General features: G+C 45.9%; 4 protein-coding genes across 6 annotated transcripts in view; 3 read left to right on the top strand and 1 right to left on the bottom strand.

Moving 5' to 3' along the window:
* USF1 (upstream transcription factor 1) overlaps positions 1-1,127 on the top strand; it is a 12,730-nt gene extending 11,603 nt beyond the window's left edge. For both annotated transcript variants that reach the window (XM_081842532.1, XM_081842531.1), the window contains exon 11: positions 77-1,127. In XM_081842532.1, coding sequence (XP_081698658.1) covers positions 77-163 — 87 coding nt within the window. In that variant the 3' untranslated portion in view covers positions 164-1,127. The remainder of the gene's footprint in view (positions 1-76) is intronic.
* Positions 1,128-1,980: 853 nt separating this feature from the next.
* LOC309330686 (immunoglobulin superfamily member 11-like) lies at positions 1,981-18,561 on the bottom strand. The gene is made up of 7 exons (XM_081842488.1): positions 18,429-18,561; positions 14,960-15,120; positions 13,690-13,894; positions 11,504-11,659; positions 4,627-4,749; positions 3,440-3,596; positions 1,981-2,864 (listed from the first exon to the last, which is right to left on the bottom strand). Exons 1-7 carry the CDS (start codon positions 18,508-18,510, stop codon positions 2,558-2,560), a joined length of 1,191 nt encoding a protein of 396 aa, XP_081698614.1. The 5' UTR covers positions 18,511-18,561; the 3' UTR covers positions 1,981-2,557.
* A 3,691-nt stretch (positions 18,562-22,252) lies between these two features.
* Positions 22,253-50,642, top strand: F11R (F11 receptor). 2 transcript variants are annotated; one of them, XM_081842501.1, is made up of 9 exons: positions 22,253-22,444; positions 35,718-35,777; positions 37,756-37,863; positions 39,388-39,531; positions 41,503-41,705; positions 42,892-42,994; positions 44,658-44,769; positions 47,731-47,782; positions 49,494-50,642. In XM_081842501.1, the coding sequence occupies exons 1-9, from the start codon at positions 22,390-22,392 to the stop codon at positions 49,527-49,529; spliced, it is 873 nt and encodes a 290-aa protein (XP_081698627.1). In that variant the 5' UTR covers positions 22,253-22,389; the 3' UTR covers positions 49,530-50,642. The 2 variants fall into 2 exon arrangements, with proteins under 2 accessions (XP_081698627.1, XP_081698626.1); XM_081842500.1 differs by lacking the exon at positions 49,494-50,642 and having other exon boundaries at positions 22,255-22,444; positions 44,658-44,765; positions 46,420-47,766.
* Positions 50,643-53,328: 2,686 nt separating this feature from the next.
* LOC309330679 (interferon-inducible GTPase 5-like) lies at positions 53,329-56,154 on the top strand. The gene is made up of 2 exons (XM_081842471.1): positions 53,329-53,528; positions 54,794-56,154. The coding sequence occupies exons 1-2, from the start codon at positions 53,522-53,524 to the stop codon at positions 56,110-56,112; spliced, it is 1,326 nt and encodes a 441-aa protein (XP_081698597.1). The 5' UTR covers positions 53,329-53,521; the 3' UTR covers positions 56,113-56,154.
* The last annotated feature ends 3,626 nt before the right edge of the window (positions 56,155-59,780 follow it).

The raw sequence follows: 59,780 nt of genomic DNA, 5'->3' as shown, positions 1-59,780 counted from the left end.
TGGGACCTTCTGCATGCAAGGCAGGCGCTCTGCCATGGAGCTGAGGCCCTTCCCTGCTTCCTTTCTTCCTCTGCAGGTTGAAGACCTGAAAAACAAGAACCTGATCTTGCGAGCGCAGCTGCGGCAGCACGGCGTGGAGGTCATCATCAAGGACAGCCACTGATAAGCCACCACTGACCAAGGGCCCTCCTCGCCCTCCTCCTCCTCCTCCGGCACAGCAGCCAACGGGGGTCCTGTGCCTCGCCGGTGCTTCCACGCCAGGCCCCCGTCCTTGTTGTACAGACCCAGTGAGCAGCGCTGTTGCTCCCAGGCCAGGGAGCTGGGCTGGGCTCAGCTCAGGACACTTGCCTCTGCCCAGCGCTCTTCCTCATGGCCCGGGACCTGGCTTGCCCCCTTGAGCTTAGACGCTGCCTCTCGACACAGTCCTCTGTCTTGATCCGACCCTAATCAGTTCCAGGGTCGTGACCTTTTCTCTCTTTCTTTCTCTCCTCCCTTTGAACAGCACCTCTCACCTGTGCGCTCGACACACCTCCCGCTGTGTCCGTGCATGCGATATTATGTAGACATGTTGCACGTCCCCCCTTTCTCCCTCGTGCCGCCTATAGGCCCTGCCTCCACAGCACTGCCCATCTCCGGGCACCTTACTCTTTGTGAGCGTGGAGAGCTGAGAGTCTTCCTCTCCCCCAACCCTGCTTTGTGGCTCTCCGGCCCAAACCAGCCAGTAGGAGGAACCCTTTACACCGCAGCGACAGCCTCACACGTGCCTCCCCTTCAAGGCTGGCCACCTAGTTCTGCCTCTGGGCTTCCACTCAAACAGCTGCAGGTCTGATGTGGCCCTCAAAACCTTCCCGAGAGTCTGGGCTTGCAGTGAAGACAAGCCTGCCACAGCCTCCCCCTTTCTTTGCTCCGCACCCTGGAAGGTGATTTAACTTTGCTCTCTTGCCATGGAAGCCGTTTGCCAAGGAGGTGAGTGTGGGCCAAGAGCAGCAGTAGCTGTCCTCCCATCTCAGGTGATTGGACAACTGGTTGGGGTGATGCTTCTCTCTCTTTTTTTGTTTTTCCCCTGTTTTTTTTTTTAAAAAAACCACAAGTCTCTGGATTAAAAAAAATAAAGTAATGGAAAAGCAGGGGGTTGTTCTGTGTTCTGGCTAGCGGATGAGTGTCAAGTCTCCTCTTGCAGCAGTGGAGAGGACATTGAGTTTGGTCCTGCCAAAATATGGGGCAGTACTGGTGACGCAGCTGGAGAGATCTCCTGCCTAGAGACCTGGCCTTGAACTGGTGGGTTGGGATATTGGAGAAGCATATTGACAAGTTGGCGCATTTGCGGGAGAGGGTGACCAAACTGATCAAGGTAACCAAGCCTTGTGAAGAATGGTCAAGGGAGTTTGGGGATGTTCTGCCAGAAGATGAAACCGAGAAGTGATGTGATAGCCATCTTCAAACATCCGAAGGGCTACCAGTTGGAATATGGAGGAAGTTTGTGTTCTGCTGCCACTGAGGACAGGACCAAACCAACTGATTCAAATGACAATAAAGATGATTCCGACTAAATATCAGGAGGAACTTTCTGACTAAAAGAGCCGTTTGACAGTGGAACAAAGTCCTTCAAAAGGTGGTGGACTCTCCTACCCCCAAAGTTTTTTAACAGTGGTTGGATGGCAATCTGTCTTTAACAGCGGTTCCTGCATTGCAAGGGGTTGGACTAGACAACCCTTGGTTGTATGACCCACTACTAGGTCATGGTCTGAACCGAAGTGGTTGCAACAGTGTTGTGAACCGAAGTGGTTGCAACAGTGTTGTTGTTGTTGTTGTTGTTGTTGTTGTTGTTGTTGTTATAACACCATACACCAGTGTGGTATAGTGGTTAGAGTGTTGGCCTAGAACCTTGGGAGGCCAGGGTTCAAATTCCCACTTGCCCATGAAACTTTCTGGGCCACCTTAAGCCTCACTGAACCTACTTCAGAGGGTTCTTGTGGGGATCAAATGAGAGGGGGAGAGCCATGTATACCACCTTAAGCTCCTTAGGAAAAGGTGTGATATAAATGCAGTAAACAAATACATTTCCCAGCCCTAGCTGGAGAGGCCAGACATTGATTCTGGTTTCTTCTACATGCACAGCATGTGTCCTTCCACACAGCCGTTCTCTACTCCAGGACACTAGCTAAGGACGTGGAAATTTCACACAATCCTTGCACCAAATTGTTGGAGATCAGAGCACAAGAAGTACACGTGTGTGTGTGTGTGTCTTAGCTAATTATATTCTCACCCAGCATAATTTGGCTTGCCTAAAATGGGAGAACCATTACCTAGCGCTTCTGCAGATGCACCAACCCAGCTGATGCCGTTTCAGTGAGCCAAATGGTCAAAACAACTCGAAGCGCAAGGTCTGGGGGATGATGATTGTTATTAAAGCACAGAATCCACACATAGCCCCAAACTTGTCAGATCTCTGGGGTAGGGCTCTCCCCAGGGCAATTTCCAATCCCCACCCCTAAAGTTCTGTTCCCTTGCTCAGGTGGAGTTTATCCATGCAGAGGGTCATCCGTTGTGGGTGTTCCTAGACCAGGAATCCTCTGGGTTTGGGGAAAGGACCTGGCTGTTTCCCTTCCTCGCTTCCGGACGAAGACCCCTGCTCCTCAGAGAGGCTGCTGCTTCTCCATCTCCCCCAGGGTTGTCGTGGGCCACCTGGCAGTGTGGCCTGGCTGAGGTTCCCCTGCTCGGGCCTCCATTCTCGATGGGCATAGGTGGTGTTGGGAGTGGAGCTGGTGAAGATCCAGAGGGGCTTGGTGATGGGACTGGCCGCAAGGTTGGCTCCAGAAGGACTCTTGACAACTATCAGCCGCCCCAACGTGAAGCTGTCTGTTCTGTGGAGCAACAGCCAAGGTTAGCCACATTTGAAACACTAGGGCTCAGTCTAGGGGGTTCCCCCAAAACTGTTTCACAAGCTTTATTCAGGTGGTCTGAAGAATGGCAAGAGCAGTGGCTGTTCCATAGTTCTTGGAACCTAGTGGACCGCTTAGAAGATGAGCAGGGTGAGATGCAGGAAGAGGCACTTCAAAAGGAGTGGAGAGGATTATCAGCTTGGAGGTGAGTGGTGCAGGCCTGAACTTCTGGGGGAGAGGCACTTGAAAGGTGTGGAGGGGATTTGAAAAGCTACAATTCCCAGAGGGGAATTCTGAGAATTGCAGTTCTGTGAGGGGAATGGGGGAGGGTCTCCTAACTGCTCAGCACTCAAACTATAGCTCGCAGAATTTTTTTTGGGGGGGGGGTGGAGCCTTGATGGTTTAAAGTGGTTTTGTAGTGCTCTAAATGTATGGTACGAATGCGCCTTGTGTATAACACCCCAAATGGTAGGTATTTCCTGGCTGCAATTCAGAGATCTGCAGTGATCCTAGTGCAAGAAGCATGCTAGCCCACAATGGCCCTTGCATCGATTTACCTGTGCTTTTTCCGTGCATTGTCCTGTTCCAGCTCTCTCTGCTTCTCCACGCTCTGATGGTGCAGCCACAACACCAGTGCAAAGAGCATCATCAGCACCAGGCCCATGGTGAGCATGAGGCTGATCCCCACTGCGAGGGAGGTGGTGCCATGTGAGGCTGGAATACAGCAAAGGAAACGGGATGAGAGAATGGCCACTCACAATGCCCATCAGTCCCCTTATCCCTGATGGCTGATGGGAATTGTAGTCAAGAACATTTAAAGGGCACCATGTTGGGGAAGGCTGGCTGAAGACATCTGTCTTACCCCTAGCAACCACCAAGCCTAGTAGGGTTTCTAGATCTCGAGGAGGACAGAGTTAACAGTTGTACAGAAGAGGTAACTGGGAATGGTCCTAAACTCTGGGAGAATGGAACTTACCCACCTTATTGCAGGAAAAAGATGGGGGCCTTTGGATAGCGGCAGCAGAGCTTGAACTGAGAGCCTGTCTGATCCATAGCTCTGTCTGCAATCTTAACTCCACTTACCTGTGCAGAGCTAACACCTGGGATGCATATTTTTAGGACCTATTCCAAATGGCTTTTAAGAATTGTGTTTAAATTGTCGTCACCCACCCCAGGTTGAGAAGGACGTGGGTGGCGCTGTGGGTTAAACCACAGAGCCTAGGACTTGCCGATCAGAAGGGTGGCGGTTCGAATCCCCGCAACGGGGTGAGCTCCCGTTGTTCGGTCCCAGCTCCTGCCAACCTAGCAGTTCGAAAGCATGTCAAAGTGCAAGTAGATAAATAGGTACCGCTCCGGCGGGAAGGTAAACGGCGTTTCCGTGCGCTGCTCTGGTTCGCCAGAAGCGGCTTAGTCATGCTGGCCACGTGACCCGGAAGCTGTACGCCGGCTCCCTCGGCCAATAAAGCAAGATGAGCACCGCAACCCCCGAGTCGGTCATGACTGGACCTAATGGTCAGCGGTCCCTTTACCTTTACCTTTATCCCAGGTTGAAGCGCAGGTAATAAATTGTAATAACAGCACCAGCAATAGTTAATAATAATATAGGAAAGTACATCAGGCGGGAAGGCCTAGGCAATATTCAAAGATGGACGCCTTGGTACAATGAAGCCATGCCATGTGAATCTTCTGGATCTGCAGCTGAGGGCACCAGCTTAGACCCTTTCCAGACAGTGGCGATACTCACTGACGTGAACACGCAGCTCCAGGACGCAGGAGGTGGAGCCCAGCATGTTGGAGGCTGTGCAGCGGTAAAGGCCCGAGGCCTGCGTCGTCAGGTTTTGCAAGGTCAGGAGGGCACGTTTGTCATCTGCCCAACGAGAGCGCCGGAGCCGGAGGAGAAAGGGGAAGTTAGCAATGGGAAGTAACTCCTCCCCCCCCTAACCCCCAATCACAATCAGCATAGGACCCTCATCTGTATTACATGAATGTGAACAGGAGCTGACCTGCCACTGCGTCCCCTTAGGAGAATTCTTCAAAGCTTGGCTGAGATGGATGGATGTCTAAAAATGGCAACAGATGCATTCTTGTTCCCAGAATAATGAGGCACTTGGAAATTTGTGTGTATGGCACGTAGATCATCTGTGCCTACTTTGCCTTCTGAGGAGGAAGCTGCCTCTCTGCCACGGGCAGGGGAGGGAGAAACTGAGGAATTACAATTGGAAGATATGGCCTCAGGGGCAAGCACTACTATTCTAGAGAAAATTTTTGAAAAATTAGAATCTTTGGACAAGAAAGTAGAATCTTTGGACAAGAAGGCCGATGAGCAAACATATAAAATTGACCAGAACACAGAATGTTTAAATAAATTATCTGGACAAGTTGCACAGAATACTCAAGCAATTGGAGAATTGAAGGAGGCTGCAGGGGAAAATCGGAAATTGGCTGAAGATACCAGCCAAAAACTTGAAAATTTAGAACAAGAGGTAAGACCACTCTGCAAACAAGTAGGTGAACACCAGACCTATCTATCTATGATTGAACTGCGGAACCGGGAGAGCAATTTAAGGATAAGAGCAATACCAGAAGTGGAAGAAGGCAACCTAGCTGAGTTTTTGACCAAAGAATTCTCCAAATTTTGGAGCTTAGAGGAAAAGGATTTTAAAATTGTTTCAGCTTTTAGGCTCGGAAGACTTATAAAGAAAGAGAAGCCCAGAGACTGTTTGATAACATTGAGGTCAAAGGAGGAAAGGGACAAGATTCTGGGCCTACACTACGGAAAGTCACTGGACATTCTGGATAAAAGAATTGAGATCTACAAGGATATTCCTAAACAACTGTTAGATCTTAGATCTAACTACTTGGAGTTGACAAGATTACTAAGGAAGAATTCAATCATCTTTAGGTGGGAATTTCCTCAAGGACTATCTTTTACCTTTAGAGGGAAGAAGATCAAAATCAGAACATTGGAAGATAGAGATAAATTTCTGAACGTATACGGAGAGGACCTTCACAAAGGAATTGATCAACTTCCAGGGCCTGAAACACCAGAGGTACCTGCACCCTTGGACCCTGAAGATCCTTCAAATAAGGTACCACCCCTTGAAAAATAACCAGATTTATTCAGGATGTCTCTGCAACTTTTGAGTTGGAACATTAATGGCTGTAACATCCCGGAAAAAAGGAGGAAAATTTTTTATATACTAAAAAAAGAACAATTGGACATTATCTGCTTACAAGAAACACATGTGACTAGGCTCCATAGAAAGGTGTTAATAAACAAAAGACTTGGTCAAGAATTTATATCTTCGGACAGAGTAAAGAAGCGAGGAGTGGTGATATATGCAAAAGAGAGCCTGTCACCTAAATTTTTATTTAAAGATGAACATGGAAGAATCTTAGCAATTGAGATACAACATCAAGGAGAAAAGATTCTGATATTAGGAATTTATGCACCAAATGACGGGAAATCGGAATTTTATAAGAAGTTGCATGAGACTATGCTGGACTATCTGGACTACAACAACATCATTATGATGGGAGACATGAATGGGGTCGTATCGACTAACATGGATAAGTCACAAAGCCAAAATGTTACAAAAGACGGCAGACTACCAAAGACCTTTTTTGAAATGACCGACAATATGGACTGGATTGACATTTGGAGAACTAAGAACCCCCTGGGAAGAGAGGGAACATTCTTCTCTGAAGCCCAGCTGACTTGGACAAGAATCGACCAAATATGGATAACTAGAGGTCTGGCACCCAAGGTTAGAAAAGTGGAAATCTGCCCAAAGACCTGCTCCGACCATAACGCGCTGAAGATGGATATGACACTTTTGCCAACCGGCTCCTTTAGATGGAAGATGAATGATAGCTTGTTTAGAGATCAGGAGATTATTAAGAAGGCCCAAAAAACTCTGAAGGACTATTTTGAAATAAATATGAATACTACGGTGGAAAAAAGAACTATCTGGGATGCAAGCAAAGCTGTGATGAGGGGGTTCTTGATACAACAGAACGTCGTAAAGAAAAGGACACAAAATGAAAGGAAAGATAAGATCTTGCAAAAAATTAAAGAATTGGAGAAGAAATTAAGATCAAATCCGAAGTCACAGCCGATTCTGAGAGAAATTAAACTATACCAAGCACAATATTCCAAACTGATAAACCAAGAAATAGAATGGAAGATTAAATTAATGAAACAAAAAACTTTTGAATCGGCGAATAAATGTGGGAAACTGCTTGCTTGGCAGTTGAAGAAGAGACAGAAATTAAATACAGTTACAAACCTAGAAATTGAAGGAAGAAACATTCAGAACCCCATGGAAATTAGAAAGTGCTTCCAGAGATACTTCAAAAAATTATACACTCAAGGGCCGCAAGATGAGGCTGAGATTAAACAATTTTTGGAAAGAAATGGACTAACAAAGTTGTCACAAAAAAACAGAATAATCCTGAACAACAAAATAACACAACAAGAGATTGAACAAGCCATTCAGAACATGCAACTGGGCAAATCTCCAGGGCCAGATGGCCTGACCTCCAAGTATTACAAGATATTGAAAGACTATCTGATTCAACCAATGATGGAGGTTTGTAATGAAATTATGGAAGGGAAGAAGGCGCCGGAATCGTGGAAGGAAGCTTTTATCACATTGATACCAAAATCTGAAACTGAAAAGACACAACTCAAAAACTATCGTCCCATTTCCCTTCTGAATGTGGATTACAAAATATTTGCAGACATTTTGGCAAGCAGACTAAAAAGAGTTCTTAATGAAGTAATTCATAAAGACCAGGCAGGCTTTCTCCCAGGTAGACATATGTTTGCTAATACTAGGAACATTATTGACATTTTGGAACTTTTGCAAACAGACATAAATACAAAAGCAGTGTTAATTTTTATAGATGCGGAGAAGGCCTTTGATAACATTTCTTGGAAATTTATGAAGGGAAATTTGAAAGAAATGGGAGTGGGACGGGGGTTTGAGAATGGGATTGATGCAATATATTCAGAACAAAAGGCCAAACTGATAGTTAACAATGTGGTTACAGAAGAGTTCAAAATTGAAAAAGGAACACGACAAGGCTGCCCGATTTCCCCTTTGTTATTTATTTCGGTTCTGGAGGTGCTCTTGAATATGATCAGAGGGGACCGGTTGGTGGAAGGGATTCAGGTCGGAGCGAAACAATACAAACTTAAAGCTTTTGCAGATGACCTAGTTTTGACCCTGCAGGAGCCAGAATCTAGTACGAAAAGAGTACTACAATTGATTCAGGACTTTGATCGGGTGGCGGGATTTAAATTAAACAAACAGAAAACCAAGGTGCTGGGAAAAAATTTGACAGATATAGAGTCAGAACGGTTTCAGAGAGAAACAGAATTAACTATGGTTAAAAAGGTAAAGTACCTAGGGGTAAACATAACAGCAAAAAACCTGAGTCTATTCAAGGACAATTATGAAAAATGTTGGTCTGAAATTAAGAGAGACTTGGATAGTTGGACAAAATTGAAGCTTTCTTTGTTAGGCCGAATTGCTGCTATTAAGATGAATGTATTGCCAAAAATGTTGTTTTTGTTTCAAACATTACAGATTGTGGATAAAACGGAGTGCTTCCGGAAGTGGCAGAAAGATATATCTAAATTTGTCTGGCAGGGCAAAAAGCCCAGAATTAAGTTTAAGATATTAACAGATGCGAAAGAAAGAGGGGGCTTTGCCCTGCCAGACTTAAAGTTGTACTATGAAGCCGCAGCTTTCTGCTGGCTAGAAGATTGGCTACTTCTCGAAGACACTGACGTACTGGACCTGGAAGGTTTTAACAATGCTTTTGGTTGGCATGCATACTTATGGTATGACAAAGTTAAGATCAATAAGGCCTTTAAGAACCATATTGTCAGGAAAGCAGTGTTTAATGTCTGGACAAAATATAAAGACTTATTGGAAAATAAAACTCCAAGGTGGCTTTCACCTCTGGAGGCTAAGGCCCGAAAAAGACCCAATATGGAGGCCAAATGGCCAAAATATTGGGAAATATTAGAAAAAGATGGAGACAATTGGAAATTGCAGAGTTTGGAGAAAATGAAGGATAAGGTGCGAGACTGGTTACATTATGCTCAGATTAAAGAAGTTTTCAAAAATGACAAAAAGTTAGGGTTCCAGGTGGAGAAATCGAAGTTAGAAACAGAATTGTTAGAACCAAAGACCAAGGTACTATCTAGAATGTATAACTTGCTGCTAAAATGGAATACACAAGACGAAATGGTTAAATCGGCTATGATAAAATGGGCACAGGACATTGGGCATAACATTATGTTTGAGGACTGGGAAAGGTTGTGGACCACTGGGCTGAACTTCACCGCATGTAATGCTCTGAAGGAAAATGTAATGAAAATGATATATAGATGGTACATGACCCCAGTTAAACTTGCCAAAATATACCATTCGTCTGATAATAAATGTTGGAAATGCAGAGAAAATGAAGGAACATTCTTTCACCTCTGGTGGACATGCCCTAAGGTGAAGGCCTTCTGGGAAATGATATATAATGAGCTGAAAAAGATATTTAAGTATACCTTCACAAAGGAACCAGAGGCCTTCCTTTTGGGTATTGTCGGCCAGAAGGTGTTAAAGAAGGATCGAACATTTTTTATGTATGCAACAACGGCAGCAAGGATTCTTATTGCAAAAAACTGGAAAACTCAAGATCTACCCACACTGGAAGAGTGGCAGATGCAGCTGATGGACTATATGCAACTGGCCGAGATGACCGGCAGAATCCGTGACCTGGGAGAAGAGAAGATGGAGGAAGACTGGGAGAAATTTAAGATGTATCTACAAAAACATTGTAATTTGGTTGAATGTTAAGAAGGATGCTAGATTATAAAAAACTGGCCACCACTAAACTAGATTTAAATTTGATGATAAGTGAGACTAAAGAAAATATAAAAATTTTTTGGAAGAAGTGCTAGATTATATTTGAATGAGTGGACATGAGATTATAAACAAGTTGATAATTTGTTTGGAAAAAAATTTTAACGATGTAAATGGGAGCGGGAGACGTGAGGGAGTCCAAAGAAGTGATGAAATTGTTGTAAAAGAAGTAAGATTGTTTATTATGTGTGCATTTATATTTAAAAACCTTAATAAATATTTATAAAAAAAAAAAAAGGAAATTTGTGTGTATGTATGTATTAAGAGCAAGGGAGGATCTGTAGCCTAGACGTCCTTCCTTGGATTCAGGACTTTTGGATATTTCGTCTTCCAAATCAGGCTTCCTTAGCTTGCTGCCCTCCTGATGCTTTATAGATTACAATTCCCATCAACCCCCAGCTGGCATGGTCAGTGGTGGGGGTGTATGGGAGCTGCCATACAAAATCCCTGTGTGGTACTGCTCTAAATTGATTTTTAATAGAGTTAGACAACTAATAATCATTACAACAACAAAAATATCGTTATAGGTTTGGGGTGGGGGATGTGGTCTGTTTGGATGACTCCCTTGGTCCCTTCTAAGCCTGTGATCCGATTCTAAGCCTGTGATCCGAGATCCAGTAATGCTTGGAAGCCAATAGCTGCTGACTAACCAATACCAGATTCTGTTTTTTAAAGGATATTTGCTTAGGCTAGCCAGTTAAATGCTGCCATTTACCATATCAAAGAGACAAATGGGTGGGTCTTTTCCCAACTCACCTGGCTGGATACCACATCATCCTAGAATGGAGAACAGTATCTTCCCCATTCCTTATTAAAATTTTGGTCTTCCTGATTATTATTGGCCCAGAGATGTAAAGAAGTCCCAACCAGAGAAGAATGACAGATTAACTTGATGGATTATGCCGAAATGGCTAAAATGACCAGAAGAATCAGAAATTGGGGAGGCCAAAATTTTAATAAAGAATGGGGGAAAGTTATATTTCATCTTATAAACCATTGCAAACAGCTAAAATACTGTAGTTTAATGGTGAATTTTGGACACAATGGAGAGGTAAAAGATTTGGATTATTATAAAAGATGCAGGAGGAAATTATTAACAACAGAACCCACAAAGGGGAGGAGGGAAGTCCAGGAGATTCTTTGGAATCTTGTTTTTATGTTGGATATGTGATTGTAAAATTTTAATCTGAAAAACAACAACAACAACAAAAAAGAGAGAAAAAAGAATGGGGAACAATAAACCAAGAAAAGGGGTCTGAGTTTGAGAGAGCTGTGTGCAAGAGTTTGGGGCTGATGACGGAAGCTGGAGACTCAGAAGTTTGTGCTCTGTGCTGTACTTGGGGCTCCCCTGGAAACCTAATGGGGAAGCAAGATTTGTTGGGGTGTTGATGCTGCGAGTCCCTCCCTCCTACGATGGGGTTTGCATATATGTGTGAAGAAAACCATGCAGCTTAAAGATACCACCATCTCTCTTCTTTCCAAGGAAACTGAACCCTGGGTACACACAGGAACCCCCTGGAGAGTCTTGCAGCCTGGCCGTTAGGGTGCATGCAACAATATACAGTATAACATCCCTTCACAAACCTTCAATCAAATAAAAGGCCTCCCATCATTTTGCTGCTTGCCCTACTCGCACTGGGACCAGCAGCTGTCTCAGGCTGAACGCTGCCTCTCTCGGCTTCTTGTTACCTTCATAGCTCATCATCAGAGGTTGCGCATCAGGTGGGATCTTCTCCCAGGTGAACGTGGGGGTGGGCATCCCTTCATCCACGGTGCACGAGAACTGGAGGCTTCCGCCCTCCTCGCCGTCACCCTCGCTGGAGCACCTGGGACGAGAGGGAGGCACTGGGGGAGGGACACAGAAGAAGAGGAAGTCCAGTTCAGACCCACAAGCCCCATTTCTTGAGAGGATATTTCTGCACGCTTTTTAAATACACAGATATTTTTAAGATGACAGTAATGAAGTTTTTTCAAATGAAGATGATGTAGAGGCCTAGCAATATTTAGAAATAAAAGGTAATGAAAACCAAATGTTTGATATGCTAACCAGAATAAAAACCCAAAGTAATATTACAGATGGCACACTTGTCGCTTGCTTTTGTTTTGAAATTCGTTATCTAAACATTAACCAGCCATTACCATTTTTCAATTGATTTGTTCATTTTGATAACTTGTAGGAAAATGCTGGCTTGATCAGGAGCTGTAGTATCTGCCTATTTTTCTTAACCAACCTGTGATTTGGGAGTGAGGAGTTGAGCAAATTCTAGCAATGGCAAGTAAATTAAATAATAAATTGGTATTAACGGTTTACAGCTCAGGTGTCCCATAAGAATTTTCTTTGAATTTGGTTGGTTGGGAAAAAAATTTATCCTGTTACTTCTTTAATTTTGTCTAAAGTATATAAATTAACATCTGCATGAGTAGAATTACTGTACAACTCTGGCATTTACTACTGGCATTGGGATAAATCAGGCTTCCTCAGGCTCGGCCCTCCAGATGTGTTTGGCCTACCACTCCCATGATCCCTATCTAGCATGACCAGTGGTCAGGCATGATGGGAGTTGTAGTCTCAAAACATCTGGAGGGCCGAGGAAGCCTGTGATAGATCTTGTGAAATCTGCAAGGGCTGAGACACCACGGAAATATATTATGAAGATATATTGTCTTGCAAATGACTACATATTAGTCCGGTGGTGCCTGGTGCACATTGGCACTGCAGGACGGTGGGAGCGAGGTCAGAAAGCAAGGAGACCAACGGTAGATGGAGCCAACTGAGGCCGCATTCATGCCATACATTTAAAGCACTGTGATACCACTTTAAACAGTCATATCTTCCCCCAGTGAATCTTGGGAGCTATAGTTTGTTGAGAGTGCTGACAGTTGCGAGCAGATCCCTATTCCCCTCACAGAGCTACAGTTCCCAGAGTTCCCTGTGAGGAGGGGTTGATTGTTAAACCACAACTCTTAGCACCTTTAACAAACTATTTTTCCCAGGATTCTTTGGGGGAAAGAACGTGGTCTAATTTGAGTTTTATCTACAAGAGCAACACTGAAACAACAGAGGAGGAAGCAGACGCCCAGAGGCACCCGCTGGGCTGGCTGTGAGAAAGAGGGCAGGTGGGTTTGGAGGACCAAAGGTTGGTGCATTGCCCTAATGGACCAACTGAATTTGTCCCTTGGGTACGTTCTTAAACAGCCAAGTCCAAGCATCTTCAGGGACCAGTTAATTTATAACATATTCCCATTTCTTTTTAGAGGGAGGTATTCTAGCATCACGATTAGCTACCCAGGTATAAATTTCACCAAAAGGTTTTCTTGAACAGGGTCAGGTGATTCATCATTAGATTTAGATTAACTGACATCCACGGCAGAACCGACATAACACGGTTGCTCCCCACATCTGAGACGCTTGGCTCCCAGTACGTTTCAGAGCACAATTTAAAATGTTGGTGCTGACCTTGAAAGCACTAAAGGGCCTTGGCTCAGTATACCTGAAGGAGAATCTCCACCACCATCATTGGACATTGAGGTCCAGATCTGAGGGCCTTCTGGTGGTTCCCTCACTGTGAGAAGCGAAGTTACAGTGAACCAGCCAGAGGGCCTTCTCAGTAGTGGTGCCCACCCTGTGGAACACCTTCCTATCTGATGACAAGGAAATAAACAACTATCAGACTTTTAGAAGACACCTGAAGGCAGGCCTATATTGGGGAAATTTTAATGTCTGATGTTTTACCATTTTTTATGTGCTGTAAGGCGCCCAGATGGGCGGGGTATAAATAATACAGTTGTTGTTGTTGTTGTTTATTATGGAAAGAGGCAAGCCTAGCCTTGTGCTTGTGAAGGAGCTGAGAGTAAGGATGTGGGAGCAGCCATACCAAACACAGTGAGCTGGATGACTCCGATGTTGGGCGTGGCAGCATCTGGCGGGTTCATCACACTGCACTGGTACCTGCCGCTGTCCGAGCTCCGTGTGTCGTTCAGGATGATGGTGGCGCTCTTGGTGGGTGAGAAAGCAAAGCCCACCCGGCCTGTGTAGTGGGAGATGCTCTCCACCACCTCGCCTTGCTCGTAGGCAAGGACCTGCAGAGCAGAGGAAGGTCAAGTGAGATGACAGGCCAAGGATGCTCAGAGCGAGAGAAGAGAGTAAAGTTAAGAGGGCAATACATTGAGGCAGTTTCAAGGTGGGCAGGTGAGTGAAAGTCTAGATTCTCTGTTTGGTTATGCTGGGCCTTGGCTTTCTTGGGCACCTGTTAGAGGACTTGAACTACCTTTTGTTCAGGATGTTGCTTGTCAATGGATAGCCAGGTCAGGAGCATCCCAGACCCTGAGATTTTATGGCCCAAACCTGAGAGCTAGGGTAGCACCTGGTGATTCTGCACTCCCTCCCACCACTGAACCCTGGAGATGGAGGTTAATTGGGAGAGGCAAGGAGGGAAGACCCTGGAGAGCCCGTGCAGTAATTTTCAGCTGGCTCCTACCAAGCTGAAGCTTGCAAGCTGCATGCATAGTCTTCCGAATAATTTAAAAAGTTTTTTTTTTTTAAGGCACTGTTGCCCACCTGGAGATTCAAGCTGTCCCACCTGAAGGGGGCTAGGCAAACCTGGAGATTTCAGGTCAGGTCTGGCAACCCTACCGAGGCTGATTGGCAGATCTTTCATCAAAGGGGACCTAATGGTTAGGAAACAGTTGGCATTTTCTCTGGAGAGTGATTTGAATGTCTCAGGTTGGAAGAGGCAGTTTTGGGACAGAAACAGGGAGAGAAATCCAGAGGCTGGAAGAGCATCTTGGAGATACTGATCCTGCTATCTGGAGATGAGATGTGTGTGTGAGACAGAGTATCTCCTACTTTGGAGGAATGCATAAATACTGCAAAATACTGGCTAGGAATAACTTGTGGTCCCAAGCATCTGGAGAGCTTAAGGTTGACATGTGCTGCTGTAACCACTAGATGACGCTGCCTCTCCTTTTGGCACGATGAGAAATATAGTTCTAATATTCCAAGGGCCACCATGGTGAGATTCAAGTCTTTGCCCTCAAAGATGTATGTTAGAAAAATATCACAGGCACCTGAAACCTCAGAGCAGAAGCACTGCAAATTCCAAAAGGGGTGAGTTGGGGAAAGACCCCCCCCCAGCTTGATCTCACCTGCTGAGGGCGGTTAGGGTCCGCAGATGGAATGATGGTCCATATGATATTGAGGTGGTTCAAGGGTGCTGTGGTGCGGAAAGAGCACGGCAAGAGGGCACTTCCTCCCTGTACAACCTGGATGCTATCAGCCACCACAGAGACCTTCACAGCCCCTGAGACTGAGAGAGCGAGAGAAGGAGGGTCAGGGATGCTCAGAAATGACCTTTCCACTGCCCCTGGGCCTTGCTGGCTTTTTGAATGTCTTGGATAGAAGGCTAGACCACACAAGGCTTGATCTGACATTTATCCCTCTCTCCTAACAATATAACTCATGGACATCCAATGAAGCTGAATATAGGAAGATTCCGGACGGACAAAAGAAAGTCCTACACGCAGCACATTGTTAAACTGTGGAACTCCCTGGAACAAGAAGGCAGCAATGGTCACTGACTCGGATGGCTTTAAAAGAGGATGGGACAAACTGACAGAGAAGGCCATCGATAGCTACTAGCCATGATGAAGAGACTATGCTCGGGTCCTCCTTGAAAGTTTCCCACTGCAAGGACAGGATGCTGGCCTGGAAGGGCGGTTGGTTGGATCCAGCACCTTCATCTTATGTTCTTACGATTCAGCAAGGCTCTTTTAAAGCTATTAAGCAGCCTTCGCCAACCTGGTGCCCTTTGGGTTTGGGGCATGCCGGTCGGGGCTAATGGTCATTCTGGTTCTAACAACATCGGTTCTAACAACATCGGAAGAACATCTGGCTGGTAAATATTGTGTTTAAAGATCTGGAATTCACACCACTCTCAACTTTGTACATTTAAAGATTATTATTCCCCCGCCTTTTCCCCTCCTTTTTTCTCGTGGCTCAATTTAGTAGTCATTAGTTCCTGCAAGAAAAGAGACTTATTAGGGACAAGGCCTATAACTGGATGTTATAAAGGGACAGCAGTGGGACACCTCTGGTCTTCCAGATGTTGTTGGACATACTGGGGACAAAAAAAAAACCCCAAACTTTTGGCACCGTAGCATCACAGTGGAAGACCCACAGGCGAAGCCAATGGGGGGAAAATGAAAGTAGATTTTTAAAAAATGACAGTGGGGAACTCCTTGGGGGCAATAGAATGCTTTTTTGGGGAGAGGGCAGATACAGCTCATTCCTTTCTCTTGAAGACCCACTCTAGAGAGGGTGCCAAAGGGAGTCTGGGTTGGAATGAGCCACAGGAGACTCTGTTCCTGACCTTTTCACTTCCTTTCTCCAAAGGCCTGAGCACTGAGTGGCTAGATGGGGGGTGGCGGCAGCAGCAGCAGCAGCTTTTTCCTCAACAATGGGCCTGTGTGTCCCACTCCCAAGGGACCTCTCTCTTTTTGCCTCTCCTTCCCCCAGGCGAAGTGCAAAGGCATTGCAGTGAATGGGAACTGTCCCCGGGTTGAATTCTCAGGCTAGATAATTAATTGGAGCTGCCTGAAATGGTGACATCTCCTCAAGGTAATTGGTGATAATTGAGAAGGACCCGGTGATGTCATGGGACGTGCCTGAGAGACAGCGGTGAGAGCCTTTGGGTGCTGAGGCAGCTTCCATTACCCCCCCCCCCATCTCTGAGCAACCTGTTTGCAAAGACAGCAGTCGGTACCAGTTCCTCGGGAGCAGCTTCCTATCCCCCTAACCCCACATACCCTCCTGGGTGCTGAAATCAGCAGAGGGGACCCTCTTGGCAGTTCTAACACCCTCATTTGCTCAGGAGGTGGTGGTGGCTCGAGCAGAGAGAGCCTTCTCTGTGGTGGCCCCAAAGAAGAAGAAGAGGAGTTTGGATTTGATATCCCACTTTATCACTACCCGAAGGAGTCTCAAAGCGGCTAACATTCTCCTTTCCCTTCCTCCCCCACAACAAACACTCTGTGAGGTGTGTGGGGCTGAGAGACTTCACAGAAGTGTGACTGGCCCAAGGTCACCCAGCAGCTGCATGTGGAGGAGCGGGGAAGCGAACCCGGTTCACCAGATTACAAGTCTGCCGCTCTTAACCACTACACCACACTGGCTCTAAGCTGTGTGTGGCACCTTCACAGCTTTCAACAAATGGATTCTGAGTGTGTGTGAGGAAAAACCCCACCAGTCACAACAACCAGTTGTTTCTCCGTAACCATGCTGTTGGTAAAAATAAGGGGCGTAGGTTGGGTTGGGGCCACAGTGGCAGGGATGGGCCTTTTTAACAAACCATTATTGTTCTACTGTTTTCCCAATAGGGACTGTACCCACCCTCCCAAGCTGCTAATTGGTATGGATGAAGAAGCAAGATTTCCATAGGGTAAAGGCTTAACCCTGAATTTTTCTCAGTACTGTGGCCCTGATCCAAATCTGCCACCCTTTAAATTTTTTTAAAATGCTATCAGGACTATCTTGGCTGTAAGCCAGCCCCCAGCCCCAACACTGTAAAACCTGCAAGCACACAGGCAGACTGAGGTGATACCCACCACACCATTTATTTTAAGCACTCTTGTTCCACAATATTGCATTTATGCATTTATTTATTTATTCATTTGATTATGCCCTGCCTTTTCTCCATGACTCAAGGCAACTCATGGGTGGGGAACCCACACAGTTAAACACCCATAGCTAAAAACATAAAAGCTTATACAGTGGTACCTCGGGTTACATATGCTTCAGGTTACACACTCTGCTAACCCAGAAATAGTGCTTCAGGTTAAGAACTTTGCTTCAGGATGAGAACAGAAATCGTGCTCCGTCGGCAGGAGGCCCCATTAGTTAAAGTGGTGCTTCAGGTTAAGAACAGTTTCGGGTTAAGAACAGACCTCCAGAACGAATTAAGTACTTAACCCGGGGTACCACAGTAGCTGAAAAGTAATGTAACTATGATTCCAACAGTAAAAAAAAAAAAAAATCTATTAAAATACAGACCCAGGGGTGGGGGGAGGAGAAATAGTACAACATGCTATTAACAGTCATGGCTTCCCCCTAAGATTCCTGGGAACCAGAGTTTGTTAAGAAGAAGAAGAAAAGTTTGGATTTGATATCCTGCCTTTCACTCCCCTTCAGGAGTCTCAAAGCGGCTAACATTCTCCTTTCCCTTCCTCCCCCTCAACAACCACTCTGTGGGGTGAGTGGGGCTGAGAGACTTCAAAGAAGTGTGACTAGTCCAAGGTCACCCAGCAGCTGCATGTGGAGGAGCGGAGACGCGAACCCGGTTGACCAGATTATGAGACTACTGCTCTTAACCACTACACCGGACCAGGTTAAGGAGGTGCTGACCTTTCATACCTATAGTTCTTAGCACCCTTTGTGCTTGTTAAAAGTGCTTTAAATGGTTTGGATGTGACCCAAGCGGATGAGGACCCCAAAAATATTCCCAGCTTGGTCTGCCTGCCCAGTTTGGTTTGTTCCCCCAGTATGGCTGTTTCTCTTCCCTCTGAACCCCTGGAAAGAAGAAACACACCTCCCTTGTTTTGCACCATCCCTGTTGCCTGGTACCTGTTACGCAGCCAAGGAGAATCCACCAGCCAGGTAGAGCTCTGGGCCAGGGCCGGCCTCTGCCCTTCTTTCCAGGGCTCATTGCTCTGCAGCGGTCAGCTCAGTCCACCAGCGCAGCTCATTTGGTGCCTTCCGCCAGTCTGAAACCCTTGAAACACCCTCCTCCCCCCACAACTCATCCCTTTTCTCTCCCCCCCTCCCCGCTTTTCTCTATTCGCCCATCCCTCTTTGGCTGGAGACTCAAAACCTTCTTAGTCTGCCTGGGCTATCCCTCCAACGGCATCTGACAGGTATTTAAACTGTAGGTTCCTTGGGGCAAGAACTGGCCTCTTTTCCTAAGTTAGGTGTATACTTCTGGCATGGTGATTTATTTATTTTTTTAAAAGGACCAAAGGATTATATTTAGTTATTTCAAAACCTTTATATACCACTTGACTGAATAAAAAAAACCCCAACAGCTCTCTAATACAGTTTACGGAAGGGAAAAAACCAAATTATCAGTAGAAACAGCTATGTGAAACATTAAAAAAAAAAGTAATTAAAACCAGCAGCAAACTAAAAACAGGTTAAAATGCATGTCAACAGTCTATGTATCTGGGCAGATTTGCCTTAACAAAAGTGCTTTAATCAGGGGGCCGAAAAGAGTATTTTAACAGCACTCTTCTGATGTCAGCAGACAGGGGATTCCAAAGTTTGAGTGCTGTCATGGTAAAAATTTACTTTCCTACTTGATTTTTTTATAGGGCTGGCATATGTCCAGTTCCTTCCAGAAATCACCAGGATTTCAGAGGCAGAAAAAAAAATCTCAACATTTTTGGGGTGTCTTGGTTTTTACGTTTTGCAATATGGCAACCCTAATTTCTTACAAATGCAAAATGAGTATTAGGTTCTGCAGTCATGCTGCTGCAAAAGGATAACAGTTCTGGAGGGATAGTTGGTGCTAGTCTGCAGCAACTGCAAAAAACAGGAGGGGGTAGATTTTGTATCACCTGAAAGCATATTTATCGTGGCATAAACCTGCCTTTCTGAGCCACGGCCAGTATGGCTGTTTCCTCAGAATAAAAGTGGCCGCTCTTTTGTGGGCATATTGTCATAGATTAACCCAGCTCCCCTCGAAGGGCTATGGCTCAGGGACAGAGCATCTGTTTTGCATGCAAAAGGTCCCATGTTCAGCCCCTGGCATCTTGAGGTGGAGATGATACCTGTCTGAAACCGTTGAAAGCTGCTACCAGTCAGTGTAGGGAACATTGGGCTAGATGTACCAGTGATCTGACCTGGTATCGGGCTGTATCTTATGCACCTATGCTTTGTTTTGTCTAAAGCAAGAGGTCCCCAGCTTCTTCTAATCTAGCTGATCTTCAGGGCATAGTAGTGTTAAAGGGTGTGTTTTTTGAGGGGTCAGTCTAGATCAGGCATCCCCAAACTCACCCCTCCAGCTGTTTTGGGACTACAATTCCCATCATCCCTGACCGCTGGTCTTGTTAGCTAGGGATGATGGGAGATGTAATCCTAAAACAGCTGGAGGGCTGAGTTTAGGGATGCCTGGTCTAGCTGCTATCCAGGGATCCCTTCTAAGTCTGTGATCCTGTATCCAGCAAGGTTTAGAATCTAGCAGAACAGGCTGTTAAACCAGCCCAGCCAGTCCCTTTGTTAAGGTAATGGCCTTAGCTGACCAGTTAAGTATGAAAATACTAATAATACTAGCAGCAACAATTTTATTATCTGACTGGGTTGCGCTGGCCACTCTGGGTGACTTCCAACAAATATAAAATGTGCAAGGGATTACCATAGAGACAAGGATGGCACATCATCCTAGGTGGGGTTGTGTATGGAAGAATTGTGCGTGCGAGTTTGGGGGGTTGATGCTGGAAGCTGCGGATACAGAGCGTGTCTGCTCTGTGTTAGACTCAAAGTTATGTCTTGGAGCTTCCCTGGAAACCCTAGTGGGGAAGCAAAATCTGTTGAGCGCAGGCACCCCAGGAGTATCTTGTTTTGTCAGTACTTTGAAAACCTTGATATGCAAATATTAAAAAAAGAAAAGAAAAGAGAGAGGGGGTCGGCAATGAGCCGCCACCTCTGAGGGCTGCGGATTTGGCCCACGGTTTCATTTTTCACAGTGGCCTGTGACTGACAGTAGCCACCAGAGGGCAGCAAATCCCGATTGATAGATTCCAAGAGCAAATTCAGAATTCTTCACCAAATTGGATTTTAAGCAAAACATGAATACAGTGGTACCTCAGGTTAAGTATTTAATTCGTTCCGGAGGTCCATACTTAGCCTGAAACTGTTCTTAACCTGAAGCACCACTTTAGCTAATGGGGGCCTCCTCCTGCTGCCGCGCCGCCGGAGCACGATTTCTGTTCTCATCCTGAAGCAAAGTTCTTAGCCTGAAGCACTGTTTCTGCGTTAGCGGAGTATGTAACCTGAAGCGTATGTAACCTGAGGTACCACTGTACCATGGTGGAGGAATTGTGTCCCTTTGGAGTGGTCTTTCTGATGCAAATAGCAGGCACCTCACCACCAATCCAGAGTCGGGCAGCAGTAGGGGTGAAGATTCCCACACCTGTGAGGCTCCAAACCTGAATACAGTGTTACCTCAGGTTACATACACTTCAGGTTACACACACTTCAGGTTACAGACTCCGCTAACCCAGAAATAGTGCTTTAGGTTAAGAACTTTGCTTCAGGATGAGAACAGAAATCGGGCTCCAGCGGCGCGGCAGCAGCAGGAGGCCCCATTAGCTAAAGTGGTGCTTCAGGTTAAGAACAGTTTCAAGTTAAGTACGGACCTCCAGAACGAATTAAGTACTTAACCCGAGGTACCACTGTAGTCCTCCTGGCTGAATTTGCTATTACCGGTAACCTAAAATACTTACAATCTCAAAGATTTGGGAAGGAGACCTTTTAGAAAAGTCAGCATATAAATCATGGATTTCTGTAAACCGGTATTTAAAAAAAACAACACCTCCCTTTGGTTTGGTGGTTACTCATTTTATTTCATAAAACTTGATTGAAATACACTGCTTGATTGTAACAAACAAAACATCAAGCTGCTTTACAAAAAGAATAAAGCAATAAAAATTATTGGTAGAAACAGCTATAAACAACCATTTCAAACTTTCAAAGAATTAAAATCACCACTAAACTGAAAACTGATTACTGTAAAAGACAAATCTACATTGTTGTTGACACATGTCGTTCAAAACCTGCTAGACAGAGCCAGACATGGTGACAGATGGGTGTCCTGCCCCCCCCCCCCAATCCTGGCTACACCTATTGAAGCAAGCTTTTGGAATATACTGCACTTGAATATGAATGCACATGCACGCAATATCCTAAACTCTGGGGCTAAGTGAAAAGATTTTCATAATTTATTTTTTGCTCCTGGTTGGGGAAGAATTGGGGCACCTGGATTTTTGAAACCCTCCTCCAAATCAGCTTAATAAGGAAACAAAAAAAGAGTTGTCTCACGTTTGCACACCTAACCCCCCCCCCGAGGTTTCCCAAATAATCCTGGGAACTGTAGCTTCCCCTTCGCTAAGCTACAATTCCCAGCACCCAGGACAAACTACAGCTCGAAGGATTGCTTGAAGGAAGTCATGCGCTCCAAATGCGCGTTGGATGCACTGTGCAGGCGTGGTGTGGACCTGCCCCAAAGCTGCTGGGGGGTGAATTCTGCATTTCCTTTGCTACCTTGCAGGGCGGGAAAGCCGAAGTTGACGATGCTGGGGGTGGGCGTGGAAAGGATGTCTCTCTCCCCCTCCTCCAAACTCCAAGGAGGAGGCCAGGAGGGCGGGGCGAGTCTTTTCCACGCCCCCCTCCGCGCGCCTTTCCTTGCGGAGCGCTTCACCTGTGCGGGCGGGGCGGGGCGTCCCGCTCAGCCAATCCGGGAGGGGCTCCTGCTCACCTGGGCGCCGCTGCGCTCCGGCCTTGCTCAGTCGGTTGCGCGGCGGAGGAGGCAATGGCGGTGGCGGCGATGGGCTGGCTTTGGTGGGGCTGCTTCTGCGCCGGGCTGTGTGAGTAGGCAAAGGAAGTGGGTGCAGGAGGGGCTGGGGGGCTGGAAGGAACTTCCCAGGTGAGTGGGGCTGCAAGGAGATTTGGGGCAGCCTCCCAGGTGGGGCTCAGGACCAGAGGAAGCGGCCTTATACTTGCAGCCAGACCAGCCAGACACTGACTGGCAGCGGCTCTCGGGAGTGTCAGGCAGACGCTGCGGAGATCGGACCCGGGAAACTGGCAAAACTCCTTATTTAAAAGAAAAAATAGTTTTCTAGTCCTTACACTGACCATTTTCCTCTTTCTCCACTCCTAGCCATTTCCTGCTGGTGACCTCTTTGGTTGTATGGATGAAATTTCTTAAATATTAATTCTCCCTCTCCCCTTCCTCCCCCTGGCAAAAGAAACCATGCCTGTGGGTTGTGTAACAGATCGAGCAGACCTTGGAAAGGGAAAGCAAGCAGAGTTCCTGCCAGGCTCTCTCTGGCTCAAGCCAACACCCCACATTTCCCAGAAGTGCTTATTTCCCCCACCATGGTTCATTGCAGGTTGTGCCAGCCAGCCATCTTCTCTGATTGTTTACTCAGGAGTAAGAGCCATAGAGTTAAAACAGGAGTGGGGGAGGGATGCTCTCTCAACAAAGTATGCACACCTCAGTTTTCAGCCAGAGACAGGGAAATTGTTTTTAAAGCATCTGTGTTAATCCCCTTTTGTAGGTTGGAAAGAAGCCTGTGTAGTTTTGTTAAATACACAGTGTGACATTTCTTTCCGTTATCTTCTCCAGAGGGATAGGTGTGTGCGTTTGTAGCAGTGCAAGCAAAGGATCCTCGGAACTGCAGTTTGTTCAGGGTGCTGGAGACTGTGGTTCCAGGAGATGGAAACTACAGATCCCAGAATTGTTTGGGGGATACCATGTGCTTTAAATGTATGATGTTGTGGGTCTGCCCCAAGAGATTTGTGGCACCTTAAAGAGTCACACCTTTTATTATGGTGCTTAGCTTTTGGGGACCAAGGTTCACCTCAGTGCATGGTGTGTGATCCTCAGATGTATGGATGTAAAGAGGAGAAAAATAAATGTTGGATTTAAATAGCAGTGGAATATAAAAATACAGTTTGTGACAATTCAATGAGTGCTTAAATGCAGGCAGAAGGACCCTTTAGGGCAGCAGTAGCTGATCATCCCAACATCATATTAGCAATCCTGAGTAAACATAAGATGAACCTTTGAGTGCTTTTTTCCTTCAACCTATGTCCTAATAGCAGAGGGTCACGCTCTAGGCATCTGATAATGTGCTCCCAAGTCCACAAAAACCTCTACACTGTAATAAAATGGCCAATTTTTTTAAAAAGCACTAGACTCTTTGTTGTATATCTTCCTGGATTTCTGCCTTTCTGTGGTCCTTTATCTTTTGTTCTGAAAGTTATTTGTTTTTTGAGTCTATAAAAACTGTACCTTTTTAATATTAATTCAGCTAAATTACTCACACAATCGCCCATTTCTTTTTTGGCTTCAGATAAATGGATGGATAGTTTACATAGAGTTCGTGTTTAGATAGTGGTGCCATGTGAGTTCGTAGAACTTCAGTTGTAAACTTCCAGAGGTGTTTCGGTTTTTCTCTCTTGGGTGCTGAAGCCTTAAAATGGTGGTTGCCCTGCCGTGCTTCCAATAAGAGAGAATTTATTTCCTTGTTTGAAAGTTAGACCTGCTGTTCCTTTCGTTCTTCCCTGTGCTGGTATGTATACAAATATATTTAATTCTTGGCCTTGGGAGAGGTTTGGAGGAATAGATTGCTTTGCTATTCCTACTTCTTTAGGCCTAGGACTCCTGGTGTGTGGTGTTGGCACCTAAATGTACTGTTTTCTTCCCAAGTTGTCTATTGCTAATTTCCTTCGCAAGCTGGAATTGCAGACACAACAGGTCTGTCTTGGCTGTTGCTTAGTATGTACAGCCCTGAATTTTATACTCTGTTCCTTCTTGACAAAATGATTGTCAAGGAGGAGGTGTAAAGGCAGGCAGGATCATGTTTCTGTGTTCTTTTAAACCACACCCCGGGATTTAATGAGCGGTGAGCTGGCAGGGTGCCCCATGCCCTGATCTGTTCATTTCAAGCTACCCAAACAGGTCCATCTTGCACTGGGCTTTAAAAGCTTTTAATAAAGGCGTGATCTGTTCTGAGGACCTGATGCCTGTTATCTGTTGGCTCAGAGTGCCTGCTGAGTGCTTTTGCAGCGGGTGTGTGTATGTGTGGCATAGTTATTGACCAAAGAGAGAGAGCAAAAGCAAAGATCAGTTTTAGAAGCAACCAAGGGGGTGCTTGTAAAGTTTCTGTATATTCTGGTTGGGGAGATGCTGGAAAGGCGACTGCAGAGGGCTCTCTTAAATTTGGAAGAGATGAGATGTGGAAATTGAGAATTATTTCTTAAATGCTGCTTTTTGGATCTGGTTGCAAGGTGTTGCTATTGGTAGACAAAGTCCTTAACAGCTTGGGACTGATTTAGCTGTGAGATCGCTTTGCCCCATATATGTTCATGCAGTTCCTACAGTCTGCAGAACTGGCGCTGTTACAGGTGCTACATAATACCGCATTTGTAAGAAATCGATCTTTTACTGCAACACCATCCACACTTTGGAACTCCCTGCCTATTAACATAGCAGGGCCCTTCTTGCGCCTGCTGCAAACATCTTTGTTTACACATGCCTACCCAGATACATAGAATGCTAATGTGTTTTTAGTTCATCGCTGATTTTAACCTTTTGAGTGATTTATTTGATTTTACAAATAGTTTTATTGATTGATTCTTTTTGTAACCTGCTTTGGGATTTATTTATTTTTTTAAAAAACAATCAGGCAGTATACAAATTCTGTGAAGTAAAAATAAATAAGTAAAATAAACATATAATCCTCAATCTGGGTTTGCAGGCAGGGAATCAGTTAAAAAGTTTTGGGGTAGTTTAAGATAAACAGAAATCCTACAATGATCTTTTATTAAAAAGGAACACACAAGCGGCATCATAGGGAAGGTAAAAATATAACAGCAATAAAATGGTTCTGCAACCATCAGTTGCTTGTGATAAAGTTTAAGGTATTGGGAAACTATAAAAGGATGGGGCAACTGAAAGAATCTTTTGCAGGCCTCCAGAGTAGGCCACAGGCTGGAGGATATCATTCCATCAACAGGGTGATTGCCAGAAGTGAAAAGGTCTGTTCTCAGATGACCAACCTCTTGAGCTTTGAAGGCCAGGAAAATGTGGAGCGAGGACTCCAGGAAACAACTTCAACACTTGCCCGGAACTAGAAGCCAGTGGAGTTGTTTTAGACTGGCAGAATGTGTCTTTTCCACCAGTCTGTGTCAACAGCTGCATTCTGGGCTTGCTGGTGATTCTGAGTAGACCTTAAAGAAAGCCCTTCATGAAGCGCTTTCCAGAGAGAGAAACAAGTAATTCATATTATTTTTACAGGAAGTTTTCTAAAGACTTCAGGGTACCATACTCTGCCTGGCAGTGGGGATGGGTCACTGGAGCCTGATGCCATTCTCAGCCTCCTCCCACACCCTGACCCCAAACTCTAGAGCAGGCTTTGGCACCCCTTACTTCCAGGAAGCTCAAACAATGGCAAGGAAGCATCTTTTGCTTTGCACCTGACTATTAGGTGTAATGTTAATCTGCAAGGGCCAGTGTGGTATAGTGTTTAGTGTTTGGACCAGGATCTGGGAGACCAGGGTTCTAATCCCCACTCAAGCATGAAGCTCACAGAGTGACTTGGGCCTATTCCCTGCTGCTCAGCCAAACCCTACCTCACAGGGTTGTTGTGATGGTAAAATGGGGAGGAGGAAAAAAGCTGTGTATGCCACCACCTTGAGCTCCTTTGGGATAGAAATAAACAAGGAAATAATCACAGAATTGTAGAGTTTGAGAGTCACCTAGTCCAGCCCCCCTCAATGAATGTTAAAATATAAAACAAAGCAGTCTGATGATTCATGCATTGAAAGAGAAGCACAATATACCTGTGGTAGGTAAAAATGGCCAGGTATACATGACCTCAGCAAGCCTTACGGCAACCCTATGAGGTCAGCCAGTTCACAAAGGCCACCCCGCCCCACTTTTCAGTCACAATTCCTCCTGCTGCTGCCTTCTCAATATCCCTTCCAGTCCTTGGAGGTGTGGCCCTCTCCGCTGGTGATGGGCAAAGGATTTTTCAGAAGGAGTGAAAACCTGTTTGGGAGACTAGGCTATTATTTCCAGAGGCTCATGTTGGGATAGATTCCTTCTGTTCTTTACAGAGGAAGTGAGTCTTTTTCTGTGTTTTAGGTGTTTCCGCAGTATGGCTCACTCATTCTTTAGTCAGGCAGCACGGCAGTTTTCTGGGGTTATGTAGGATGAATGCAAAACTACAGGGGGTCAACCTGCACTAGCCTGGTGCCCCCAGATCTTTTGGGCTGCTGCCTCCAGGCAGCTTGGCCCTTTTGGACTACAATTCCCATCAGCCTCCCCCTCCCTTTAGGAGGTAGTCCAATGCAGTTGTTGCTGGCTAGGTTTGGTGGGTGATGTAGTCTAATAAAGCATCTGGAGGGCACCATTTGCTATGCTTATAGTTGAATTTCTGCCATATCTAGTGGTTTTCTGCATCTTGGAGAATGGTGAAGAATTGGTGCCCAAGATTATGTTTGTGGCCCTGTTTGGGGACAGAGTGTGGAGTTGCATTTAGAACAGAATATAAGAAGAGGCTGCTGGATGAGGCCACAGTGGTCAACCAGATATCTCAGTGGGACCTGTTTGTCCCACAAACAGGGCCCAAGCACAAGAGCAAATATCCTGTCATGCCGTTTCCAGCAACTGGGACTCAGAAGTATCGCTTGGCTCCAACCATGGAGGCAGAGCCTGGCCATTGTGTCTAGTAGCCATTGATAGCCCTTTCCTCTCCTCTCCATGAATTTGTGCAATCCTTTCTAGATCCATCCAGGTTGGCGGCCATCACTGCCTCCTGTGGAAGTGAGTTTCATAGAATTACGTTATTCCGTCCTGAATCTTCCAACATTCAGCTTCGTTGGATGTTCACAGAGAGAAAAACACTTTCCTTCAATTTCTCAATGCTGTGATAATTTTATAAACTTCACTTCTAACTCGCCTTTTCTCTGAACTAAAAAGTCCCAAATACAGCAGCGTTTTCTCATAAAGGAGTTGCATTTCCCGGGTCGTGACTCTCCTCAGGCTTACTCCTCTTCTTCCTTGCTGGTCCAAGAGGTTGGATATATTTTAAATAAATAACTAGCCTGGGTTGGACTGTTTAACTCTGTGGATTAATTATCTACCAAGCTCCGCTGTTGCGATTGAGTCTGGGGAGGGTTGTTTGGTTGTTTTTTACACAGAGAAGGATCTCTCTCTCATTGTGGGCTGTATCACTGATCAAATATTTGAGCTGGTCTTGCCAGGGTTGGATCATCATCTTAGAAAGCCCACCCCACCTATCCAGTACAGTAGGCACATCCAACTCCCAAGAGATTGCGATCTACTCCCAGTATAAAATAACTGGCAGTGATCTACCCATTGTCATTGGAGGGAGGAGGAGCATGTGTTTCTTAGGGAGGATCGCCCAGAGTTGTTGAGCTGGGGAGGGGGGGAGAATAAGAAAATACGCTCACCACAAACAGCAACGATCACTATTGCACACAGCACTACAGCAAGCATTACTTCCGCATTCCTAATACTTCGCAGGAGGCGGGGACATTACTTGCCCACGATCAACCATGATAACGATAACGCGCAATCTATCAGGGACATACAGGAGATCTACCTGTCGATTGCGGTTGACCGTGGACATCGTTGCAATACAGCATCCTGCACTATACATTTCTAGAACAGTATCATGTCACTTTAAACACAAAGAACCCTAAGAAATGTAGTTTGTTAAGTTTGCTGAGGATTGTTCCCCTCCCAGCGCTACAGTTCCCAGTGTTTCCTTGGAGGAGGGATTGATTGTTAACCCACTCTGAATTGTGCGGGCAAATCCACACCATATGTTTAAAGCACATGGCTTCTTAATAATCCTAAGAGCTATAGCTTACCTCTCACAGAGCTGCTATTTGAAGCGTCTTTTAAAAACTACAGTTCCCAGGAATTCTTGCTGGGGGGGGCAGGGGCTATGTGCTTTAAATGTATGATGTGGATGTCACTTAAGGAATAAAAATATCTCTCTACAAAAGGTCTTCTATTGTCTCCATTTCCCCCCTAACTAAATAGCCTCAGGTGTATCCCCACCCCCCCTCCGCTTCAAATTTGTTTAAGGGTTAGCTAGCTGACTGATCTTCCATTGGATCTGTCCTTAGTAGCCAAGGGACCTTCCAGCTGACTTAACATTGTTTATGTTCCTCCCCTCCCTTTAGGGATCCTTCCTTCCCATTTGGATTCAGAGTTGTTTGTGCAGTTTCCTGGTGCTTTTAATGGGTGTTGAGTACCGTATGATCGCATCCTGGGGGGGCGGCGCGATTACATTCTGGGGGTGCCGCATAGGCACAAAAATGTGTATAATGATAATTGAACCCAGAACCATCTGCATCCAAAGCAGATCTGCCCTACCCCAGAGCTGTATACGTTCCCCTTGCCTTTTATTGCCCAGGGCATCGAGCAAAGCAGTCAGGCTTACTGTGTCTCAGCTTTAAAACCCAGGCTGGGAGTTTCATGCTACGACCCAAAATCAAAAGTACTTTAATTGACTATGAAAGGCAGAATAAACCCTTTTCCAAACCTCGATGACTCTCAGTGCTTCTAATGCCATGAAAGCATGAGGGTGCGACTCTATAAAGTCTATAAAGTCGCTGTCGGAAGGAGTTTTAAACTCTGGGGAAACTGGTTTTGAAGGCTTAAATGAGTACTCCAAGAAGTCCTGTCAGGGCACTGGGATTGCCTCATTTTTTCGCTGCTTTGGTCGTGGCTAATTTAAAAATATTCAGCTCAGTAAAGGAAGGGTTTGTAGGGCAGCAAAGATGGTTAATAGGGAACTTATGGGGGTCTTGCTGGGGGTCTCCCAGCTCCTATCATTCCTGACCATGCTGGTCCTCATCCCTGAGGTAAATCCCTACCATATGGATTACCATCCAGTTTCCAGGGGACCACCTGCTGACAGCTACAAATGTACGCTAAATGAAGTGATCTATATTTCCTATTAGCCAAGTACAAAGAGATCACCTTTTTTGTTTCAACGACATTTTTTTTACATTCTAAAATAGTTATACTTTGCCTCTTTGGGGGAAATGCTGCTTCAAGATGGCTGACAAGGCCTTAGGTCAGCCTTTATCCACCTGACACCCTTCAGCAATGTTAGAAACTCAGATATACTGTATAAGCTAGGTGCCAAATGGCTCCTTAAACCAGGGTTATAGTCTCCAAAACGGAATGTCTAGTTGCCATTTTGGGACCAAACGGCTCGAAAGTCGTATTTTTCAATAGGGCTTTCTGGTTCCTGAAATTCGTTATGATTGTGCAGATAAAATATCATGGATGGAATTCTACAGGATGTGTTGTGTTAGTATGTGAAAACAGACAAGATCCAAGGATCCACCTCCAGATGGTGGAGAGCTTAGGCACCATCCTGTAGTTGCCTGGGCATCTTCCCTACATCACAAGTGCCCGTTAACCAGGTGCAAAATGCGCCTGGTGAATTTCGAATGCTGCCCTTCATATGCTTTAAACTGCAGCTCCCATCAGCCCCAGCTATCGGAGGAGCTGTAGGCCAAAAATGTACTCCCATTCCATGAGTTGATGTAATCCCCTTAAAGCCAGTTACTGACATAGTTTTCTATGTCCCATCCCTCTGGAAACTTCTCAGTTCTTTCACCACAGGTATTTCTTTGTGACAGGGAGTTCCGTAGTTCGTTTTTTTCCTCAGGATGAGTACAGGCTTTGGCTCTGGAGGTACAGTGACTCGGCTGCCCCATTTTAAGCAGATCCAAAGGCTCTAAAATAGAGTAGCCCAGCCTCAAATGTTGTCAACTCATGGGCTACTCTCCTACTATGAGATGAGGAGCAAAGCAGCTGCAAACTTTTTTCTGGGATCCCCCATGCTTGCTTGCTCATGTAAAGCCATAATTTGGCTTGGCATTACCTGTGAACCAGGTCACTCTCTCTAATAACATGGCAGCTCTTCCAAGGTTGCTTTGCCAGACTTTTTACCAGAGACCTTTTTAGCTGGAGACGCTGCTGACAGTATCTGGAACAAAGCAAGTTCTCTTACTACTGAACTTGTGCCTCGCCCCAAATTCCTCCCTTCCCCTTAACCCTAAATAGATGAAAGGAGCAAGCTGGAAGCCATATTCAAATATTTGACTGTAGGATTTCAACTTAGGTGGTATAATCCTTGTGGTTGTCTCTCAATTTAATCTCTGTGCTAATATGTGTTGTTGGTTCTCCAAGCTGGGCTTTTTTACACCTGCCCCAGTGAATTTGCAAGTTTGCAACAGGCCTTTGTGGGTGCCCTCCCCTTGCAGAAAAGCAGCAGCAAACTGTAAATGTGGATTGTGATTTACTGAGTGACAGCCCTGGCTTCCAGAGGCTCCTGTTTCACAATCTTGTGAGTTAATAGGTAGCTCTTTTCTGCCTCTTCCTCCACAGTGGCCAGGTCCAAAGTTAACCAGCTGCGGGGAAATGGCTTCTGTATCATAAAATCCCCTTCTAGGGCTTAAGGTCCAGAACTAGTGCCACAGATCACTTGCAAAAGTTGTCTTGAGTTTTGCAGCTCAGATGGACGCAGAGTTGTTTATGTGCTGCAACTGATTTGACATGCATCCGCATGATTTTAAACTTACTTCCTATCACATCGGCATTCCACCTTTCCTCCAAGGACTAAAAGGGTCCTCCCACAAACCATTTTCTCCTGGCAGGTTTGGCTGAGAGATAGCGACTGCTGAAAGGTCACCCAGTGAGCTTCAGGGCTGAGTAGGGATTGAACCCTGGCCTCCCAGATCCCGGGCCAACTGCAACGCCGCAGTGACTTTTGAAGCAAGGGAAACCATTTCTGATAGGGATGGGTGGATTTAGAGCAACATGGCCCAGCTTCTTGTTTCTGGAATCGTGGTGGGACCACCAGTTTCAAAACTGAAATTGGCACCCTCTGAATCCCATGGCTGTTCAGGTGTGGCTGTTTGTGGGGTGCTGAGTCACGATAAAGTGCTGTACAGCATTATTTGCTGGAATCCCCAGTGACCAGCCTGTGGTTTCCTTAAAATGATGCAGTCTAGCTTCTCTCCACTTTGTTTGGGACCCCTCAATGAGCGAAGGGGTTACAGCCTTCTGCCTGCAGATTCTCCCCTGGAAATGCATGTTTGCATTTGGGGCAGTACAGAGATAATTTTATCTAAGGAATAGATTGCTTTTTTTGGACCTTGTTTTGCCAGAAGCCCCCCCCCCCCATCCCCATCCCGCTTTTAGAACTAAAGCACCAGGCAGTTACAAGGCTGTGAATGTGTGTGCCCTTCAAATGGCAACAGAGATTCACTGGTTGTCCACTGACTTCTTTATTCTGTTAAGAACGTTTGGTTTTGGAGAACAGGGTCTCCATTGTGTGCCATTTGCTTGCCTTAGAACCAAAGGACCTTTTGCTCATGTTTCCTGAATGAGCAATGCATCTGTTTCTACAAGATCTACAGCCCACCCCTATAAAACAAATGCAAGTCAGTTCTGCCAGCCAATTCTTGTTACATTTTTAAATTTACACACACATACACCTGCAAAAAACCAAAAACCAACAGAAATCCTGAGCAGGATGCTTTGGTGCAATGCAACAGGGCAAAATATTTTAAAAACCAAGAGCGTTGTGTGTTTCTTAGGGTGAGGAAGACCAAGAACATTTCTAATGCCGTTTAGTGGGATTTAATTTATTAGGTGCATAAGAAACCCTGCACCATTCCTCTGATGAAAATAAGGATGTCCTATCCCATAATAATAGTAATAATTTAATTTTTTATTCATCACTGACTGGGTTGCCGCAGCCACTCTGGGCAGCTTTCTCTCTCTCTCAAACATAATAAAACATTAAACATTGAAAAACTTCCCTATACAGGGCTGCCTTCAGATGTCTTCTAAAGGTATCTCCCTTGGCTCAGGAGTCGCATAACTCCATACCCCCCAACATTTCTCGGGTGAAGATAGGGCTGTCGTAAGGAAAAGGAGGACATTCTGGGATCAAATCAGAACCAAGACTGCTTCTGTAAATTCTGTAAAACACTCCGCACCAAATCACAAAATTTGGCTTTCATTATGTGTTTTGCTGCTTTTATTTCTTTCCTGTGCTATCTTAATCTCTCTTATTTATTTGAAAAATGCAAACTCTGTTGCATTCCTCCCCCCTACCCGGAAAACTGTTAAAACAACTTTTACCTAGAACTGAGCACTTTCATGGGCCGGGGGTGGGGCATGGGTGCATTTGGCTTGGGAATTGCTGTCTGCCCGCTAAATTACCTGATAAAAGCAGCTGAGGGTGGAAATGAGGTCATTCTGCAGAGCCAGTGGTTTGAGTCAGTTTCTTCTGACACGGAAGGGAAGTGAAGTGAGTAATGAGTGCGTGGGTGCCCAGGGGCAGGAGGGGGGGGGGTGAAGCTGAAACTAGCAAATCCAGAAATTCCACCAGGTGGGTTGAAGACCAGTTAACCTCCTCCTGACTCCTCTTTCTGCTCCATCCATGGCCCTTTGGGTGGGAGCCTCTCCTTCCCATTGGCAAGTTATTGCTGTTTTTAAAGTCCCGTCCCACCCACTTTTTGGAAGTGAGCAGTGGCTGGCATATTCATGCTTGAGAGAAGGTCTAAACCACTGAGCCTCTTGGGCTTGCTGATCCAAAGGTCGGCGGTTCGAATCCTTGCAACGGGATGAGCTCCCGTTGCTCAGTCCCTGCTCCTGCCAACCTAGCAGTTCGAAAGCATGCCAGGGCAAGTAGATAAATAGGTACCGCTGTAGCGGGAAGGTAAACGGCGTTTCCGTGTGCTCTGGTTTCCGTCACAGTGTCCCGTTGCACCAGAAGCAGTTTAGTCATGCTGGCCACGTGACCCGGAAAGCTGTCTGTGGACAAACACCCGGCTCCCTCTGCCTGAAAGCGAGATGAGTGCCACAACCCCATAGTTGCCTTTGGCTGGACTTGATCGTCCAGGGGTCCTTTACCTTTTTACCTTACATGAACCAGTGCAAAGGCTCTGCAATGCTTTTGAACAGAAGGTGCAGAGTGAGAGAATTGGTTTGTTGGAGCACCATGTCAATTAGAGAGTGTTTGGAGGTTGAATCTAGATGACCATTGGCCTTTGATATCTACAATATGTGGCTTTTAGGCACTATCTAAGAACCCAAGCAGGGACACGGGTGGCGCTGTGGGTTAAACCACAGAGCCTAGGACTTGCCGATCAGAAGGTCGGTGGTTCGAATCCCCGTGACGGGGTGAGCTCCTGTTGCTCAGTCCCTGCTCCTGCCAACCTAGCAGTTCAAAAGCACGTCAAAGTGCAAGTAGATAAATAGGTACTGCTCCGGTGGGAAGGTAAACGGCGTTTCCGTGCGCTGCTCTGGTTCGCCAGAAGCGGCTTAGTTATGCTGGCCGCATGACCCGGAAGCTGTCTGCGGACAAACGTCGGCTCCCTCAGCCAATAAAGCGAGATGAGCGCCGCAACCCCAGATTCGGTCACGACTGGACCTAATGGTCAGGGGTCCCTTTACCTTTAAGAACCTAAGCAGACGCCAGTGGTCCATCTCCTCCAGCATCCTGTTCTCACAGTGGCCAACCAGATGCCCATTGTGGGAAAACCCCTGAGCAGGATCCAAGCACAAGAGCCCTCTCCCGCCCTGTGGCTTCCAGTGACAGGCATTCAGAAACGTTAAATGCTCCCAACTGTGAAGGCAAAGCATAGCCATCATAGATAGTAGCCTTCTCCTCTGTGAATTTGCCCAGTCCTCTTTTAAACCCACCCAGATTGGTGGCCATCGCTGCCTCCTGGGGCAGGGAGTTCCATAGTTTAACGATGCACTGTGTGAAGGGGGGTTGTGGTCCAGAATGTCCTGAGAGCGCCAGCTTGGTGAAAGCTGCCCTAATAGAAATAAATGTACCTGTAGCAGGGCAGGGGGAGGGGTGTGCCCACTTCCCAGCAATCTTCCCAGCATCACACAGGATCGAGAGACCTGGTTATACGGGGGCTGTTTCTGTTTTCACTGAACACTCCTTCATCAAACATGCGTTTGCATCAGGTTTCGCCTTTTCTCTCTCCTTTCCTTCCCACTTCAGATTCCGCCCACCTGTGCCAAGCTCATGTTGCGGTACTAAACCCTGAGTCATAGTATTTACTGCTCTATTCTTCCTGTAGGCAAAAGTAATTTTTCTCTGCCCAAGTAAGGCTGGCGACTGTCTTGTGTGTATGCAAGGAAGTTGTAAAATCGTAGAGTTGGAAGGGACCTCTCCCCACCCCCCCAGAGTCATCTAGTCCTGCTCCCTGCAATGCAGGAATCTCAGCTAAAGCATCCAACACAGATGGCCATCCAACCTCTGCTGAAAAACCTCCAGCGAAGGAGAGTCCACCACCTTAGAAGCTTGTCTGTTCCACTAACAGACAGCTCTTACCCTCCGAAAGTTCTTCCTAAGCCTTCCCTCTTCCCTCCTCCCAACCTATTTTGTTTAGGAAATGTCTGCATGCTTTGGGGGGCAGTGGAAGGAAGTTTGTGCCATTTAGGTACGCCAGCTGACCACAAGAATCTGGGTAGATCAGACCGGGGAGGTTCAATCCAGCGTTCCCCATCAAAGGGCTTTCCACATCATGATGATGAACTCCAGCTCCCATCAGCCCCTGCCAGCATGACCACTGGTCAGCGATGGTGGGAGTTGTAGTTTGAAAGCATATGGAAGGCTCCAAGTTGGGGGAAGGCTGACTTAGTCTTTAAGCTGCTTGCTGCTGTCTTCAAATATTTAAGGGAAAACCTCTCTTAGTGCATTGAGAGCAACATCATGCCACTTTGAACAGCCATGGCTCCCCACCAAACAGTCCTGGGAGCTGTAGTTTGTTCAGGGTGCTGAGAGTTGTTAGGAGACCCCCTGTTGCCCTCACAGAGCTACAATTACAGAGCGATTTAACAGTCAGTCCCTCTTTGCAGGCAACTCTGGGAGCCGTAGCTCTAAGAAGGGAAGAGGGGTATCTGAACACCTCCCAGCGCCCTTAACAAACTACAGCTCTGGGGAATAATTGGTGGAAGCCATGAAGGTTTAAAGTGGCACGATACTGCTTTAAATGGATAGTGCATAATAGGGCCTTGATAACTTTGAAATTTCCTCTTTGCTACAGGGTCCTTGATATCAGGCCAGTCGAGCCAGGAGACGCTAGTTCAAGTTCCCGAGAACAGCGGTAAGTCCCCAAAATGATAGCTTTTTGGTCAGACCCCGCAGCAGCTTTCCCCCTCCAGACGTGTTGAACTACAACGCCCATCAGCCCCGGCACCTTGCCGGTTGGGCTTATGGCTGCCAGCTAGGGCTGATGGGAGTTTGGTACAAAATGGCCGTGTAGACCGAGGGGTTGGAATCCGAAACATCTGGTGGTTGCTAGGCTTGGGAAGGCTGTCCTGTGTCAGGTGCCAGCCCAAGACATTCGGCTGCCTGAAGCGGAGACCAGATGCCGCCCTGGTCCTGCCTCACTTGCAAAAGTTCTGCTGAATTGCTTAGGCCCCGGTTCCTGCCTTCAGCCCTTCTCCCCCTCTGCAAGAGCTTTTTAGTCATCCTGGTAGAAGGAGGTGGCTTCAGTCGGCTGTGTTGCAAGGCCAGGGTGGGGCAAGGTGCCCCCCTCTCCTCCCCCTGTGCCCCCAACATTCAAATATAGTAAGGAGCATCTTCACAACTCAGCTCACTGCTTCCACAACAACACACCCTTTTGCTTCCATTCCTCTGGAATGACCCCACAATTTCCTTGCCCACAACCCTTTTCCCACTCCCCACAGGAAACTGCTTTATACTGAGTCAGGCAGGGGAAGCCCCCAGCCCATCCTTCCTTGTAGTGAGTCAGACCCTTGGTCCATCTAGCTCAGGGGCAGCAGTGGCCCTCCAATGGTTTGTGGCAATGGGACATTCACAGCCTTGCATGGGGATTGAACCCCAGGACCTTCTGCATGCAAGGCAGATGTTCTGCCTCTGAGCTCCGGCCCCTTCTTCCCAGTTCCTAACGCTTATAAATGTTGTTTTCCTATTTTCCATCTCCCTCTCCCACACCACCTCCAATTCATTTTGTCAGCTGGATAATTTTAGAGCCTGGACTTAATGGCACCCCCCCACCCCTTTGCAAAACCATGTGTGCTCATTTATTCTTGAAGTGTGTAATTAACACTTTATCTTCCTTCATTGTCCCCCTCCCCCTCACCATTACATGCTTTACAAGCTGCTTCTAAAATCCTGAAGTGTTGCAGCAAAAAACAGGCAAAAGCAGTTTGACTTCCCCCTGATATGTGGGTTTATTATTATTATTATTATTTAAGAAAGAGATACTGATATTTTGACAGGATGGTATATACATGTTGGGGGTGTGGTGTGGTGTAGAAAAGGATAACATGCCCTTAAGGTAAAGATAATAAAATGACTGATGCTCATTAGGTATGTGCCTAATTAGGGGGGCCAATCAACATTAGCGCTTCCTACCAGGCCAATTCCATGCCAACCGCTATCTTTCCACAATGGCTAATTGATGTCTATTTTTAGCCATGTTTTTACTGTATGATTTTACGTATGCAGATTTCACTTGGGTATCTATCTCCCTTGTGTTTAAAAAAGTACAGATAAAAAAAGGAAAAGTGTAAAACTAATTCAGATGAGTCTTCCAGTAAGTATTAATGCATGTGGTGATACAAAACACAGCCCATGCTGTTTTCTTTTACATGCTGGATTCAGATTTAACAAAATTTGCATCCCTCAAATGACAACTTGTCACCAATAGTTATCCTCATCTACTTATCTGGAGCCACAGATATAAAGCCATTGATTTAGTGAATCTTCATCTCAAAAGTGCCCTGTAAATAGAATACTCCAAAGAATGAGAGACAGAGAGTGCATTTTTTGGAAAAAGCATTCTTCTATCCTTTGCAGTACATGAGAAAACCCTCTTTTGCCAAAATTATAGCCAGTTGTTTCCTGGGGCTTTGGTGCAGTGGCCCTGGGCCTGTTTAAAGGGCATTCTGTTTCGGCGCCCACAACCCAGGTCCCAGGCAACTTCCTGGAGCTTGGATGATGCTTCTTCTCTAGGAACTTGTGCCAGACTCTCCTGGTAATCCATGTGTCCCAACGTGATGCTTTTCTGCCTTCCCGCTTACCCGTATTCTTCTTCCCCTTTAACATTTCTTTAGAAGCACGACTGCCTTGCAAGGCATACCAGGGCTCCCCAAGGCGTGTGGAGTGGAAATTCCAAGGGGATGGCTCCACAACACTCTTCTATCTTGACGGTCACTTCACAGGTGGGTAGTTGAACTGTGTGTGTGTTCGTGTTTTGGAGGATGAGTTAATTCTAAAAGGGGGCTTTTGAGGTCCTAGAAGATAACTTAACTTCTGCTGAAGCTGGAACCCTTTATTCTTATTCTCTGCCATATGGGTCCTACCTGGATGAGTCTTAGGCCATAGGGAGAAACCAATTGGGTCAGGAGAAGTGTACATCCAGGTTCCTTGATTCAAGGCAGGGAGGAGGTTGCCCCTCTTCACTGTTGAACATCCATCTGCCTTGCTAGGTTGTTTGTCCTGCTGTCTCCTCGTTTCCAGTGTTTGTAGCACCTGAAACTGAGCCTCTAAGGCAGAGTAGGGATGCTGTTGGAGTACCAGCTGCCTAACAGTCTCCCTTCTGGAGCTGGATTTGGCCTTCTTGGCTAACTTTCCTAGGACCTTTCAAGATCTTCCTACACTGCTCAGATTTCAGCAGGGCTTGTATTTGATGCCAGATATTATTTATTATTATTATTATTTAGCTAGCTAGCTTTACTCATGGAAATGACTCACAGTGACTTAGGCACAATAAAAATACTAGCCAGTTACAGTAAAGGCAATCAGTAAAATCAAAACTCATCCATGCACAAATAAAAGGCAGGCGAGCCATTCCACAAGCAGGGAGCCACCACGGAAAAGGCACGTTCTTGTGCTGCCACCCTCCCTGCGCTGGTAGCACATGGAAAGGGGCCTTAATGACTTAAATGTCATCAGATAGACACCCCTCTTGCCAAGGAACAATCAGAAGCCAATTTTAAGCTTCCCAGTGGATCCTTCGCAGCAGTCTTTATCTGCCCCACACCTAGCATTGGGTGTGGGCAGTGGGGGGCCTACATTTTGTGGCCCTGAAGCTTGATCTGTTATGGGGGGCCCTTTGTAGCCAGCAATAAGGTCTGGGTAACAGCTGCTACCTACTTCAATGGGGTCATTCCACAACAGATCACTTACAAATTTTTCTTTAAAAAATTAACTACCACATCTCAGATTTTGATTAAAATTGCTGTACTGGATTATCTCACATGTCAAAATCAATAAAGTGAATAAAAAATTCCTCTTCCTTCCTGTGGAATGCCTTCCCATCAGACATCAAGGAGAGAAAGAACTAATCCAGTTTATATGTACTGTAAGCCACCCCAAGTGGCTGGGGAAACCCAGCCAGGTGGGCGGGATATTGTTATTAATATTATTATTGAGTTATGGGGGATAAAAATTAGGGAAATGTTATATACATGTGTGATGCATCATAGAATGATGAGATTGGGTCTCCTAAACCCATTTTTAAAAATCAATATGGACTAAGTTCACTTCTGGGAATCCTCCCGTGCTGTTAGGTGAATGGGGCCTGGTTTGGAGAAAACAGCCTTGTTCAGGGCTCTTACTAGGCAGAATTAGGCCCTGCAGTTTGATGATTCCACCAGTGCTGAGGTAAAATTATCACCACTTGTGCTCAAGTATTCCCTGAAAGATTCTCATGCTCTGAGGGCCTTCTCTCCCCCCCCCCCCAGAACCCTACAGGGATCGCGTCGTGTTCAATCCCAATGAACTCTTTTTCAAATCGGTGACTCGGAAAGACACGGGCCTGTACATCTGCGAGGTGGTTGACACTTCAGAGGTCTATCGGCATTCCTCTGTGCGGCTCATTGTTCAAGGTACAAAATGTCATTTTATGTCCAGAATCCTTCATGACCCTGACCACTGGCCTCCAGAAGCTCAACAGCCCAACGAGCTTGGTCCAAAGGTCTCTCAGCGCTCTTGTGTCAAGCAGCCTGTTAATGAGGAATTAATTATTTTAATACCTCGACCACAGCAATTGGTAGCCTCACAGCTGGATTACTGCAATACTTTCAGTGCGGAGCTGCCCTTGGGGTTGATTCAGAGGCTGCGGCAGGCACAGAATGTGGCGGCTTAGTTGCTTGTTGGGGGAGAAACAACCTTCAGCATAGAACACCTTGCTTGCAGGATTTGCACAGGCTGCCCATTTGCTACCAAGCCAAGCTATATGTACTAACATACAGTAAAAGGCCACATGCAGCTCACGACCAGCTTACTTGAGAAACCAGATCGCTGTGGTCTGAAGGAGAGTCTCTCTTGCAAGTTCCTAAGATCTCAGAATCCCACTCCACGGAGCAGGGCTGCCCCTGTTCTGTGGAAGAACATTCCTGCCAAGATACGCCAATCAATTCCTCTTCCCTGGGAACTCTGGGAAATTGGAGCTCCGTAAGTGGAATAGTGGGGCCTCCTAGCAACTCTCGGCACCCTTAAGAAACTACACCTCCCAGAATTCTTTGGGGGAGGCCATGACTGTCCATAGTGGTATAACTGTTTTTAATTTATGGTGCAAAACGGACCTTAGTTAGAAGATGGCAACAATGATGACAATATTATTAGTGCAATATTGAGGAGGTTTCTCTGTGTGTATTCCTCACCCAGATCTAACTAGAGAACACGGAGAATAATAAGAAGGCTAGCTTTTGCCCTAACAAGATTATGATGGGATGTTTCCTCAAAGGCAAAAGAATAGTCGGGTGTTTTCCCCTTCAGAGTCAGGCTTCCCATACAGTGGTGCGCAAGCTTTGTTCAGGTGGCACATAGGAAGCTGCCTTATACTGTTGCTCCATCCAACTCAGTTTTGTCTACACTGACTGGCAGCGACTCTCTGGGGTTTCAGGCAGGAGTCTCTCCCAGCCGTACCCAGAGGTGCTGGGGATTGAATTTAGGAGCTTCTTGGGGGTAAAGCTGATGCTCTACCACTGAGCTGTGGTCCTTCCCCTGGTTCGTGGTGTGTCTGTAAAAATACAATGAAAAAAATGATCCAGGGTCCAGCGCCAGGCAATGCAATTGCAACAACAAGCAGAATCCCCCCTCCCCAATTTGTTTATTTGATTTTCCATATTACAATTTACAGTCATACCACAACACCTTCCATAAGTACAAGATTCCCACGAATCTCTAGACTTTCTTCCTCCCTCCTCCCCCATTGTTAAACTGCATCTTATATGATAATCCGAAAATTTTATATCTCCATTGTATCCATAGTTCTCATTATATTACAAGTGTTATTGCAATCCCACTAACGATTTTAATTGTTTGCAGTGGTCCCCAAGGTAAATTATAAATCTACCCCATTCCTTATTGAAATGTTGGTCTTCCTGATTTCTGATTTTTCTGGTCATTTTTGCCATTTCGGCATAGTCCAGCAACTTGATCTGCCATTCTTCTCTGGTAGGGACTTTGTCTTCTTTCTGTCTCTGGGCTAGCAGCATCCACGCAGCTGTCGTTGCATACATAAACAGTCTTTTCTGTTCCTTTGGAATTTCGGCGCTTAGAATTCCTAATAGAAAAGCTTCTTGTTTTCTTTTTGTAAGTGTTATTTTAAGCATTTTATTCAATTAATTATATATCATTTCCCATTAAAAATCATTTAAGTGAGCCACAAAGACCCTCAGCAATTTTCAAGTAGTCTGGGAACCTCTGGTTTAGAGCAAAGGAATTTAGGACCGGTGGAGTGCATGTTTTTCAAGTTGTCCTGCACAGCTGCTCGCCTTTCACAAACTAACTGAGCGTTCCTGCAACAACAACACCACCTTTGTTTCTCTAACGGACGTCTCTTGGCCTTGCAGTCCCGCCCTCGAAGCCCAAGGCCCAAGTGCCCTCTGTGGTCACCATTGGCACCAAAGCGGTTCTCACCTGCGTGGAGACAGACGGCTCCCCGCCTCCCACCTTCACCTGGTTCAAAGACAACATCCCGATGCCCCAAGACCCCAAAACCAACTCTCTGTTCAGGAATTCATCCTACACGATGGACCCCAAGACGGGGCTTCTGGTAGGGTCTTGAAAACAGGCTCTGAGCTTTATGAATTCTGCCATATTTTGGGGGTGGGGGTGGTGCTACTCTGACTTTCGAATTGGGGGTGGAGAGAGAAGAAGAAGGGGGGGGAACCCGTTGTGTTCTGCAACTCATTTTTTATTTTTATTTATTTCGTAACATACACTGCTTGACTGTAGAAAACACCTCAAAGCGCTTACTGCATTGTTCACACTGAGATGGTTACACAGTGTAACTCTGCTCTGGCAAGCTTTTGAAGGCCTTTGGCTGAGAGTCGACAAGTGGGAACTATTGGAAAGTTTGGCAGCCTTGTGTGTTGAAAAATAAGGGATCCTTGGGCATGAGGTTTGTTGAGAGGGGAGGCCAACAGTGAGGAATAGTAACTCTTCTACTCTCAGTTATGCTACCTTAATGCCACACGCACACTAGTCTTTACTTTAATTTGGCTTTATGTCCCACCTTCTTCTCCCAAGGTGGCTTTTGTGGTTCTCCCCACACACACCTCATTTAACTCCCCACAACAACACTTTGAGGTAGGTTAGGCTGAGAGGCACTGACTGGCCCTCAAGATCACCCAGGGAGCTTCATGGCCGAGTGAGGATTTGAACCCTGGCCTCCCAGGTCCTAGTCTGACACTCTAACCACTATGCCACACTGCCTTACTTAAGGCGCCATGATACCACTGTAGATAGTCATGGCTTCCCCCAAAGAATGTTATTTTCAAGGGTGCTGAGAGTTTTTTGGAGGCCCTCCTATTTCCATCACCGAACTACCAAGTTTCCAGAGTTGCCTAGGAAGAGCGGTCGGCTGTTGAAGCACGCTGGGAATTGTAGCTCGGCGAGGGGAATAGGGGATCTCCTAACAAATCTCGGCACCCTTATCAAACTACAGTTCCGGGGATCCTTCTTGGGAGGGGGAAGCCAAGATGTTTTAAAGGGGCTTAGGTTTCTTTGGGAGAACATGAAAGTGGGGTTGAAGATAGTGCCCCATACTAAGTACAAAAAAGGCAAGAAGTAACTGTATTGTTCTGCTTGCGTGCTGTTTTAAATCAAACTATGGTTTGAAGGTGAACACACAGCAGGATATTCCCCATTACTTCTGGCTTTCGAGTAGACAAGAGAGGTCTCCTGACCCCTGGGAATTGCGTGCTGCTGAGACCCCTCTTTTTCTCCCTCTCTTTCAGTCTTTTGAGCCCGCGATGGCCTATGACGCTGGGGACTACTACTGCCAGGCAGACAACAAAGTCGGGGCCCCCCAGAAGTCCGACACGGTGCGCATGGAGACCAGTAAGTAGGCCCGACTGGTGGTGGGTTGCCTTAATGGCCGGCTCTACTGTTTGGCTATGGAGGGAACGAAAAATGCATGAAAAATGAAAAATGCATAAATACATAATATTCCAGAGCTTCCCTTATATATTATTTAGGTTTTAGGGGTTTTGGAGGATGAAGGCACTGGAAACAGTTTACTTAATAACGTTAGCTCTCTCTTTTGTGCCTAAATATATGTGTATACCTGGAATGATGTGAAAGAGTTAATTGCAATTTTAGATTTGACTGATGAATTATCTGTTGCAGTTGCCCACTTTTCACTTACATTGTATTTGTTCAGTGTGTGCGTGTGTGTGTGAGTGTGTGTGTGTGTGTGTGTGTGTACACAGACAACAACAACATGGCACTAGTAACAGATGACAATTAAAATAAAAATAGAAGGGGGTATCTAAAAATAAACATAATGGGAGCACATTTCCAAAATCAAACAAAATAAATTAATATCACAAGCTTGCAAATGTGTACATTATCCTGTACCTTATTCCTCCAGTACATTATAAAAAGACTCCCATTTCCCAATACTGTAAAGGCATCTTCTTGTCTCCCCTCTATTTTCTTACCATCTCTGTAAGCTTAACCATGCATATACTGTGTCCCAGATTTTAGTTATGCATTCTCTTGAGGATGGTATTCTCATTTCTGCCCCGCCCCCAATTTTGACAAATGCTGTAACCATTCTGGCAGCAAGTTAAGAGATGTTTGCATTAATTCCCTGTCCCCTTGGTGCAGTTTCTTCAACATATTCAGATGGTAAAATTAGAGGGTCCATGGGTAAGGTATAGCCAGTTATTACTTCATTATGTTCTAGTATTCTTTTTATGAGTAATGAATTTCCGAATATGAAATTTTGGTGCTCTCAGAGGGAGCTTAACATCCCTCCCTCATTGTCTACAGCCTTGATCGATACTAGGATACGGTGATTTAGAAGGTGCTTTCCACTATTGGGGAAAAAAGGTCAGGAATTTCCCAAGATGAGTTGGCTGAAGTATGGGATTGGAGAAGTGGAAGTAAGATCACGAACAAAAGGATCTTGGTGACAGGGCGGGAATGATGAAAAGATACCTGAAACTAATCCATTAATTGGCGTTCCAAATACATTCTAGTATTTGTCTTTGGAAAAAACAGGATAAGGCCGCAGAAGCCCAGTAGGACTGGGGAATTGCCAGATAAAGAGGAAAGTTATTACAAGTGTGGGGTGGCACCCCCAAGGCAGTTGGCCAAAGGTGACAACAGGCCTCAGGCGGGAAAAAACCATCATTAGACACCCCTGCTGTAAAGAGAGAAATGAGTAAGAAACAAAATCTCCCTGCGTGTTAGGTTTGCTGCCCCACTTCAGCCAAAGTTGAAGGAGAAAACCTCCAGTGAATTAGAGTTGGTCCAAGGTGTACAGGTGTCACCAGACGGACTCTCCTTCATTGGAGGTTTTGAAGCAGAAGTTTGGATGGCTGCCTGCCAGGAATTCTTTACCTGCGACTCCTGCATCGCACTAGAATGACCCTCAGGGTCCCTTCCAACTCGACAATTCTATGATTCCATGCTGTTTTGCCAGACTGTGTAAGGTCTTGCTGTGTGACAGGCTCCTTTTCAGAAGAGCTGAATACCATCTTCCTTTTCTGTGCAGGTGAAGTCAACGTGGGCGGCATTGTTGCTGCTGTGGTGGTGCTTCTCATCGTCCTAGGCCTGGTGATCTTTGGGGTCTGGTTTGCCTACAGCCGGGGCTTCTTCAGCAGTAAGTAGCAGGCTATGCACTTGAACCGATCATGACATGCAATGTTTACTTTGATTATATATGCGGCTTCCTCCACTGAGGCGGCCTGTCAAGGTTTTCTGGGCTTGGTGTTTGGTTTAATATCCCATGCACTTCCCCAAATAGGTGGGAGCCTGCAATATGGGGATGACATTGGACTCCCTTACATGGTTGTCGAATCGTGGTGAGGTGCTTGTAAGGCTCTTAAACAATCCTGTGAGGCAGCTGTGCCAGCTGGTGGCTCAGGGGAGCTGTAGCCAATAACCTCTGGAAAGAACCAAGCTGGCAAAAGGCTGACCTAGGCTACAGACTAAACATTTAACGCACTGTGATGAACTTGAAACTGTCATGGTTTCCCTCAAAGAATTTTGGGAGCTATAGTTTATTAAGAGTGCTAAGAGTTGTTAAGAGGCCTCTGTCCCTCTCCCAGTGCTACAGTTCCCATTAAAAATTGTTATTCCATTTTGGCAGTTGTAGCTCTTTGAGGGGAATTGTGGGTCTCCTAGCAACCCTGCACCCTTAACAAAAATAGCCAGGCCACATTCACACCATACATTTATAGCAGTATCCTATCACTTTACACTGTCATGGCTTCCCCCAAAGGATCCTGGGAAAGGAAGTTTCTTAAGGGTGCCCTGTTCCCCTCAGAGGGCTACGATTTCCAGAGTGGATTAATAGTTATTTCATCTTCCCAAATGTGGAGTCTAAGAAATAGTCTCCAGACAGAAGTTTTAGGATTAAGAACTGTTGAGAATCTTCTTTATTAAAAAGTGGTAGCTTTGAGAGCTGCGCAGAGGACAAGATCTCGGCCTAGCTCTGCATACAAGCAGAGAGGATAGCTTTTTAGAGACATGTTACAAAGCATCAAAGCAAGTGTCACAAATATGACCGCAAGCAGTCAGTTTAGACTTAGAACAATACGAAAGGGAAGTTGATCAGCAAATCAGCTGAATGTGACTTTTTGCAGTCTAGACAGTAGAGCATCTGAGGTACTTTCAGAAGATACCACTGCATTCCTTCCTTCTCCTTTTCTGAAAAGCTCGAAACATCACATCTTCTCTCTCTCTCCTGTGTCTGACCCATTTCAAGAAATAGGATAGGAACAGAGTTTACTGGGATTAGTCAAGGGCCCCCAAAAGAAGTCCAAGTAGATCCTAACCCAATTTTGTCTCCACACTGGGAGCTCTGCAAATTGTACGATTCCCAGTATTCTCTGAGGGAAGCCATGACTGTTCAAACGATACAATCCTGCTTTAAATGTTGAGTGTGAATGCGGCCTCGCTGTAGTTTGCTAAGGGTGCTGAGCGTTGCGAGGAGACACCCCCCCCCCCCATTCTCCTCCCAGAGCTACAATTCCCAGACTTCCCTGAGAAGAGGGGTTGACTGTAAAACCACTCTGGAAATTGTAGCTCTGGGAGTGGGAAATATGGGTGTTTCTTCAGAACTCTTCAGCATGTTAGTAAACTGCAGCTCCCAGAACTCTTTTGGGGAAGGAGCCATGACTGTTTAATGGGGTGTTACTGTGCTTTGAATGTATGGTGTAAATGTAATTGTCAGAAGAAGATTTGCTCAAATGATTTGAGGAAACTGAAGTTTGCCTTGTTGGCTAAAGTTTTGTTTTCCCCCTCTTTTTCAGAAAGAAGAGAGTGAGTAGAAGCTTGGCCAGTTGGGTTGGCGGCATCGGTGTCTCCTCCACCAGAACCCTTCTTCCCACCCACATTGCCCTGCCTCTCTCATCCCCTCCCCACATATTCCTCCTGCCCCCAAAACTCTTATATGTTGGCTGAGGCTTGGGGGCCACTGGGTTCCCCTTGGCCCCATTCCTAGCCACCAAAGAGGGTGGTGGGAGTGGGTGGTGCTTGCAGAAGGAGCCACGGTGCGCCAGCCTCCCGGTGGAAGCCTCAGGGTGTCAGGTTCCCAGAGTTATTTGTTAACGAACTTGTATACATTGCTTATATGCCAAAAGGGGTTGCATACTTAGAGTAGACCCACTGAAATTAACATGGCTAAGGTGGGTCTGCTCTAAATAGGGCCACATTCATGCCATTCATTTAAAGCGCTGTGGTGCCACTTTAAACAGTTATGGCTTCTTCACCCAAAGAATCCTGGGAACTGTAGTTTGTTAAGAGTGCTGAGAGTTGGTAGGACACCTGTATTCCCCTCACAGAGCTACAGTTTACAGAGTGGCTTAGCACTCAATCTCGCTTCACAGGGAACTCTGTTGACTTCTCTTAAGAGCCAACAGTGTGATGCAGCAGCAAAAAAAGCAAATGTGATTCCAGGCTGTATCAATAGAAGTAGAGTGTCCACCTCAAGGAAAGCCAAAGTGCCACTCTGTTCTGCCTTGATTAGACCCCCCACCTGGATTCTTGTGTCCAGTTTTGGGCAGCACATTTTAAGAAAGGTGTTGACAAGCCGGAAGGTGTGCAGAGGAGGGCGACCAGGATGGTCAGAGGTTATGAGGAATGGTTGAGGGAGTTTGGGATGTTTAGAGAGGTGATAGGATAGCCATCTTCAGATATTTTAAGGGCTGTCACACGGAAGATGGAGCAAGCTTGTTTTCTGTTGATTCAGAGGGTGGGACCCAAATTGATGGATTAAAATGACAAGGAAATTCCAACCAAACATTAGGAAGAACTTTCCAAAGGTACAGCCTTTTGACAGTGGAACGGACTACCTGAGAAGGTGGACTCTCCTTCACTGGAGGTTTTTAAGCAGAGGTTGCCAGGGATTCTTGAGCTGTGGTACCTGCATCGCAGAGGGTGGGACTAGATGACCCTTGGTGGCCCCTTCCAACTCTGCAACCTGTGAATTGTATGGTGTGAATATGGCCTGGGATTCAGCCGAATGGCACCCTCAGCATTCCGCCTTCTGCCTACGCTTCTGGGATTTCTTCCTCTATTGCCAGGTCCCTGCCTCTAATTTCTCATTTCTCCACCTTTTTTAGCACCACCAGCAATAAGAAGGTCATTTACAGCCAACCTTCTACCCGAAGTGATGTAAGTAGAACAGGAACTTGCTCTGTTCTTTCCCCAGAAAAGCTGGTTTTGTTAGGCATGGCAATGATGTAATGAGTGGTGTTTTTAGCAGCCTCCGACTGGGAGGAATGATGGGACCACTCAAGTCTCTGGTGGGTTTGCAAACATGCTCATGAATTTATTTCTTTATTTGGAAGAGCAAAAGGTGGGACATGATTTTGTTTAAAGCAGGGGTAGTCAACCTTTTTATACCTACCACCCACTAATGCATCTTTCCTGGTGGTAAAATTTCCTTACCGCCCACCAGTGCTCGATGGAAGGAGGAGTCAGCTTGTGTCGTAGAACCCCCTGCCGCCCACCTAGAATCCTGGTTGACAACCCCTGGTTTAAAGGGTACCTATGTAGGTTCTCTCGGACAGCACACACCAACTCAAGTGATTTCCTAGACCAGTGGTTTCCAAACTTTTAGGGGGCCACTGCCTCCTTGGTGCCATAAACCCATCCCCAGTGCCCCCTACCCAACCCACTAAAATGAATTCTTCAGAACTGAAGTTCAAAATGGTAACAAACTGATTGCGTGTTTACATGAAAAATAAATACATGCCAAAATAAATATATGATCTGATCTAACCTTGTAGATAGATAGATAGATAGATAGATAGATAGATAGATAGATAGATAGATCGCAGCAAAGAATATTGCATGAAAAATATTTTGACACAATCTTACTAACAAAAACATAAGGGGTGAATGAAGTTTATAGCATAGAATATTTATTTATAACTACCAAACATGCACAAACCCTCTCCTACCACAGATGTACAATAACTAATTTATAAGAAAATAAATAGCTATTACTGTGACAACTCAGCATCATAGCTACAAACAAACGTGACCAAAGTAAATAGCTTTGAAAGTGGTAAGAGCGGTAAAACTTTAAATATGAAGCAAGGGAGGTGTTTTGCTCTAGGCTCTAGCCTGGTCATTTGTTAAATAAGTGATCTGTGTGCTTGGAGGGGCCCACCTGCAGCGCCCCCTTGCCTCTTAGACACCCCCTTGTAATCCCCTCTCAAGGAGTGGTCCTGCCCACTTTGGGAAACACTGGTCTGGAGGGAAAGTATTGGCTGTGTCCAAGCTACAAGTTTGGGTGTTGGGTGGCTGTTCTTGGCCTGTTACAAAAAAAAATCCAAAGGTTAATAATAATTATTTATACCCTGCCCACCTGGCAGGGTTTCCTCAGCCACTCTGGGTGGCTTGCAGCATATCTAAAAACAGAATAGTAGTTCAGTGCCCCAGCTTCAACACACAGTCGCACACACCTGCGACAGCGAGCCCACCTTAAGAGGATTAGAAGAAGCCAATGTGTGAGTCAAGTTTTGAACACATGGAAAGTGCAATATCAGGGCAAAGTGTTTGTTATTAAACGCTCTGCCATCCTTTTGTGGCCACGTGGCCATTGTTAGCAGTCGTGGCATGCTGGTGGTGCAAGATCACTCTCAAAAGACGGGAGGAGACGCAGGCGTACAGCTAAGAGCTGTGAGGATTATGCACCTTGAAACTGTGGGGTTCTGAATTTATGCGGTCTGGCTCTCTACAGCAGCCTCCCCCAAGCTGGCTGAGGACTGATGAGACTTGTAGTCCGAAGCCCCTGCTGGGGGCAGGCTGCCCTGCTGGCTTTCTCATGCTGTGTAACTTAGAGGTTTCTTCTCTCTCTCTCTCTCTCATTTTCCAGGGTGAATTTAAACAGACGTCTTCCTTCTTGGTCTGATCTCCACTCTCATGTTGCCTTCCACCATGTATTAAAGTCTAACCTCTCCCTCCTCTTGAGGCTGTTGTAAATGTTCCTTATGAATCTTTGTAATTAAGCGTGATTTTTTTAAAAAAACTTTTTAAGAAAAGATGAAGTGTGCCGTTATGAATTTTGTGTTTAATGCTTTAAACCCTTGGTCACTACTCAGCTGAAGAGCATCAATTTAAGGCGGTCTCATTAGGGGCCTGGCCATTGAGTGCAATCCTAACCGTGCCTACTCCAAGGGTCATATGCAATGAAGTTTTTACACAGAGGAGACCCACTGAAATTAAAGAGACCAAATTTCAGTAGCTGCAGTCATAGCAAATGCAAACAGCCACCGCAGTGCCTCTCGTTTGGGTGGAATTAACTGTGTAGGGACTATTGCTGTTTTGTAAAACTTCATTGAATACCACCGACTAAGCCCTATTGAATTCAGTGAGGTTAGGACTGCAGCCTGAAAAACTTAGTTTGGGGCTCCTAGGCTTACCTTTTGACCCTTGCAAGCTGCCCAGGTTTGACCTGTAGGACATTGCCTTTTGGGATGTCAGTGGAATCCCACAATCTGAGATGGCTTAAGTCAAAATTGTATCTATGAAATCCCTTCCTGGCCTTGAACCCCTTCTACCTCAGATTGGCCTCCAAAAAGAAGAGAATTGGTTTTGAGAGCAGAATTAATAATCGTGCCTGGATGCTTCCTGAAAGAGTCAACGAGGGGCCAGAGAATATCTATAAATCTTCCGCCACACAGTGCAAAATTGTATTGTCCTGTAGTTGCGATCCAGCCCAGAATTAGAATAGGGTCTTACAGCCCAGTCCTAGCCACATCTGCTTGGAAGTCAGTCTTATTGCATTAAGTCACAGTTACTCCCAGGTACAGGATTGCAGCTGTGGCCCATTAATCTGAGAGTCCCTGCATGCGGGGTGGATTGGGCCCGGTGTTAGTGGCGGCTTTTATGCTGTGTTAGAGAGTTGGCCTTCAAACTTGAGAGTGCTATTGTATGTGCCTTTTATAAATACTGCTACAACGTTCTTGTATCATTTTGTATGCTGGGAACAGAATTGAAAATAAACATTGCCCTTCCGTTTGAACCCTGTCTTCTGTGTTTAAATATGTTTTGCGCTTCGAGTCACAAGCGGGCAGCGGATGTCTCAGGGGCACAAGGCTATGCAGATATAACTCCAAACCAGTGCTGTTGCGACTGTGATTGGGTGTGAGCCTTGGGCTGAGGTTGGAAAGTGGTGGTTTGATTTTGTGTGTTGCTGGGGGCTTCAAGGCGGCTTGTAAGCCTGGTTTGCACAACCCATTGTTTGGCCAAACGAATGCATTCCCACAAGGCCATGATTGGAAACCTGTAATCCTTGTGCACGTAGGAAGGGGAGAGGGTGGGAATCTTGAAACATGGTTTGGTGCTACCTCTGAATAGCCTCGAAATTTACCCAATGAAGGAAAGTGGAGGGGGGGACGGACACTGCCACAAACATACATCTCAACCAGTCCAGTTAATGGGTTCCTGTTTGCTTATATCCCAAACAGGCCTGTGCAAGGTGGGAATAATGGCAGTTATTGGGGCGCCAAGTATCTCATGTCTGGTTCAGCGTAATGTAAAACTTTGGGCTTCTTGGCTCCTCTCTTGATGCGGCAGAGGTTGGAAAGTTTTGCTTCTGTTTTCAACTTACTCCACAGATTCCCTTTTCTTGAACCTGGCTAATAGCGATATTGTCCCCTATCCCTGAATGAAAGCTTACAGTTTAGGTTGTTCTAGATTTATGCTTTTTGTTCACAGAAGGCAACCCCATAATTGAAGGCATCTGGGCAGCTCATAAGAATAAAAAGGAACAAACTGCAATAAAACGGCAACACGTTAGATACGATGCCACGATGAAGCCTGCAAGTCACTTCAAGCCTGCAGTCCTCTGCTGATTTACCAAATCCCTTTTGAAGCTGATGGTGCTGGTTTCTGAATAAGCATATATAGATTTAACATTACCAAGCAGGGAAACGGGAACTCTGCAGCAACCACAGACAGGCCTGCTTTGTTTTTGGAACTAATATAGCAGTGGATATCATGCTGGATCCCTCTGGGTCAAAGTTTAAACTGTAATCACCTTGGGGCAGAGAGCTGCCCTTTCTGTTTGTTTGTTTGTTGCACTTAAATTGCAATATATCTGGTTGATATGCAAATAATAGCACCCACACCTTCCCATTAAGAGATTTGTGAACTTCCCTCCTTTTCGCAATTTCTCTATTGTTTCTCAAATGTTCCTTTAATTACGGTAAACAAGTACGCTGGGAATTGTAATAGGGAATTGTGTCAGTCACTGGCTCACAAATGAGCACTGAAAAGAGACACGCTGCCCTCTGCTGGCCTAGCTATAAAACTAAAGACTCCCATCACTTTCCTGGGTGACTGCAGTCTTATTATTATTAATAATAATTTATTACTAGTATATATTATTATTGCAATATATGAAACACCTTCTAAACCACCATCTTAAGCAATTTACACATACGACAATTACAAAGTTAAAAACACAAAAATAGCAAATACATTTAAAATGAGATTAAGGCCCTAACAAATGGACCCTTGTGACAAAGACCCATTTATCTATCTAGGAAAGTCTGTTGGAATAAATATATCTTCATTTATTTCTGGAAAGTGCAGAGCATGGGCGTCTTGTTGTATTTTGATAGGGATGCTATTCTACAGGACAGGAGTAGCCACACTAAAAACCCTGATCTGAGTTACTGCGGAGTGGGCTTCGGAGATCTTTGGACTTCCTGGAGAGACTCTCCCGTAGACCACAGCAATCTGCTGGATTTATAAGGGATAAAGCAGTCTCTCAGGTAAGCTGGTCCTGAGATGGTGTCATGTGCAGGCCTTCTAGCAACTTAAGTCTCTATGGCACCAAGCCTCCACCACCTGCAGCCTCCAAAGCGACCCCTAGGGTAGCCCCACGTAGAGTGCATTGCAGTAGTCCAGCCATGAGGTTATAAACGCATGATTAAGCTATCCTGCTCCAGGTGGCCGAAGCTGTCTTACCAACCCAACCTGGTAAAAGACCCTCCTGAATTTCAGAGGATTCTGGGCAGATAAAAGGCAGTTCTCCTCCATGCAGAGCATAGTGAAAAGAAGGAACTGGCTCCTACAGGAGGCAGTGAAGGCCACTAACTAGACTGGCTTTAAAAGAGGATTGGACAAATTCATAAAAGGAGAAGGCTTTGGGCTATGGCTATGCTGTGCCCCAGGAGGCAGCAATGGGCTCTTGTGCTCAGGTCCTGCTTGAGGATTTCCCTGTGGACAGGGGTCAGCAGGGGGCCGGTCCGCTGTCCCTCAGACCTTATGGGGGGCCGGACTATATTTTGAAGGGGAAAAAAATGAATGAATTCCTATGCCCCACAAACAAACCAGAGATGCATTTTAAATAAAAGCACACGTTCTACTCATGTAAAAACACACTGATTCCTGGACCATCCGTGGGCTGGAATTAGAAGGTGATTGGGCTGAATCCGGCTCCCGGGCCTTAGTTTGCCTGCCCATGCCTTTGGAGCATTTGTTTTGCCACTGTGAGAACAGGATGCTGGACTAGGTGAGCCACTGACCTGCCTTTTATGTTCTTAGGTTTCAGTGCCTCCCAGTATGCAAACATCTCCATCCCTTCACAGGACTCTTTCCTTTCGGCACATCAAACTAGATAATCCCAGACCTGCCTCTGACATCACATTGGGGAAGCCAACTTGGCCAATTGGGAGGAGGCTCTGGGCCAAGGCTGGTTTCTATAGCACCATCCAGGCCAGGCCAGACTGCTTGGAAAACAAAGGTGAGCTCCCCAAGCCCTTCGGGAGAATGCTTGCCTTCTGCAGCGACTGCTGCCCCAAACAGTGGCCCTAGAGTACAGGGAACTAGGACACCATCAAAACGTGGAACCATGGAAGGGCATCGTGGCAAGGCCTCCACATTTCTGAGGTGATGGGAGGTGAGAGACAGCAGCCCTAGTGGGGAGGTTCTGGGAAGGGAGCTTCCATGATTATGGATGGGGACAGGTTGGAGTGATTAAGGCCTGGCGTAGACTTGAAACTGTACAGTTGGAAGGGACCCCCCAAGAGTCATCTAGTCCAACCCCTACAAGGCAGGACTCGCTGCTAAAGAACATAGGACATTTTCACAAAGTTGACTCCCTCACAGTTGTCTTTAGGGTTAGAGGGTTAGAGTTAGAGAGTCGGGCTTAAGGGTCAAAATATTAGTGTTTGGGGTTTATGATTAGCTGCTAGATTTGGGCTTTCAGTTATTTCTAGGCTATTATTTATAGGATGCCACCCAGATTGGCTGGGGCAACCCAGTCAGATGTATGGGAATGAATGAAATTATTATTTATTTATTTCTACTTATGATGGCATATCTTTCCATCCACTGCTGCCATCTGGTGGCGTAATTGTGTGCCTGCAGCCTCTTTCTCCCCATTGCTGCCATCTGGTGGCATAATTGTGTAGCTGCAGTCTCTCGCTACCCATCTGCTGCCCTCTGGTGGCATAGTAGTGTGCCTGCAAGCCTATTGCCAGTGTGACCTGTCATTGGCTCTGGCTCCACCTGTCATTGGCATCTCTGTCTTTTGCCTCAATGGCCACCAGCTGCTATTGAGCCCTGCTGAATCCACAGTTGCTAAGTTAGTCTCTTAGCCACTAAGCTGCACAGAAACACTTTGATCTTGTGTGTGAAATACTCAGATTGACCTGATCAAACAAAATGAGCTGAAAGAACTATATAGAGCTGGCACTCTATTGCAAAGAGAGATATGAAACTCCTTAAGTGAATTTCATTCCTCCAACTGACTGTAATGAGGAAGGAATTGGGGTGTGTGGGTGAACTATATTGTGTTGTGTGTCCATAGAGGAGACGGAGAGTTTCCCTGTGTGGTCCAGCTGAATACCTCAAGTCATGTGAAGTTGTGTGCTTCATGCCAGCATCCCTGTATAACGTTGCTGCTCTCTGTAGTTGTGGCAAAATGGGCATGAATTGCACAGAGGTCTCTGTGGGAGACTGATGCATGGAATCGGTGGTACTCTTTGCATGGGCAACTTCCACCATGGTTCTCTCAGTGGCAAAGCTGACAGTCCTGCTCTGCTGAACAAACAGTCTTTAGTAACTTTGCCATAATAAAGTTGAGCCTGTGCTATACCGATCAGTGTTTTATTACAAGGCTCCCATTAATTCAGTGTTGCTCACCTGGTCTTTTCCCTCTAGGCCGACCACGGTCTTCTTGGCCAACAGTTGCCTCAAGGGCAGAGGAGGAGGACGACGATGACAACGACAACAACAACGACAAAACCATACTGTCCAAGGAGCAGATTGAGGACCTCAAAAGGGCCTTTGAGAAAGGGAGTTTTTCTGACCTATCTGAGAGGCTCCAAGACGCTCTTCACTTCTTGGAGAACATCTGCCTGGATGTGGGTGTCGCTGGTGAACCTGGAGCAGGCAAGTCCACCTTCATCAACACCTTCCGGGATCTGCACGAGGAGGATGAGGGTGCTGCTCCTACCGGTGGGGCGGGCACCAGTAAGGACCCTGTGGCTTATTCACACCCCAAGTATACCAACGTGGTTCTGTGGGAGCTGCCAAGCATCAGTGCTCCTGGTTTCAGCGTGAGAACTTACCTGGAGGAGATCAAAGTCTCCCGCTATGACTGCTTCATCATCCTTGCCTCTCAGCGCTTCACCTCTGCCCATGCCAAACTGTCTCGTCACATCAAGAAAGCTGGCAAGGACGTTTACTTTGTCCTCTCCAAGGTGGATGCGGAGCTGGAAGCTGCCCGCCAGAGCCAACCGTCTGGCTTCAGTGAAGCGGTGGCCCTGCAGAAGATCCGAGAGGCCTGTGTGCAAGACCTCCAGGCCGAGCGAGTGAAAGCCCCCAAGGTATTCCTGATCTCTAGTGTTGTGGCCAGCAAGTACGACTTCCCCCTCCTTGGGGAGAGCCTCAGCGAGACCCAGGGTGTACAGAAGAGCCACTCCTTCATCTTAGCTACTCCCAACATTTCCCACCGCATCCTGGAGAAGAAGAAGGCCGCTATGGTTGAGCACATGTGGCTGGTCTCGGCAGTAGCCTGCGGCCAACAAGCTGTGCCCATCCCGGCACTTTCGATCGCATGCAACGTGGACCTCCTAGCCAAGACCCTGCAGGGCTACTGCATAAGCTTTGGCTTGGATGATTCCTCCTTAAGGAAAGCAGCTGAGCACACGGGGCAGCCTTTGGAGCAGCTCAAAGCCATGGTCAAGTCACCTCTGGCTGTGGCCATCACCGAGGAGCAGGTGGTGGAGCTGCTGATGGAGGCAGCCAGCAAAGCGCTGAAGCTGCCCAAAGACCTGGTGCCAGTAGCTGAGGTGGGCCCATCGTTCACCGTGGTGTACAATATGCTGAAGATTTTTGTGGATGAGGCGGCGGCAGATGCCCACCGGGTGCTGCTCAAAGTGTTTATGAGCCACAGGCCTAGAAGCGAGTCAGACCAACATGTTGTGAGCCCTGGAGGCAGCAGAGGGATCTTCTCACCCACGGACACAGAAACATAATGTCTAGAGCAGAGAAAGAAAGCTCATGGCCCAAACATTCAAGTATTCCCTGTTTCTGTGGCTTCTTCTTGCAGAAGGTTCCTCTCCCAGAAGGTTCCTGCTCTTGCTTGAGACAGTTAAAGCAGGAGCGACTCCCTCCCTCTCAGAAACAGACAGCAATATGTTATTACGTCTCAGCCCGAAATGAATAGGGCAACCAGGGCCACATTCACGCCAGACATTTAGAGTACGCTGATACCACTTTAAACCATCATGGCTTCCCCTAAAGAATTCTGGGAGCTGTAGCTTGGTCAGGGTTCTGGGGTTTTTAGGAGGCCCCTAGTTCCACAGACTGGTGTTTGTTTTGATTCAGAGGTAAAAAGTGGGTTTTCCTGTGGAAAGTGGTGGGACAAAAGAAATACCCCACTCCTGGCTTGATCCCATGCCCACACATCACAAACCTGTGCCTAGAAATGGAGGCACAAAATGGAAGTGTGAATTAGCACCCATGCTCCTCCAGCACCTTTTAAAAATGTGCCACCCAGGAAATTGCAGTGCTTGTTTTCAGAAATTGGGTGTTCTGTTCAAATTACCTATACTGATCCCTTTTTACTCATCAGCCTCTGTTTTGGTGTCTATTTTCCTCTTAAGATGATGAAGTACACAGCCTTCACCATTATTACCGTAATTTTCCAATTCAGAGCAAAGGGGTTGCTAGAAACCAGAGAAGTGTTGGAAGTGGTAAACACTGGAAATTGGCGGATAGCAAGGAAGAAATAGAATTAAGAACCCCAAAAATTAGAAAGCAGAGGAGAAAAGATATAAATGTATTTAAATTTACAAGGAGTAGAATACTTCTCAGGAATTTTAAAAACCTTTTAGAGGACAGCATTGAGCAAATGATCAGCCCTTCTCCTTGACTGACTTCAAGAAAGAGGTTGACAGTATTTGTATAACCTCGGTATTTGAAGTTAACCCTCAGTGATGGTTAACTTTCCCACCGCTTCTTAAACATACAGTGAATGTCAGGCCTCAAACTGTGTACCTCATACTTTAGATACTCTAGTGTCCTTATTCCTCACTCTCTTAGGGCCCCCCAAAAAAGTTAAAGAAAAAAAAACCCGAATGTACATTTCCAAAATATAGGATAAAAAACTAATAAAATAAAACCTACATACAGCAACAGTGTTTTGTGTTGTATAGGCTCCTATGATGTAAGTAATGGGCCCCGCCTGCTAGCCTGCTCCCTAAAATATCACTGGTTTGCTCATTTCTGTATATAGATTGCCTACATTCTGCATGGACTGTTGCATGGCAACATGTGCAAACTGCTTTAGATACCTATTAGGGCCATAAATTACCATACAGCATATATTCAACACAAAAAACAGTGACAATTTATTGTTGACAAAGGACAGCTGGACATATAAAGGGCCCCATTACCTTCAGTAGCTTAGGGCCTCATCAAACCTAAATCCGGCCCTAAGGTGGACTGCACTGAAACTGGTACCCCTGGTGCCACGGCTCTTAAAAATTCATATAGAATAATTCATAGCCCACACTTTTCTTGGTTATCTATAGAATCTGAAGGCGGGGCAGGCGGGGCTTAATCACTCCAGGTGTTTTAACTCCTTCTTAGCTAATGATCTCCGGGTATGGGAAAAACTGGTCAGAACAATAAGCACCCCCTGATCTCTCCTATGACCCTGATCTGCAGTCATCCTCAATTACACAAGGTGGGTAGATTTCAACACTTCATAAATGGGGGACAAGGTAGTTCAGTGGTTCCCAAAATGGGTAGGACTACCCCCAGGGAAGCTGTGAGATTACTGGGTGGGTGGGGGAGGTGCTAAGAGGCAAGGGGGCACTGGAGGCGCAATTGACTCTCAGACTTTGAAAAGTTGGCATCACTGCTTCAAGTTCGTCCATTTTGTTGAATTAAATAGCCTTTTGAATAAATGTGCAATAAATTGTTAGTTTTGAACTCTGTTGTGTTATTATCTTGCGGGTACCGCAAACCACTATTTTGAATAATGGTTTTTTATACTGTAGGGTGGTTTGGGGGTGCCAGGAGTGAGTTTGTGGAACCAAGAGGGCGGTGGTCCAAAAATGGTTTGGGAGCCATTTTGAGCTAATCTCTATTAAATTAATAGAGAGGAAATTCAGTTGAAATTGAATCACACCTCTCAAATCCTTCATTTAATTACTGAACCCAGTGTTGAGTAGCTCTGGCAGCTCAAGCCTTGGGGGTGTCATTGAGCTGAAAATAATCTAACCAATGTTTAGCTAGCCACTGTTCAATATCAGGGCCAAGTAGGAGGTGTGGATTAAGTTGCCACATCCTAGAAGGATAAAACCAAGGACTCTCACCGTGGTTATGGCAGGAGCCTAGTAAGAGACCGTAATGTTACCCATAGCAGAATCACTGATATTTGGTCATGAGAACAAAGTAGACAGAGAAATAGGATTTGACTCAACTAGAGAAAATAGATAAATCCTGTATTAGAGGGTGCTGATGAGACCAGACGTCAGCGCAGCCTCCGTTCAAAGTCTCAGAACATTTACAGTTTGGGGTTGGTGCCATTGCCATCTCCTGTCCCAGTGAGGAGAGAGCAGCTCCTTGCTTCATTCCCTGAGATGCTCTACTTACCGTATTTTTCCGTCTATAAGACGCCCCCATGTATAAGATGCCCCCTATTTTTGGGGACTCCAATTTGGGGACTCCTCACTCTGCACTATCTGTGTATAAGAAGAGCCCAGATTTTGAACATTATTTTAGAGTAAAAAAAATACACGGAAAAGTACGGTAGTTTCACGTTTCTATTTCTTTAGATATCAATTCCATAGCTGTCATAGGCCTACTGGTCGGAGAGCTAAAGTTCTTCTACATTCTTCTACATTATACATTAAAGTTCTCCCATTATTTTTTAATTTCCCATAAATCCACTAGTTATAACTGAAGTTAGAGGGGATAACCCTGGAGCCAGTTTAGGGGCGCAATTACTCCAAACTTTTAAGTGCAGCCTTTGTTGATGTAAGGTGGAATCATGTACATACGTTTTTCTTTGGTTTAAACCAAAACAAACTTACAAGGACAGAAAATGAAGATACAGTATGCCATTTTAAACCCTGATTTGCCTGTTGAGCATTCAGCAACTCACCCAATGGTTTGTGATTTTAAATGATGGTTAGTGCAATGGTGGCTTGGTGCGATGGCTAAACTGAACTCTGTGCTTAGCCGGTACTTGCGAATTGAACGCATGCAGCCCTCCCAGTACAAACTATTGTGTAAATTGAGACTTTTTATCTAGATTGGAAGTGTGTGTGTCCCTTGAAGAATAAAGGTGCGATCCTATACTTCCTTGCCTGGGAATAAATTCCATTGAGCTCAGTGGACATGCCCTGTCCACTTGCCCTGTAAGTAAATTAATCTCTCTGCAATCTTTTCAATGCCCTCCTGGTCACTGTGTGTCCTTATGTCAACAAACCTCTGACCACTGGCCACTGTGAGCTGTTTGCCCTGGTTTGATCACCGAGGTCCATTTCATTGTTAATGAAGACGAGAAGAGGACTGAACCCGTCTGGTCAGAGGGCCGGGCCTTTTTTCCTGTCTGAGCTGCTTCTTCTGCAGTGTCCTATGGTAACAATCGGAGGAAGCTGTAATCTTGAAGTCAGGTGAGCTGAAAAGT

The sequence above is a fragment of the Podarcis erhardii genome (assembly GCF_964252035.2).
Source record: "Podarcis erhardii genome assembly, chromosome: 15".
NCBI classification, from domain to species: domain Eukaryota; kingdom Metazoa; phylum Chordata; class Lepidosauria; order Squamata; family Lacertidae; genus Podarcis; species Podarcis erhardii.
This window is presented reverse-complemented; position numbering and strand designations above follow the sequence as displayed.

Coding starts and splice junctions, on each gene's coding strand:
- LOC309330686 (XM_081842488.1), bottom strand. CDS start 18,510: ATGAGCCCTGGAAAGAAGGGCAGAGGCCGGCCCTGGCCCAGAGCTCTA. Junction 3,597..4,626: donor GGAGCTGCGTGTTCACGTCA/GTGAGTATCGCC, acceptor GCTGTATTCCAG/CCTCACATGGCACCACCTCC. Junction 2,865..3,439: donor AATGCACGGAAAAAGCACAG/GTAAATCGATGC, acceptor GTTGCTCCACAG/AACAGACAGCTTCACGTTGG.
- F11R (XM_081842501.1), top strand. CDS start 22,390: ATGGCGGTGGCGGCGATGGGCTGGCTTTGGTGGGGCTGCTTCTGCGCC. Junction 42,995..44,657: donor CACGGTGCGCATGGAGACCA/GTAAGTAGGCCC, acceptor TTTTCTGTGCAG/GTGAAGTCAACGTGGGCGGC. Junction 47,783..49,493: donor AACCTTCTACCCGAAGTGAT/GTAAGTAGAACA, acceptor CTCATTTTCCAG/GGTGAATTTAAACAGACGTC.